This window comes from Ursus maritimus, unplaced genomic scaffold, assembly GCF_017311325.1.
Source record: "Ursus maritimus isolate PB19 unplaced genomic scaffold, ASM1731132v1 scaffold_25, whole genome shotgun sequence".
Classification (NCBI taxonomy): domain Eukaryota; kingdom Metazoa; phylum Chordata; class Mammalia; order Carnivora; family Ursidae; genus Ursus; species Ursus maritimus.
In genome coordinates, this window is record NW_024425008.1 from 34,162,408 (window position 1) to 34,223,355 (window position 60,948).

A 60,948-nucleotide genomic window follows, 5' to 3' on the forward strand; every position below is an offset into this window, starting at 1 on the left:
TCTCTTTCTAAAATAAATAAAAAGTCTTTTTAAAAATGTGAAAGTGTTTCCGTACGTACTGAAACCTTTCAATGTATTGATTCTTTTAATGTATTGTTAACTAGAGGTCCTTTTTATTTTAACTGAAAGAGTGTGGACTTTGGAGTCAACCAAACCTTCAGTTGTAACCTGGCTCTGTGTGCCTTTGTCAGCTCATTATCTATAAGATCCAACTTCCCCATTTGTTGTTTTTAAATTTTATTTATTTAAGTAATCTCTACACCCAGCGTGGGGCTTGAACTCATGACCCTGAGATCAAGAATCACAATGTTCCGACTTAGCCAGCCAGGCACCCCTCTACTTCCCCTCCCCATTTGTAAAATCATTACTACTTTTCAGAGTACATTGAGAATGACATGAAAAAATCAGTGACAGTATCTAGCTTAGGTCTAGAACATAACACGTAATTATGTTACTTGCTTTTATTTTATTTGTTTTCTTCACACGGCTCTGTTTCTAAAAGAGGTTTGAACGCTATCAAAGAAGCAAATACCTGGCCTGTTTACTACCACTTCTGATCATCCCTCCTGAGCCCAGAGCAGACATTGCTAATCAACCATAGCACTGGTTTTTTTTCCCCTAAGAATTATTTTTATTTATTTTAGAGAGAGAGAGGGCACATGGGTGCAGTGGGGGGAGGGGCAGAGGGAGAGGAAGAGGGAGAGAGAGAATCTTAAGCAGACTCTGTGCTAAGCACTGAGCCCAATGTGGGGCTCGACCTCACAGCCCTGAGATCACGACCTGAGCTGAAACCAAGAGTCAGATGCTTAACCAACTACACCACCCACACGCCCCAACCACAGCACTATTTTAAACAAACTCAGATATAACACTGTGTCAACCAAATGGAGATGCACCAAAATATGAAACCCATCTGCCACCAAGGGCTGGCACAGCAACCCTACTGAAAGTCTTTTCATCCATTTATTATTGTAACTGGGTTAAATCCCCTTTTTCTCTAACAACTTTTTACCTTGTTCATTTAATCGAATGCTTCACTAAGGGTATTGCAAAGGAAAACTCCCGTGTGTTCAGCTCCAGTGATCCCAAACGCTGAATCAATGCGGTTTTAATTTGGCATCTGTGAAACCAGACACCAAAGAAGAGAACGGGGTGAAAGCAGAGTCGTTGGCCGGAGGTCAGGGGCAGCACTGCAGGGCCGGCTCATCGCCTCTCATTTTAGAGTCTGACACAAGCATGTGATGAGGGCCTGGTGTCTCATGATGGGCACCAACTATTCCTCCTGGGGCCTCGGGTGTCACTTAGCTATGGATGGACAAAGGATGATCTGTCATTGGCTTTGAAAAAAGCCTTGACCTTGTACCATAGCACAGCACTGAACACTCCTTGTCCAGCTGCCTCTTCCCGGCCCAGCCCTGAAAATAAAGACTTCCTGTTAGTGGCGCTGGGGCCCTCGGCCATGCCCGGAGACGAGTCGGGGCTCAGGAGCGTATGTGCAGCTTTGTCTCCTCAGGATCCTGAGCCTGCTGGGTGGGGACTGGCCTGGTCAGTGGTGCCCAGGCTGCCCTCCTTGTAACCCCAGAAGGGACTGATTTATAACAGGACTGGTTTCTTCTTATTTCGGAAAACATCAGTGAGAGAACAACCCTGCTCTCTGAAGGGACATTAAAAGAGGTCCCCTAGGGGCATCTGGGTTGCACAGCGGTTAAAGCGTCTGTCTTCGGCTCAGGGCGTGATCCCGGCGTTATGGGATCGAGCCCCACATCAGGCTCCTCCACTTTGAGCCTGTTTCTTCCTCTCCCACTCCCCCTGCTTGTGTTCCCTCTCTCGCTGGCTGTCTCTATCTCTGTCAAATAAATAAATAAAATCTTAAAAAAAAAAAAAAGAGGTCCCCCAGCCTGCTCTCGGCTTGGATCTGCAGGGACAACTGTGTTCTCTGCCACCACCCTCCTTGCTCTCTCTTCTTACTATTTCTCCCCATTGATCCTGTTGTGGAAAGCTTCATAACGACATGGGCGGGGGGTGGTGCTTCTTGAATATTCCCACATTACTGGTAGAATGTTCTATACTTGAACCAGTTTGGAACACAGAAATAGAGTGAATGAGGGCCTCCTTGTAACATACTTCTGTGATTTGGGCAGATATTACCAGAATCCTTAGAAACAGGGTTGGAGGAAAGAGTTCCTTCTACTCCATTTATCATAGATATGATGTCTTGCTCTGGCATTTACTTTTTAGAAAATGGTTTTGGTCCAAATGTGTAAGAATGGTTTAAAAAGATAGATAGATGATAGATGATAGATAGATAGATAGATAGATAGATAGATGATAGATAGATAGATAGATAGATAGATAGACAGACAGACACACATACGCACACAGGATTTTTACTCTGAGTTTTCAGTGGCGCTTTTCAAATCTTCCTGCAAGGAGGACATGCAGCTTCAAGCCATGGCCTCTGAGTTCGTGTGGCCCCTAAGACTGCTTCATGTTCATGATCATTTGGGAATGTCATAGCTCTATGCCAACATCACTTAGGCAAAATAGTAATGGTAACGGTAACAAAAATCACTCAAGTACCAATGGAGCATCTGCTTTAAGTTGGCTGCTTTTGCATGCAACCCCTCATTTCATCCTTATCAGGGTGTGAGCTGAACACATTAAACCCTTGTCTAAAAACCTTGAGTGCCACTGAACAGCCCACCCAGAGTAGTGCAGCTGGGTGGCAGAGATGGGATTTTTTTTTTTTAAGATTTTATTTTTAAGTAATCTCTATACCCAACATGCGGCTCAAACTCACAACCCTGAGATCAAGAGTCACATGCCCTACTAACCAAGCCAGCCAGGCGCCCTCAGAGCTGGGATTTGAACCCACGCCTAGAACCTGACTCTAAATCCAGTGCTTGTTCAACGCTTCCTGATATATAAAGAGGTGCATTACTTCCCTACGACCACAGTGATAAAATGTGGACTTGTTTTCTCTACTTGAAAGATGGAGTCCCTACAAGTTACATGAATTTCTTCCCAACACAGAGGGCAGGAGAGGAACTGGGAGAGGCCACCTCATCCATTCCCACGATTGGTCACTGATGGACACCAAGGCAGGCTAGGGCTCCAGCAGAGCCAAGAAGTGTCACTCAAAGCTGTCAGCCCCTGGAGTCAGCAGCTCCTGTCCTCTCAGCGTGCCTCCTCTTCCCCACACCAGCACGCTCCTCGCCGCACATACTGAGTGTCAGTCCCTCGACCTGACAGCTGTCACTCCTAGATCTCCTCTCAGCTTCACCTCAAGAAATGCTCTCACCTCCCCACTTCTTCAAAGTTCACTTCAGTGTCTGGGCTTCCGTGAGCCTTTGGTGATTCCCAGGCCAAAGTCATCAGTCAGGCTCTATGCTTGGCACCTGAAATGTGCCAACTATCACACAATATTAAAATGCACTATTTTGGGGGGGCGCCGGGTGGCTCAGTGGGTTAAGCGTCTGCCTTCGGCTTGGGTCATGATCCCAGTGTCCTGGGATGGAGCCCCGTGTTGGGCTCCCTGCTCAGNAGGAAGTCTTCCCCCTCTCCCTTGACCCCACCCCCTGCTTGTGCTCTCTCGCTGTCTCAAATGAATAAATAAAAAAATCTTTAAAAAATAAAATAAAATGAGCTATTTTGTTTCTGCCTTTTCTCGGTAGACCACGCAGTCTCTAAAGGCAGGGTCAAGCGTTATTAGTCTTTCAAAGGGCCTAGCACAGGTCCTCAATAATGGTTAGCTGAACTAAACGGAACTTATTTAAATTGAATTAAACCAGCTCACTGACACAAAATCCAGGCAGAAATATATTTCATGATTTGTTACAAAGATTACTCGATAATTTCTCTGCAATATCAAAAGGCTAAAGAGCAGATGTTCTCATGAGTATGTCTAGGCTTGCAATCTTGATCGAATATGTATCTTGTGTGCAAGACAGACACAGCTGGGTATACAAGAGTTCTAACTTGTGTTATAAGAATGTAATAGAACGACACAATCTTGAAATTATGGCTAAAATGTCATACGGGTTGCTTAGTGTGGACACCATGTGTTCTTCATGGAGTTGACTTGAATTAGTGCTAGAGATTTAATCATGAGTTTAAGATAGTCTTTTAAATGCCTAGGAATAGACTTAAGAATCACCTCCTGGAGTCTGTTCTAGAATCCTTAGTCATCAGCCAGTAATCGCACTCTTCTCGGGGCTTGGCGTACATCATCTCATACAATCCTCCCCGATGTTATGAGGCAGACACTATTGGCCTCTCCACTTCCATACGGAACACTGAAGCAGCTTGAGGGAAAGTAACCTTCCCAAGGCCTCACAGGGAGTGAGTGGTGGAGCTGGGATCTGAACCCGGGCAGTCTGGCTCCAGAGCCCACGCTCTGTACACTCCAGGTACTACACACCAGGATACTAATCCACTTCGAGCAAACTCATCCTTCTAGATCCAGCTTCATCTGACTTATTACATATCTACCTCTTGACTTCAGTTGTGTCCTCGGTGGGAGAGAGAAGAAGATATTCAACGCTCTCTCTATAATCACACCATGAATATTGGAAGAGAGTTTTTAAGCTGTGTCTGAGTTTTCTTTCTAATATATTTAAATAATTCCATTTCATTTAAATTTCTCCCAGAGATTTCCCTACCCCTGCCATGTTAGTCTTCACTTTTTTTTTAGGGCACACTTGACTTCTTTTAGATAATTCTTCCCAAATTATGAAGGCCCTAACTGAGTAAGGGTGTTCCCTAGCTAAGGCCCAGCCAAGGCCATATGAGGGAAAGTATTCAGGAGTTTTGCTTATCTTTTCCTCATTAACATTCCAGCAACATGTTCTTTTGTTTTCCCAATAGTTTCCCTCTTTGCTGACTAATTTTGTAGTCGCGACACAGTTGTTAACTTTGAAAACTTCGTAACATTTTCTTTTTTTTTACTATAAGGCTGTGAGCCATTTCTCATCCTGTATTTGTGGTGTGGATCATTTTTTTAAAAATTTGTCAAGACCAATCTAAAAGGGTTATATTGAGTTTAGTTCTCGCTGTTGGGATGTTGGCAACTCCACCTAATTTGGTATCATCCACCAAAAGCAAGATACTTACTCTCAACTCTATCATGTGGGCCACTGAAGAAAGTATTTATATAAACCTCTTTTCCCATAAATATACTTTTCTGGTTTCCAGATAGTCTGGGAGTGGCAAACTGAGTTCACATTTAATCTTTCCCAAGAACTGCAGTTGATTATCCAAGCATTATGCCGACTTATGAAGAAATAATCAAAACTCATTTCCAAATCTGAAGAAACACTGATGTTTGGCCACGCTCAGTTCCTGGAGGACAATCAAAGTTGACTTTATTCTAAATACAGGAGGGACGGCAATGTTCTTTGGAAGCAAAATCTTGGTCTAGATATCTGGAACTTACTGAGAGGGCTCGGCCCCTCATCTTGCTTCTAGACTGGCATTTCTTTTAGTTATTGCTAAACAGAGCAAATTTACAATCTGGTAGCAAGCCAGGGCAACTATGAACCAAAGTATTGGAAGTCTTTAAACACAGGTTTTTATATTGTTTACTTTATATCTTGTGTCCTAGAAAGGAGAAGACAGATCTTTTTTTTTTTTTTAAAGGAAGTTTCATGGCTTTTTGTGTGCTTTCATATTTGTAGGGTGAACTGATGCATTGCCTCCGCCAAAGAATCCCAGGCCTGGCTGATAATCAGAACCACCTGGAAAGTCTGGGAAATTCATAGGGTCAACCCCTCCCAAGACTTCCTGAATCTTCACCTTGAAGTTGGTGTTAAGAAATGAGGTTTCTTTTGAAACCTCCCCAAATTGATTACATTATTTATGGTTAAATCCATGCAATGGAACACCGAACAATCACTTGAAAAGGGAGGTAAAACTGCATGTGCTGATATGGAAAGAGCTCACATTAGCCACACAGAATGTGTAGTAAGTTCCCATCGAGACGACCTTGTCATTAACATACACTTACATCCATCCACTTATATGTGTATACTATATGCAGTTAGGTGCTTCACCAGAGGCACCTGTCAATCAGAAAGAAGGCCACCTGTGCCTGGTGTAATCCCCTTGAGATGATCACAGGGGACAGGGTAGGAGAGGAGGGATCAGGGAGTCTGGGGTCCCATGGGGGTAGAGGCCGTGTCTATTTACCGACTGACATGGAAGTATTTCAACATGTTCACACCAGGTAAGGCTTCCTGCATTTACACACGTAAAACAATTCCGGAAGTTTTCCTAAAATCTGAGACTAGCGGCCTATCCATCAACACTGGTTGATTTAAGCAGACAGATAATTTACTGGGAGCATATTGGATAGAATTATCAGGAAAGCTTGGAAAACAAGAATAAAGGGAGAGTAGCCAACGAGCCACAACCACAGGCAAGGCCACGCTGCTGAACCAGTGCAATGTGCCCCCTGGCTGCCACCCCTCCTCACTGGAGGCTGTGGCTGTCACCACTGCCACTTGCAAACTTTGGAATAGCATTTGGGGCATCGTCTTGTGATTATTTAGATTCAAGGGGGTACACAGCTATTGTTGCTAACAAATCTGTATTTTTATATCCTTTGGGTAAATACCTAGCAATGCAATTGCTGGATCATAGGGTAATTCTATTTTTAAGGAAACTCCATGCCGTTTTCCAGAGTGGCTGCACCAGTTTGCATTCCCACCAACACTGCAAGAAGTTTCCCCTCCTTCCGCATCCTCACCAACATTAGTTATTTCCTGTGTTGTTAATTTTAGCCATTCTGACAGGTGTGAGGTGATATCTCATTTAGTTTTGATTTGTATCTCCCTGATGATGAGTGATGTTGAGCATCTTTTCACGTGTCTGTTAGCCATCTGGATGTCTTCTTTGGAAAAATGTCTATTCATGTCTTCCATTTCTTGACCAGATTATTTGTTTTGGGGGGTTGAGTTTGATAAGTTCTTTATAGATTTCGCTTACTAACCCTTTATCAGATATGTCATTTGCAAATATCTTCTCCCATTCTGTAGGTTGCCTTTTAGTTTTGTTGATTGTTTCCTTTGCTGTGCAGAAGGTTTTTATCTTTATGTAGTCCCAATAGTTCATTTTTGCTTTTGTTTCCCTTGCCTCCAGCAACGTGTCTAGTAAGAAATTGCTATGGCCGAGGCCAAAGAGGTTTCTGTCTGTGTTCTCCTCTAGGATTCTGATGGATTCCTGTCTCACATGTAGGTCTCTCACCCGTTTTGAATTTATTTCTGTGTATGGTGTAAGAAAGTGGTCCAGTTTCATTCCTCTATATGTTGCTGTCCAGTTTTCCCAACACCATTTGTTGAAGAGACGGTCTTTTTCAATTGGATATTCTTTCCTCCTTTGTCAAAGATTAGTTGGCCATAGAGTGAGGGTCCATTTCTGGGTTCTCTATTCTGTTCCACTGATCTATGTGTCCGTTTTTGTGCCAGTACCATACTGTCTTGATCACTACGGCTTTGTAATATAACTGGAAATCCAGAATTGTGATGCCTCCAGCTTTGCTTTTCTTTTCCAGGATGGCTTTGGCTGTTCATGGTCTTCTGTGGCTCCATATAAATTCTAGGATTGTTTGTTCTAGTTCTGTTGAAAAATGCTGGTGGTATTTTGATAGGGATTGCATTAAATGTGTAGATTGCTTTGGGTGGTATAGACATTTTCACAATGTTTGTTCTTCCAATCTGTGAACATGGAATGTTTTTCCATTTCTTTGAGTCCTCTTCAATTTTTTTGGTAAGTGTTCTATAGTTTTCAGAGTACAGATCTTTGGTTAGGTTTATTCCTAGGTATCTTATGGTTTTTGATGCAATTGTAAATGGGATTGATTCCTTGATTTCTTTTTCTGCTGCTTCATTATTGGCATGTAGAAATGCAACAGACTTCTGTACACTGATTTTATATCCTGTGACTTTGCTGAATTCATTTTTACTTCTAGCAATTTTTTGGTGGGGTCTTTGGGTTTTCTACATAGAGTATCATGTTGTCTGCAAGTTGTGAAAGTTTGACTTCTTCCTTGCTGATTTGGATGCCTTTTATTTCTTTTTGTTGTCTGATTACTGAGGCTAAGACTTCCAATATTATGTTAAATAGTAATGGTGAGAGTGGACATCTCTGTCTTATTCATGACCATAAAGGAAAAGCTCTCAGTTTTTCCCCATTGAAGATGATATTAGCTGTGGGTCTTTCATATATGGCTTTAATGATGTTGAGGTATGTTCCATCTATCTACTTTGTTGAGGGTTTTTGTTTTTTTTAATCAAGAATGGATGCTGTGTTTTGTCAAATGCTTTTGATCATACGGTTTTTATCCTTTCTTTTATTAATGTGATGTATCACATTGATTGATTTGCAAATATTGAACCACCCCTGCAGCCCAGGAGTAAATCCCATTTGATTGTGGAGAATAATTCTTTTAATGTATTGTTGGATTCGACTTGCTAGTATCTTGTTGAGAATTTTTGCATCCATATTCATCAGGGATATTGACTTGTAATTCTTTTTAGTGGGGTCTTTGGTTTTGGAACCAAAGTAATGCTGGCCTTGTAGAATGAGTTTGGAAGTTTTCCTTCCATTTCTATTTTTTGGAACAGTTTGAGAAGAATAGGTATTAACTCTTTAAATGTCTGGCAGAATTCCGCTGGGAAGCCATCTGGCCCTGGACTTTTGTTGGGAGATTTTAATTACTGATTCAATTTCTTTGCAGGTTACGAGTCTGCTCAAATTTTCTCTTTCTTCCTGTTTCAGTTTTGGTAGTTTGTATGTTTCTAGGAATTTGTCCATTTCTTCCAGATTGCCCAGTTTGTTGGCATATAACTTTTTATAATATTCTCTTAGAACTGTTTGTATTTCCATGGTGTTCGTTATGATATTTCCTCCTTCATTCGTGACTTTATTTATTTGGGTCCTTTATCTCTCTCTCTCTCTCTGTCTCTCTTTTGATAACTCTGGCTAGGGGGCTATCAATTTTATTACTTCTTTCAAAGAACCAGCTCTTAGTTTTGTTGATCTGTTCTACTGGGGTTTTTTTTCTTTGTTTCTATATCATTTATTTCTGCTCTAATCTTTATTATTTCCCTTTTTCTGCTGGCTTTACGCTTTATCTGCTGTTCTTTCTCCAGCCCCTTTAGGCGTAAGGTTAAGTTGTGTATTTGAGAATTTTCTTGCTTCTTGAGGTAGGCCTGTAATGCTATATACTTTCCTCTTAGGACCACCTTTGCTGTATCACAAAGGTTTTGAACAGTTACGTTTTCATTTTAATTTGTTTCCATGTATTTTTTTAATTTCTTCTTTAATTTCCTGGTTAACCCATTCATTCTTTAGTAGGCTGTTCTTTAATTACCATGTATTTGTGGCCTTTCCAAGTTTTTTCTTGCGGTTGACTTCAAGTTTCACAGAGTTGTGATTGTACGTGTCACTTTAGGTCTTTGAAAATGAACAGGTGCACGTGCTTTCCCATCCTCTATTCCTCCGTTGATGTTTGTCAGATGTGGCTTCCACAAAAATGTACGGCTTGGGTTTCATGGTGGATTCATTCTGTCTCTCTCTCTGAATTGAGTGTTCTTTCTAGCAGAGATTTGTATAAGCCATGGTTTCATGAATCATTATCTTAATTTCAAATGTTATGTCCAGATTGAAGTAGGTCTAGGGGTCAACTGTACTTCCATTTCTGTTAGGACTTTTGTTTTGATTGCCTACTCATGTGAAAGAATGCCCAACCACATCTCAGAGCCTTGCCTAAGCAAGCAACTTGAAACCAACATGGTTGCTATAGTCCAGGATCCTGGAAAGAAGAGCAAAAATAAACTACATCTTAAGAATTGCAGTGGTTGTTTTGGGTTTTTTTTTGAAGATTTTATTTATTTATTTGAGAGAGAGAGAGTGAGCAGAGAGAGCACAAGTGGGGGCAGGGGGAGGAGGGAGAGGGAGAAGCAGACACCCCACTGAGCAGAGAGCCTGGTGTGGGGCTCAATCCCAGGATCCTGGGATCATGACCTGAGCCGAAGGCAGACACTTAACCAACTGAGCCACCCAGACACCCCAAGAATCGCAGGGTTTTCATATAAAAGCCAGGAGTTGAGAACATATACCAGAATTCAGGCTCCACTTGACCCACAAACAAACAATGTAACTCTTTCAAGTTTCATCTTTTTTGCAGACCACAAGAGGATTCAGAGACTGGGACGCTGTGAAGAGGAAGGGTAATAGCATGCTAACAACAATCACGAGACAAAGAAGAAAGTAGATGGTCTTTGTTTATTAATGATTATTTACTATTCATTCACAGAAAAGACCTCCTACAACTCACCATTAAAGATATGAGCTCAGAGAAATGAAAACATATGTTCACACAAAAATCTGTACATGAATGTTTGTAGCAGCTTTATTAGTAATAGCCTCCAAACTGGAAATGACCCAGATGTCCTTCAAAGGATGAATGAAAGAAACTGTTTAGAGCGCCTGGGTGGCTCCATCAGTTAATCGTCTGACTCTGATTTCAGCTCAGGTCATGATCTCAGGGTCATGGGATCGAGCCCCACGTTGGGCTCTGTGCTCAGCACAGAGTCGACTTGTCCCTCTCCCTCTGCTCCTACCCCCGCTCTCTCTAAAATAAATAAAATCTTTTAAAAAAATAAAAATTAAACAAACTGTCTTATATCCACATCACAGAAAACTACTCATCAATAAAAAGGAATGAATTATTAATACATGCAGCAACTTGGGTGAATTCCCAGAAAATTGTGTTGAGCTGAAAAAAGCCAAAACCAGAAAGTTATAAAATGTATTTAACATTCTTTTTTTTCTTTGCTAAGTGAAATAAGTCAAGCAGAGAAAGCCAATTATCATATGGTTTCTCTCATCTATGGAACATAAGAACTAGGAAGATCGGTAGAAGAAAAGGAAGAAGAAAGGGGGGGTAGTCAGAGGGGGGAGTGAAGCATGAGAGACTATGGACTCTGAGAAACAAACTGAGGGCTTCAGAGGGGAGGGAGGTGGGGGAATGGGATAGGCTGGTGATGGGTAATAAGGAGGGCACGTATTGCATGGTGCACTGGGTGTTATACACAACTAATGAATCATCGAACTTCACATCAAAAACCAGGGATGTACTGTATGGTGACTAACATAATAAAAAATATTAAAAAAAACAAAAACAAAAACATTCTTTTTTTCTTTTAAGACTGTATTTACTTATTCGTCAGAGAGAGAGTGAGAGAGGCAAGCAGAGGGAGAGGCAGGCTCCCCGCTGAGCAAGGATCCCAAAGCGGGACTCGATCCCAGGACCCCGGGATCATGACCTGAGCTGAAGGCAGACGCTCAACTGACTGAGACACCCAGGTATCCCTGTATATAACATTCTTGGTATGACAAAATTATAGAAATGGAGAACAGATTAGTTACCAGAGGTTAAGAACAGGGTGGGGACAGGAGACAAATGTGTGGCTACAAAGTGCAACATGAGGCATTCTTGGAGCATTGGCATGTCCTGTATCTTGACTGGGTCAACATCAATATCCTGGCTGTGAAACTGTACTATAACTTTGCAAGATGTTACCATCGGGAGAAACCGGGTAAAGAGTTCACAGGACGCCTCTGCATAATTTCTTACAACTACATGTGAATCTGCCACTATTTCAAAGTAAAAAAAAAATTGTTTTAATTAAAAAAGAAACAAAAGGTATAACCAACACAAAGATGTAAAAATAGAAAAATTATAGAAAAATTATAAACCTGAGAAACCAAAACTCAGTTCTCATGATTAAGCATTACATTTCTTTTTGTGATTTCTTGTAGCAAAAGAAAAAGAAGAAACCACGACAGGACAAATATTCTTGTTTTCTCATGAAAGTAATCACAGTAAATTTTTAGGAGAGACAGTCTCTCCTCTGGGAGTCAATTCTTTAATTTATTTATTTGAGAGAGAGAGAGAGCATGAGTCGGGGGACAGGCAGAGGGAAAAGGGAGAAGCAGGCTCCCCACTGAGTGCAGACCCCGATGCAGGGTTCAATCCTGGGACTCCAGGATCATGACCTGAGCCAAAGGCAGATGCTTAGCTGAGCAACCCGGGTACCCCTGGGAGTCGATTTTAAAAGAGCAATGAACTTAGGTTTGTTTTTTTTTTTTTTTAGATTTATTTATTTGTTTTAGAGAGAGCGAGTGCGTGAGCACAAGGTGCGAGGGTCAGAGAGAGAGAGAATCTCAAGCAGACTCCACACTGAGTGTGGAACCCCACACGGGGCACCGTCTCATCACCCTGAGATCACAACCTGAGCTGAAACCAAGAGTTGGACACCTAATAGACTGAACCACCCAGGCATCCCAAACTGATTCTTAAAATAAACCCCAGGGCACAATATAAAATCTACAGAGGAGAGGCTGGCTCAGGGCTCAGGTGCTGTTACTTCGAATGCTCCAGGACCCATGACTTGGTTAAGGGATCCTACGGGGAAAAAATGATACAATTTTCATGGCTGGTCTTATACCTAAATGGAGTAGATGATCACCCAAAAAAGCGTGGCTGCAGGGAAACCAAAAAGACATTCTTCACAGCCCAGCTATGTCTCGCCTATGTGGTGTCTGAAAGCCCATCACTAGCTATGCACTCCTCCGGGCTGAGAATTTTTGCTCCCTGGTTTCTTCTATTGACAATTCAGAGACTGGGCTTTGCTCAAGTGCTGCACACACAGGGGCTTCTGGGCATCTCAGAGACACAGGAGAACTTGGAGAAAGAATGTCATACCCTCTGCTTTCCCTCCTGCGATGACAGATGCCTCTTTCCTGTGCTTCCCATCCCTCAATTCTCAGCTCCTACCAGTATCCCCTGTTCCTCCTGAATCGTCAGTTTTCCTCCCTCTACAAGATCAGCTCTGTCAGCATACAGAATGGTTCTGCTATCTCTTATCTCTAAAGCCCAAACCCCAAACAACCCAACACTCAAACTCCACTTCCTGCCTTGACCCTGTATCTTCCTCTAGCTACTGCGCCATTTCTTTCTTTCCCTTCACGGCAAACCATGCATTGGCCAGAGGCTTGGTCTCCACTTTCTCACCAGCCTTTCTCTACTCGGCTGACATCAAGAGGGCTGCACACAGTTGGAGCCCACACAGTTGATCTCTATGTTCCCAAATCTGACAGTCACCTCTCCATGGTCGTCTTACGGGTTCTCTCTGCAGCATTTCTACCCAGCCGCCCACTCCCTACTTCATGACAGACTTTTTTATCTTGTCTGCCATGACTTCTCCCTCTCATGTTTTTCTTCTTACCTTACTGGCTTGTGGCGCATTCTGAAGTTGAGTTGAGCTGTTGGAGCACGTAAGGTATTTGCGACATTTTGTTTGCTCCTCCTCTGTTCCTCTTACACGTAGAGTGCCCTACAGCTGGTCCCTTTTCTTCTCTAGCTTCACTCTACTTAGGTCATCTTGACCAATCCCGGAGCCATTTACTCCCAAATCTGTATTTTTACTTCAGATCTCTCCCCAGAACTCCAGATCTTTCTATCCAAAGGCCAAGTCATCTCCAAAGGGATGACAGAGCGACATTTCAGACTTAACGGTCCAAAATAGCATTGAACATTTCTCCCTCAACCTGTTCTTCATCTACTCTCCCTTATGGAAATACCAAACATCCAATTCCTCAGGCCAAAAAGTTTAGAGGTTTCCTTGCTCTCTCTTTTCTCATCCCCAACAGCCAATCCATCAGCAAATCCTGCCAACGCTATCTTATCCAGAATCCATCCCTAGTCCAACTCTCTACCTTCCCCGTCCTGGGCCACCTCTGTAACTTCTAATTGACCTCCAGTCTCCATTCTCCATCCCCCTACCCCTCACCCCAACCCATCTTCCACACAGTAGCCAGAACAATCTTCTCAAACATAATTTGGATCATGTCACTCCTTTGCCTAAAATCCTCCATCAGATTGCCATCCAATTAGATAAAATCCAAACTTCCTGCTACAGCCTAGAAAGCACAAACCATCTGGTCCCTGCTATCTCCCTCTCCTTCCACCCTCTGCCAGGAGAAGCTCCAGCCATGTGGAAGGGCCCAGATCATGTCTGCCTTGTGATGGAAGTGTTTTCAGAAGCGAACACAGCAGGTACACAGTAAGTATTTGGTTGTGAATCAATAAGTGAATGATTTCCTCAGATAAACTTACAGACCTCGACTGGTAACAGCAGCTCTGTATCTCAGGGTCCTGGCTTGAAAAGCCAGCATCTCTAACTACCACTCTTCCTGGTTTGCTGTGAGAACTCGTGGGGAAAAAAACACTAGCTCTAAAAACCCACCCAACTGTTCTTTAATGGGTACATGTGCCAGTGTGAGTCCTGCGATGACAGTTGGGGCTCCGCCCCACTTTATTCTTTGTGCGCAATGACACAGGACTCTGAGTCCTCAAGCAAATGCTCCGTTTGTGCCTTTTACATCTGCCTCAGTGTGTGATTATCGTGGCATGATACGGGATGCGTGTGAAGGGAACACGGCGCGTGTGCAGAAGGAGATCATTATTCCCCCGTTAAGCAACAGTGTTGGGGGAGACACCAGCATATTTATCCAGTCAGTGGGCTCAGAGAAGCCACACGAAAGAACACGATCCCTGAAGCAGGAAGTGGCTCTGAGCCCCCAGGGCATCCACGCGAGGCCTGACTGCACGTCTGGCTCAGTCTGAAGTGGATTCCAGTTGTCTGCACTTGATGGCTTTATTGCATCTTGTTCCCGTTTTTTCTTGAGGGTCTGTTTTGTTTGTTTAACATCCCCACCGCATGCTTTAGTCTGCGCCGGCTGCACAGGGAAAGGCCGGGAAGAGGCCGGGACACTCCCCAGTCAACCTGCGGGCACATCTGGTGGTTTAGGAGAGCTCATGCTGACTCATGTTTTCTCACCTCCCTTTCCATCGCCAGCCTTTTTGGCTTCTTCCTTCTGTAAATATTGAAGTTTGTGTCTCTAAAGAGTGGGGTGGTGAGGTGGGGGAGGGCTTACAAAACCACAGTAACATTATTATGCCTGATAAATTTACCGATAATTCCTAATATCAGATATCCCCTGGTAGTAAATTTCCCTGATTACATCATATACATATGATATCTATATTAAAATAATTGGTTGGTTTAAATCAGGATCCAAGCAAGGTCCATGTATTGTGTTCGACAGATATGGCTTTTAAGTCTCTTTTTTAACCTAAAGGTTCCTTTTCCCACCCATCTTCCCCCTTGTTACTTGTTGAAGAAGAAGGTGAGTTTTTCTGAAGAGTTCCCCCCATTTTGAATTTTTCTGATTGAATTCTTGTAGTGTTATTTAACATGTTCCTTTCCCCACTTGCCATAAGTCAAATGTTAGATTAGAGGCCCGATCTGCTTTGGGTTTTTGTTTTTGTTTTTTTGTTTGTTTGTTTTTTGGTTTTCTTGGCAGGAGTTTCATATTCCCACTGGGGGCATTTAATGAGAAGATGTCCCTGATGATGTTAGCTGCCACCGGCAATCAATGCCTAGACCCACTATTCCATTAAGGTTTTAGAAGATGGTAAGTTTCTAATTCTGTCATTCCTTCTACATCGATCACCTGGACTATTTCTATATGGAGAAATTTTCCCTCCTCAACCACCTGGGTTTCCCTGGGGGTGCACTCTGCAAGGGCTCACGCTGCCAGGGAGACAGGGCACACTCAGATGCACCAGCTGTGCTCAGTGGTAAGCGTTCATCCAAGCGTGGGTGCAGGGGGAGGACGGAGTGAGCACCAGAAATGAGACGTGAGCTCCTCCTACCCGGGTCCCCACTGCTTCTGCATGGATGATTATGAGGTGGCTCATTGCTGAGCCCTTAAGTTTCCACTCCACAACTGGGCTTACCTGCAAGCTTCCCCGTTCTGTTCTTGAGCTTTGTCCTGACTCTAGTTCAGCTCTGAGAACAGCAACCTCACCTTATTCTTCTAGCAAGGCACTGAGCACCGAGTAGGCTATCGGTCCACCGACGACTGCTTGTAAATTCAGCATGATAAATTATTTATTTAATCATTACCATAATCACCCTCCAAAGCACTTCTGAAGCATCTATCTGGTCAGAGGGCTGGATGAAATGATATAGTTGCACCCCTCAGTAAGTCTTTAATCAATAATGGACAAGACCATCACAGACTGACGGGAAGGAGCCAGATATCTGAGTCAGCCCTAAACGAATACACGAATATAGAAATACGTTCAAAAAGTAATACGTTACTGCCGAATTGACTTCCAGAACCCACACCAGAGTATATTTCCCCTTCAGTGTAGAAGAATGCCTACTTCTCCACCCACTTGCCAACATTAGACATCATTTCTTGGAATCTTTGCCAAGTCCATAGGTGAAAATGGAATCGTATGTTCTAATTTATACTTTCAGTTAGTAGTGAGAATGAAGACCTCTTCATATTGGCCATTTGTATTTCTCCTTTTGTGGCAGATTACCTACTCACGTCTTTTGCTCATAAACACTGAGATTCCTGCGTGCCGCCAGATGGGGTGGGTGCTAGATATCACCACTATGCAAGAAATCAGGGACACCATATTTTCAATCTATTGTAAAAAAAAAAAAATAGAACATACATGTAAGCAAAAATGTTTAGAGAAAAATCATTCAAAATCCTACCTCTTGGGCAGAATTTTTTTTTTAAGATTTTATTTATTTATTTATTTGAGAGAGAGAGAGCAGGAGCAGGGGCAAAGGAAGGGGGAGAAGCAGACTCCCAGCTGAGCAGGGAGCCCAACGCGACGTTCGATCCCAGGACCCAGGGATCATGACCTGAGCCGAAGGCAGACACTTACTTGAATGAGCCACCCTGGCGCCCCCAGGCAGAATTGTTAATAATTTAGTTATTTCGTTCCAGACCTTCTATAACTATATGTGTGTTTTACACACATGGGCTCATGTTATAATCAGCTTTTCTGTAACTTGTTTTCCTCATAGGAACATTTGCAATTTCTTCAAAGAATGACAAATCAATAAAAAAAAGATAATATAGAGTCTGTTAATAGAAAAATAAGCAAAATATACTAATAGGCTAATCACCAGGTACTTGAGTTCAGACTGTTTTTACTGGCACCACCACCAGGCTGGAGATGAGGTTGGTGGGTCAGGAGTTGCTGAGGCAGATAAAACTCCTGTAACAACTACCTAAAAAGTATTTTAACAAGTTTAACTGGGATCTGGGCAGCGTTTTGAGATTCTGAGCTAAAATATGGGCAAATGAATTTTATCAATTAAGAACAAACAGCCAGAGACCATTTGCCTTTATCCAGCATTTATGACAAGGTGCTGTTACTTGTATTATCTATGATGCCACAATTTATTTCCTTGGGTTGGGTAATGCATTTAATCCAGGAAACAAAACATTCCATACATCATATTATTTCTGTGATAAATCAGGAAAAGAGAAGCACAAATGACCAATGTGCAGAGGTAGTCATCCCTCCTGTTATTTGGAGTATAAATTAGAATGAACGCACAATTCTATTTTTCACTACCATAGCATGTGCAATGATTCAAGGAAATGATAATGCCCAGGTGAGAAAGTGAGGATTCTATACACAGATGGAGCTCGTGTGCTTTGGAGCTAGCCTTCCGGGAAAAGATTTGGCCATAATAAGGTTTTCAGGATGAGTGTGCTCTTTGATACAGCAATACCATTTGCCAGGATTTATCCTAAGAAAACAACCATCGGTTTGAGTGACAATGTGTGTGTAAAATAAGGTAGGGGATTGGGCGAGGACGTTGTGGCAAATTCATACCATAGAATACTACAGGGCAATTAAAATCGTATTTTAGGGGGCGCCTGGGTGGCACAGCGGTTAAGCGCCTGCCTTCAGCTCAGGGTGTGATCCCAGCGATCTGGGATCGAGCCCCACATCAGGCTCCTCCGCTATGAGCCTGCTTCTTCCTCTCCCACTCCCCCTGCTTGAGTTCCCTCTCTCGCTGGCTGTCTCTATCTCTGTCAAATAAATAAATAAAATCTTTAAAAAAAATCGTATTTTAGATGAGTATTAGCTGCTGTAGGAGAATGTTCACCATGCATTACCATAGGAAGGAGGAAGGGTACAGACTACAGCTCGCTGTATGACCCCCTTTTTGTTTGTACATATTTGCACACAATTTTCCCAGTGCCACTCGTTGAAGAGATTGTCTTTTTTTCCATTGGATATTCTTTCTTGCTTTGTCAAAAATCAGTTGAGCATACAGTTGTGGGTCCATTTCTGGGCTCTCTATTCTGTTCCATTGATCTATGTGTCTGTTTTTGTCCCAGTACCACACTGTCTTGATGATTACAGCTTTGTAATAGAGCTTGAAGTCCGGGATTGTGATGCCACCAGCTTTGGTTTTCTTTTTCAACATTCCTCTGGCTATTTGGGGTCTTTTCTGGTTCCATACAAATTTTAGGATTATTTGTTCCAGCTCTGTGAAAAATGTCAATGGTATTTTTATAGGGATTGCACTGAATGTGTAGATTGCTCTGGGTAGCATAGACATTTTAACAATATTTATTCTTCCAATCCATGAGCATGGAATGTTTTTCCATTTCCTTGTGTCTTAATTTCTTTCATAGGTGTTCTGTAGTTTTTAGAGCATGGATCCTTTACCTCTTTGGTTAGGTTTATCCCTAGGTATCTACGGCTTTTGGTGCAATTGTAAATGGGATCGATTTCTTAATTTCCTTTTTTTTTTAAAGATTTATTTATTTATTTGAGAGAGAGAGAGCATGAGCAGGGGGTGGGAGGAGGAGCAGAGGGAGACAGCCGAGTCTCCACCAAGCAGGGAGCCCGATGCGGGGCTCAATCCTAGGACCCTGGGATCATGACCTGAGTCAAAGGCAGATCCTTACCACTGAGCCACCCAGAAGCCCCCAATTCCTTATTTTCTCTTTCTTCTGTCTCATTGTTAGCATATAGAAATGTAACTTATTTCTGGGGCGCCTGGGTGGCTCAGTCGTTAAGCGTCTGCCTTCGGCTCAGGGCGTGATCCCGACGTTCTGGGATCGAGCCCCACGTCAGGCTCTTCCGCTGGGAGCCTGCTTCTTCCTCTCCCACTCCCCCTGCTTGTGTTCCCTCTCTCGCTGGCTGTCTCTATCTCTGTCAAATAAATAAATAAAATCTTTAAAAAAAAAAAAAGAAAGAAATGTAACTTATTTCTGTGCATTGATTTCATATCCTGCCACGTTGCTGAATTTCTGTATGAGTTCTAGCACTTTGGAGATGGAGTTTTTTGGGTTTTCCACATAAAGAGTCATGTCATCTGCGAAGAGTGAGACTTTGACTTCTTCTTTGACAATTTGAATGCCTTTTATTTCTTTTTGTTGTCTGACTGCTGAGGCCAGGACTTCTAGTACTATGTTGAACAACAGTGGTGAGAGTGGATATCCTTGTTGTGTTCCTGACCTTAGAGGAAAAGCTCTCAGTTTTTCCCCATCGAGAATGACATTCGCTGTGGGCTTTTCGTAGATGGCTTTTATGATATTGAGGTATGCTCCCTTTATCCCTACACTGTGGAGAGTTTCAATAAAGAAAGGATGCTGTATTTTGTCAAATGCTTTTTCTGCATCAATTGAGAGGATCATATGGTTGTTGCCCTTTCTTTTATTAATGTGATGTATCACGTTGATTGATTTGTGAATGTTGAACCACTCTCGCAGCCCAGGCTTTTGCACAGTAAAGAGTCAACAAAACTAAAAGGCAACCTATAGAATGGAGAAGATATTTGCAAATGACCTATCAGATAAAGGGCTAGTATCCAAGATCTATAAAGAACATATCAAACTCAACACCCCAAAAACCAAATACTCTAGTCAATAAATGGGTAGAAGACATGAACAGACATTTTTCCAAAGAAGATATACAAATGGCCAACAGACACATGAAAAAATGCTCCACATCACTCGGCATCAGGGAAATACAAATCAAAACCACAATGAGAAACCACCTCACACTGGTCAGAATGGCTAAAATTAACAAGTCAGGAAACAACAAATGTTGGCGAGGATGCAGAGAAAGGGGAACCCTCTTACACTGTTGGTAGGACTGCAAGCTGGTACAGCCAATCTGTAAACAGCATGGAGCTTCCTCAAGAAGTTAAAAATAGAGCTAGCCTATGACCCAGCAATTGCACTACTAGGTATTTACCCCAAAGATACAAATGTAATGATCTGAAGGGGCACCTGCACCCCAATGTTCATAGCAGCAATGTCCACAAGAGCCAAACTATGGAAAGAGCCCAGATGTCCATCGACAGATGAATGGGTAAAAAAGATGTGGTATGTATGTATGTATGTATACACGCACACAATGGGATATTACTTGGCCATCAGAAAGGATAAATACTTACCATTTACATCGATGTGGATGGAACTGGAAGGTATTATGCTCAGCAAAATAAGTCAATCAGAGAAAGATAATTATCATATGGTTTCACTCATATGTGGAATATAAAAAAATAGTGCAGAGGATCATAGGGGAAGGGAGGGAAAACAGAATGGAAAGAAATCAGAGAGGGAGACAAACCATGAGAGACTCAACTATAGGAAACAAACTGAGGGTTGCTGGAGGGGAGGTGGGTGGGGGATGGGGTAATTGGGTGATGGGCATTGGGGAGGGCACGTGATGTGATGAGCACGGTGTTAGACACAACAGATGAATTACTGAATTCTACATCTGAAACTAATGATGTATTATATGTTGGCTAATTCAATTTTTTTAAAAAAGTACTTCTAAGAAGTATGGGTTGATATGGGGCATCCACAAACAGACTTAAAACTTTGATTCTAAATAGCTTTGGTGTTCTGATACTGGCCAGTGAGGGCAGGAGAGGTGACCCCTGCAAAGGTCCTAGGCTTGGGTGGCCACTCTGTGTAGATTTCAGTGTGGCCTGAATTTGCAGGGTGAGGGCTGAGGCCCTCGGCTCCAGGGCATTCTCCTTTGGTTCTGCTTGGGCAGCTGGGTTAGAGGCAGGATAAGTAAAGGAGATGAGAACAAATCATTCTGTACAAGGAGGAGGAGGGAGGCCAAGGTGCAAAGGAAGTGGTCTCGGACACCAAGTCCCTTGGCATGGCTCACCTAGACTGCCTCAAGCATTGCCCCCAGAGGGAGAGCCACCAGCATGTGCCTGAACTCAGAGGCAGAGAACAACTGTAGGGGCCTGCTGTCAGACACAGACGGCTCTGCAGACCATCTGCACATATAACAGTGGCCAGTTCACGCTGGGCGCTCAGTTCCCTGAAATCGCTGACTTTCTGCAACCTGAAACTTGTTTGGAGGCGGGAGAGGTGAATGAAAATGGGCCTGGAGGAGTCAAATTTATTTTTCTTTCTTGGTAAAAAAATTAGCTGGGAGGTCAGAATGCCATATAACAAGTCTGAAATAGGATGACAGGGTGGGGCAGGCTGAATCCTACAACAGTGACGGTTCAGATGCTCTAGGACCCTGGAGTAGACAGTCTTAAAGACTAAACAGAAAAGACTTTTTCAGTCTTCACCAGCTGAAGGTTAAGCAATAAGACCCCTTCTTTCCTGTCTAAAGGAGAATCCCTCACTATTCCTGAGCCAACCCCATGTTCCAGGTCAACTGCATGAGGCCTCCTGGCTCCCCTGGGTTTCCAGGTCTGAACCCTGTGAGAAACCCTAGAAGCATTCCCTGGTATGCTCCATCCCATCTCTGCCTACCCAGACCCCTTCCATCTTCAAGAACCATCTCCATGCCCATCTCTCACTCCCTCAACCTGGTAGGCTTCCTCCCTTAAGCCCCACTGCATTGTTTTCTTTTTTTCCCTCCAAGATTTATGTATTTATTTGAGAAAGAGAGAGAGAGCACAAGCAGGGGGAGGGGCAGAGGGAGAAGCAGACTCCCTGCTGAGCAGGGAGCCCCATGCAGGGTTCTATCCCACGACCCTAGGTCATGACCTGAGTTGAAGGCAGATGCCTCACCAACTGAGCCACCCAGGCACCCCTGCATTGTTTTTCCTGATTTATGACAACTAGTGTCCTTTTTAAACCTGTGTTTGTCTTATCCTTCCCTTATGCCCAGAGAGCAACTTGCACAGAGGACTGCATGTTGTCCAGCTCTATGTCCACATATCAGATTACTACATAAGTATCTGCTGAACATTTTTTTTAATCAACTTTTTATTTTAGGACAATTTTAAATGTAAAGAAAAACTGCAAAGATAATATAGAGAATTCCTGTATACCTTACACCCAATTTCCCCCATTATCAACATCTTACATTAGTACAGTACATTTGCCACAATTAATGAACCAGTATTGATACATTACTATTAACTACAACCCATACTTTATTAAGATTTCCTTATTTCTTCCTAATGTCCTTTTTCTAGTTCAGGATCCTTTCCAGGATACTACATTACATTTAGTCATCATGCCGCAGTTTCTCAGAATTTCCTTTTTTTAAAAAAATTACTTACTATGAAATTTACTCTTTTAAAGTGTGCAATTCAGTGATAGTATAGTCACAACATGTAACCATTAGTACTATCTAATGCACATTTTTATCACCCCCAAAATCAAATTCTGTACCTGTTAGCAGTCACACCCTATTCCTTCTTCCTCTCAGCCTCTGGCAAGCACTAATCTACCTTATCTTTATGGATTTCCCTATTCTGGACATTTCATACAATTGGATCATAGAAGATGTGGCCTCTTGTGTCTGGCTTCTTTCATTTAGCATAATGTTTTTAAGCTTTATTCGCATTGTAGCATAAATTAGTACTTCATTCTTTTTTATGGCTGCATATATTCTATTGTATGGCTATACCACCTTTTTATCCATCCATCAACTGTTGGACATTTGGGTTGTTCCATTTTTTATCTATTATGAACAACGTTTCTATGAACATTTGTGTACAAATGTTTGTGTAAACATATGTTTTCAGTTCTCTGGGGTATGTGTCTAAAAGTGGAATTGCTAGGTCATAGGGTATTCTATACTTAACTTTTTGAGGAACTGACAAACTTTTTTCCAAAGTGGCTACATCATTTTACATTCCCCCAGCAATGTGGTGAAGGTTCTGATTACTCTGCACCCACATCAACACTTGTTCTTGTCTTTTGTTCATAGCCATCCTAGTGGGCATGAGGTGGTATTTCACTGTGGTTTTGATTTGCATTTCTGTAATGACTAACGATGTTGAGCATTTTTTTCATGTGCTTACGGCCAATTTTATCTTCCTTGGAATAATAGCTATTCAGATTCTTTGCCCATTTAAAAATTTGATTATTTGAGAAACACGCTTGATAGAATGAACAGCAGGCTGAAAGAAGCAGAGGAATGAATTAATGACCTAGAAGACAGAGTAATGGAAAGTCAAGCTGAACAAAAGACAGAAAAAAGAATTATGCAAAACAAGAACAGACCTGGGGAAACCAGTGACTCCATTAAATGTAATAACATTCATATTATAGGAGTCCCAGAAGAAGAAGAAAAAGAAAAGAGGACAAATAATTTATTTGAAGAAATAAAAGTTGAAAACTTCCCAAATCTGGGGAAGGAATCAGATATCTGGATCCAGGAAGCACAGAGAACTCTCAAGAAAATCAACAAGAGCAGAACCACACCAAGACATATAGTAATTAAAATGGCAAAATATACTGATAAAGAAAAAATATTAAAAGCAGCAAGACAAAAGAAGACAGTTATATACAAAGGAAACCCCATAAGGCCATGAGCAGATTTTTCAGCAAAACTTTCCAAGCCAGAAAGGAGGTATGATATATTCAAAGCGATGAATGGGAAAAACCAGCAGCCCATAAGGCTATGAGCAGATTTTTCAGCAAAAAATTTCCAAGCCAGAAAGGAGGTATGATATATTCAAAGTGATGAATGGGAAAAACCAGCAGCCAAGAATACTTATCCAGCAAGGCTATCATTCAGAATAGGAGAGATAAATAGCTTCCCAGACACACAAAAACTAAAGGAGTTCAACCAGCCCTGCAAGAAATATTAAAGGGGACTCTGAGTGGAAAGGAAAGACCAAAAATGACAGTACGAAGGTAGGAAACACAAAAGCAGTAAAAATGGATATTTCTGTAAAAAAATCAGTCAAGAAACTCATAAAATAAAAGATGTAAAGTATGATATCAGACACCTAAAACATGGGGAGGAGAGGAATAAAGAATGGGTTCAGGGGCGCCTGGGTGGCACAGCGGTTAAGCGGCTGCCTTCGGCTCAGGGTGTGATCCCAGCGTTCTGGGATCGAGCCCCACATCGGGCTCCTCCGCTAGGAGCCTGCTTCTTCCTCTCCCACTCCCCCTGCTTGTGTTCCCTCTCTCGCTGGCTGTCTCTGTCAAATAAATAAATAAAATCCTAAAAAAAAAAAAATGGGTTCAAACTTAAATGACCATCAACTTAATTCAGACCGTTATATAGCAGAAGGTGTTATATATAAACCTGATGGTAACCACAAATCAAAACCCACTAATAAATATGCAAAGAATAAAGAGAAATCCAAATATATCACTAAAGAAAACCAGTATACCATGAAAGAAAGAAAAGATCAGAGAAAATCTTCAGAAAAAAAAACAAGTAATAAAACGGCAATAAATACACATCTATCAATAATTACTTTGAATTAAATGGACTAAATGCTCCAATCAAAAGACATAAGGTGACAGAATGGATGAAAAAACAAAACAAAACAAGACCCATCTATTTGTTGCCTACAAGAGGCTCATTTTAGCCCTTAAGACACCTACAGATTGAAAGTGAGGGGATGGGGGCGCCTGGGTGGCTCAGTCAGTTGAACGTCTGCCTTCAGCTCAGGTCATGATCCTGGGGTCCTGGGATCGAGTCCTGCCTCAGGCTTCCTGCTCAGCAGGGAGTCTGCTTCTCCCTCTCTCTATGCTACTCTCTCCCTTTCTCTGTCAAATAAATAAATAAATAAAATTGTAAAAAAAAAAAAAGAAAGTGAGGGGATGGAGAAACATTTATCATGCAAGTTTGTCAAAAGAAAGCTGGAATACCAATACCTCTATCAGACAAAAATAGACTTTATTTTTTTTAAGATTTATTTATTTACTTGAGGTGGGGAGAGGCAGAGGGAGAGAGAAAATCCAAGCAGACTCCCTGCTGGCATGGAGCCCAAGGCAGGGCTCAATCTCACAACCCCGAGATCACGATCTGAGCCAAAATCAAGAGTCAGATGCTTAACTGACTGAGCCACCCAAGTGCCCCCAAAATAGACTTTAAAACAAAGACTATAAGAAGAGACAAAGAAGGACACTACATAATAGTAAAGGGGACAATCCAACAAGAAAATATAACAATTGTAAATATTTATGCATCTAACATGGGAGCACCCAAATACATAAAACAGTTAAAAACAGGGGCGCCTGGGTGGCTCAGTCAGTTAAGCATCTGCCTTTGGCTCAGGTCATGATCTCAGGGACCGGGGATCAAGCCCTGCGTTGGACTCCCTGCTCAGCTGGGAGTCTGTTTCTCCCTCTCCCTCTCCCACTACCCCCCTTCAGGCTCTCTATCCTGCACTCTCTCCTGAATAAATAAAAAACTTAAAAAAAATAAAATAAAAACAAAAAGGAACTAATCAATAGTAATACAGTGGTAGTAGACTTAAACACCCTACTTACATCAATGAACAGAGCATCTGAACAGAAAATCAACAAGGAAACAACGGCTTTGAATGACACACTGGACCAGATGGATTTAACAGACATATTCAGAATATTCCATGCTAAAACAGCAGAATACATATTCTTTTCAAGTGCATATGGAACATTCTCCAGAACAGATCACATATTAAGCCACAAAACAAGCCACAACAAATTCAAAAAGATTGCGGTCATACCATGTATCTTTTCTGACTATAACACTATGAAAATAGAAGTCAACCACAAGAAAAAATCTGGAAAGATCACAAATACATAGAGGTTAAATAACGTGCTACTAAACAATGAATGATAAAATAGGAAATTTAAATTAATAACAATAATTAATAAATTAAATTAAAAACAACATGGAAACAAATGAAAACACAACAGTTCAAAACTTTTGGGATGCAGCAAAAGCAGTTCTAAGAGGGATGTTTACAGCCATACAGGCCTACCTCAAAAAGCAAGAAAAAGCTCAAATAAACCACCTAAACTTACACCGAATGGAGCTAGAAAAAGAACAAACAAAACTTAAAACCAGCAGAAGGAAGGAAATAATAAAGATTAGGACAGAAGTAAATGATATAGAAACTTAAAAAAAAAAAAACAATAAAACAGATCAATGAAACCAGGAGCTGTTTCTTTGAAAAAAAAAATCAAAAATTGTTGGGGCGCCTGGGTAGCGCAGTCTTTAAGTGTCTGCCTTCGGCTCAGGGCGTGATCCTGGCGTTATGGGATCAAGCCCTACATCGGGCTCCTCTACTGGGAGCCTGCTTCTTCCTCTCCCACTCCCCTGCTGTGTTCCCTCTCTCGCTGGCTGTCTCTCTGTCACATAAATAAATAAAATCTTTAAAAAAAAATTGATAAACCTCTAGCCAGACTTATGAAGAAAAAAAAGAACTCAAATAAATAAAATCACAAGTAAGAAAGAAATAACAACCAACACCATAGAAATACAAACAATTATAAGAGAATATTATGAAACACTATATGCCAACAAACTGGACAATCTAGAAGAAATGGATAAAACCCTAGAAACATAAAACCTGAAACATAAAAACTGAAACAGGAAGAAATACAATATTTGAACAGACTGATTACCAGTAAAAAACAAAATTGAATCAGTGATCAAAAAACTCAACAAACAAAGTCCAGGACCAGATGGCTTCACAGGCAAATTCTACCAAACATTTAAAGAAGAGTTAATACCTATTGTCAAATTATTCCAAAACAATGGAAGAGGAAGGAAAACTTACAAATTCATTCTATGAGGCCAGCATTACCCTGATACTAAAACCAGATAAAGACACACACACACACACACACACACACACACACACACACGAACTGCAGGCCAATATCCCTGATGAACACAGATGCATAAATCTTCAACAAAATACCAGCAAACCAAACCCAACAATACATTTAAAAAGTCATTCACCATGATCAAGTGATGGTTATTTCTGGGCTGCAAAGGTGGTCCAATATTCGTAAATCAATCAAGGTGACATATCGCATGAATAACAGAGAAAGAATAATAACCACACGATCATTTCAATAGATGCAGAAAAAGAATTTGACAAAGTACAAGATCCACTCATGACAAAAACCCTCAACAAAGTAGGTTTAGAGGGAACATATTTCAACATAATAAAGGCCATATATGAAAACCCACAGCTAACATCAACCTCAATGGGGAAAAACTGAGAACCTTTTCCCCAAGATCAGGAAGAAGACAAGGATGTCCACCCTCATCACTTTCATTCAATACAGCACTGAAAGCCCCAGCCACAGTAGTCAGACAACAAGAGGAAGTAAAATGCATCCAAATCAGCAAGAAGTAAAACTTTCACTATTTGCAGATGACATGATACTATATATAGAAAACCCAGAAGACTCTACCAAAACACTGCTAGAACTGATAGATGAATTCAGTAAACTTACAGGATACAAAATTAATCTACAGAACTCCGTTGCATTTCTATATACCAATAATGGAGCAGCAACAGGAGAAATGTAGAAAGCAATTCCATTTACAATAGCACCAAAAATAATAAGATACCTAGGAATAAACCTAACCAAAGAGGTGAAAGACCTGTACTCCGAAAACTATAAAACATTCATGAAAGAAACTGAAGAAGAGACAAAGAATTGGAAAGACATTCCATGCTCATGGATCAGAGGAAAAAATATTGTGAAAATGTCTATACTACCTAAAGCAATCTACACATTTAATGTAATCCCCATCAAAATACCAACAGCATTTTTCACAGAGCTAGAACAAACAATCCTAAAATTTGTATGGAGCCAGAAGAGACCCCAAAGAGCCAAAGCAATCTTGATGAAGAAAAGCAAAGCTGGAGGCATCACAATTCTGGACTTCCAGTTATATTACAAAGCTGTAGTGGTCAAAACAGTATGGTACTGACACAAAAACAGACACACACATCAATAGAACAGAATAGAAAACCCAGAAATAAACCCGCAGTTATATGGTCAATTAATCTTCGACAAAGGAGTAAGAAAATATCCAATGGGAAAAAGACAGTCTCTTTAACAAATGGTGTTGGGAAAACTGGACAGCTACCTCCAAGATAGGAAGGAAGGAAGGAAGGAAGGAAGGAAGGAGAGAGAGAGGGAAGAAGAGAGAAAGAAAGAGAAAGGAAGGAAGGAAGGAAGGAACAAAAGAAGGAAAGGGGGGAGGAAGGGAGGGAGGAAGGAAGACCATTTTCTTACATCATACACAAATTCAAAATAGATTAAAGATCTAAATATGAGACCTGAAACCATAAATATCTTAGAAGAGAACATAGGAGTAATTTCTCTGACATAGGCCACAGCAATTATTTTCTTGAGGCAAGGGAAACAAAAGGAAAAATAAACCATTGGGACTACATCAAAATAAAAATCTTTGGAGCACCTGGGTGGCTCAGTTAGTTAAGCATCTGACTTCAGCTCAGGTCATGATTCCAGGGTCCTGGGATGGAGCCCCAAATCAGGCTTCCTGCTCAGTGAGGAGTCTGCTTCTCCCTCTGCCCCTCCCCCAACTCTATCTCAAATAAATAAATAAAATCTTTAAAAAATAAAATAAAAATAAAAATCTCTGCACAGCAAAGGAAATAACAAAACTAAAAGGCAACTTATGGAACGGAAGAAGATATTTGCAAATGACATATCCAATAGAGCATTAGGATCTAAAATATATAAAGAACTTATACAACTTAATACCCCAAAAAACAAATAATCCAATTTAAAAACAGGCAGAAGACACAAACAGACATTTCTCCAAAGAAGACATCCAGATGGCCAACAGACACATGAAAGGATGCTCATCATCACTCATCATTAGGGAAAAGCAAATCAAAACTACAATGAAATATCACCTCACACATGTCAAAATGGCTAAAATCAACACAAGAAACGACAGATGTTGGCTAGAAAAAGGAACCCTCTTACACTGTTGGTGGGAATGCAAACTGGTGCAGCCCCAGTGGGTGGCGCAACAAGTTAAAACGAGAACTACCCTATGATCCAGCAATCACACTACTGGGTATAAAGAATACAAAAACACTAATTCAAAGGGACACAGGCACCCCCATGTTTATAGCAGCATTATTTACAATAGCCAAGATATGGAATCAGCCCAAGTGTCCATTGATTGATGAATGGATATAGAAGGTGTGGTGTATATACATAATGGAATATTACTCAGCCATAAAAAGAACAAAATCTTACCATTTGCAATGACATGGATGGATCTAGAGAGTATAATGCTAAGTGAACTGTCAGAGAAAGACAAATACCATATGATTTCACTCACATGTGGAATTTAAGAAACAAATGAGTGAAGGGGAAAAAAAGAGAAAGAGAGAGAAACAAACCAAGAAACAGGGTAGTTCTATTTTATAGAGAACTGATGGTTACCAGAGGGCAGGGAGATGGGGGGATGGGTGAAATGGGTGACGGATATTAAGGAGTGCAAGGCTCATGATGAACACTGAGTGATTAAAATAAAAACTTTATAAAAATTAGAGTACTTATTTTTTATTGTGGAGTTGTAAGAATTCATTATACATTCTGAATACCAGATCTGTATTACATATATGAATTGCAAATATTTTCTCCCATTCTGTGAATTGTTTTCACTTATAAGTATGAGATATAAATATGCCATACAACTCACCATTATAGTGTAAAATTTGTTTTCAGTATATTCAGAGTTGAACAACTATCACCCTCATTTTTTTAAATTAACATATAATGTATTATTCCTTTCAGGGGTACAGTTCTCTGATTCATCAGTCTTACACAATACATGGTGCTCACCACAGCACACACCCTCCCCAATGTCCATCACCCAGCCTCCCCATCCCTCCCACCCCTCTCCACTCCAGCAACCCTCGGTTTGTTTCCAGAGATTAAGAGTCTCTTATGGTTTTTCTCCCTCTCTGGTTTCATCTTGTTTCATTTTTTCCTCTCTTTCCCTATGATCCTCTGTTTTGTTTCTTAAATTCCACATATAAGTGAGATATGATAATTGTCTTTCTCTGATTGACTTATTTCGCTTAGCATAATACCCTCTAGTTCCATCCAAGTCATTGCAAATGGCAAGGTTTCATTTTTGATGGCTGCATAATATTCCATTGTATATATACCACATCTTCTATATCCATTCATCTGTCGATGGACATCTGGGCTCTTTCCATAGTTTGGCTATTGTGGACATTGCTGCTATAAACATTGGAGTGCACATGCTCATTTTCTTGGTAGTGTCCTTTGGAGTACAAAAGTTATTAATTTTGATGAAATCCAATTTATCAATTTTTTTCTTTGGTTGCTTATGTGTTTCGGTCATTCATATTTAAGAAACCAATGCCTAACCCAAGATCATCAAGATTTACTCCAACATTTTCTTCTAAGACTTTTCTAACTTTAGCTCTTACATTTAGGTCTATGATCCCTTTTGAGTTCAATTTTGAAACCTGAATTTGTTAGTTTTCCAACTTTGTTCTTTTGCAAGATTGTTTTACTTATCTGGATCTCTTACATTTTCATATGAATTTTAAGAAACTTAAAAGTAAGAAACATAAAGAAATTTCTAAATCATCTTCTAAGGTGGCTGCCTCATTTTTATTCCCCCAGCAGTGAATAAGAGTTCCTTTGCTCTGCAACCTCACCAGCTAATAGGTGTGTAGTGGTATCTCATAACTTTTTAAATTTGCCTTCCCTAATGATTGTGGACATCTCTTCATATGCTTATTTGTTGTGTGTATATTTTCTTTGGTAAGGTGTCTTTTTTTTTTTTTAAGATTTTATTTATTTATTTGACAGAGAGAAACACAGCCAGCGAGAGAGGGAACACAGCAGGGGGAGTGGGAGAGGAAGAAGCAGGCTCCCAGCACAGCAGGGAGCCCAATGCGGGGCTCGATCCCAGGACTCTGGGATCATGCCCTGGGCCGAAGGCAGACGCTTAACGACTGAGCCACACAGGCACCACAGTAAGGTGTCTCCTTATATAAGGTTTTTGCCCATTTTTTCATTGGATGCTTTTCTTATTGTTAATTTTTAAGAGTTCTTTGTATATTTTGCATTCAAGTCCTCTATTAGTTATGAGTTTTGCCCATATTTTCTCCCAGTTGGTAGCTCGCCTTTTCATCACTTAATTGCCAAATATTTAAAAACAAAACAAAACAAAACCAAAAAAACCTTTAGTAATCTTTAACAATTCACCTGCTTAAAAAACATCAAAGGCTACTCATTCAAGTCTGTTGCTTTGTAAACTGTAAACTTTTACTCATACAGTAAAAACGAACTTAGGAACAAATACACAGGATGTTTCTTCACTAGTCCACTAGAACACTGGCCAAATGTCCTAATATATTACTCTGAACAGTCAGAGAAGCCAAGGAAGTAAATAAGACAGCAAACTAGTAAATACAGGAAAGCGAGCTTTTCAAGAGCTTTTTGAGATTCTTTAATTGCCTACTGTTGAACTTTTAACAAAATAATTTGAACAATTTAAAAAGTTTAATAATAATAAATATTAGTCCTATATAAAGTGATTAAGTCAAAGTAGTTTACTTCAAATACAGGGACTTAATTACAGAAATGGAATGTACCCGCTTATTTAGGGAATGTTGTTTGAGAGGACAGTGTTCTCATGACTAAGTTCGGTGTATCCTGGATCTTCACGTTATTTCTTTCTATCAGGGAAGAATGTCTCCCAGCCGGTTTTGTGTTTTCCTCTGGTTCAAGAGGGAGAAGGGTATGGGGGTTGAACAGACATCGAGGCTCCCCCAAGATGCCAACTCTGTGAAAAGAAATTATTGGTATAGCTGAAGCAGTGAGGCCAAAGAATAAGGTGTATGGTTGTGACTGTGCTTGCGTGTGTGTGTGTGTGTGTGTACACCAAAGCTACACATACACACACACACACACACACACACACACACACACACACACACATATATTTTTTAAAGTTTTCCCTGTTTCCATGAACCCCCTTTGTGGTCTTAAGTATGGGTCCAAGAACTCAGCCCACAGTAACCTTCCCACATTTCCGAGAGATGGTTCTTCTAATGGAGAAACCTCAGCCTTACAAAGTCAGCTACTCCCTCTTCCAAATTAGAGCTATTTGAAGTCTAGCATAACTTTCTAGCAATATTTTCTAGTCTAGCTGGGTGTACCAAGAGCTGCCTGGGAAAGGAAGGTGGAGAGGAGAGGGGTGGATAAGAAGGTGGCTCTCATTTTTGTTCAACTTTCTGGACGAGGCGCGGTCTCTGAGCCCCTACGCCTCCTGGCCCAACCTAGGACATGACCGGAGGCTCTTTTCTCTCTCCTTGGGCCACTTACGTTGGCATGGGCACAGAGTCCAGACTTTCCAGGTGCTCTTGCATCTGTGCTGGGAGTTTGATGCCTCTTTGATGATTCTTTTTCTCAAAGACATTCTGAGCTTTTTCTCTGAGAGATGGCAGCAGAGTAGACATAACTGGAGAGCGCATGTTAATGGCTTTTTTAATCGCTGGGCGTTTTGCCATCATTTGCCTGGGGTGGGGAGAGGGGACATTTAGATTACATCATCCTGCTTTCTAGAAATGTCCCTGAGCTTTGGAAAGTCAAAAGGTCATACCTGAATTGCACAAAAGTCATGCGTTTCTTTTCCCCCCCTGATTCTTCATCCTCGCGCTTTCTCCGAGGAATGTTGAACATATCGGTACGAAAGAGCCTCCCTATTTCTTCCTCAATCTCTGTGAAGTGTTGACGTCGGAAGACAATCCAAGCTACATACGTACAGAAAGTATAAAAGGACTACGACAGAAAACAGACAAGAATCACGACCCATGGCTGTGACAGTAAAAACTCCCACCTGTCTATATAACACTCCTAATCAGATGCAAACCCAGATGACCCCATTTCTCCACATTCCTGAAAAGCTGTAGAAAATCACACATGTACTCACCTTTGCAGGAGGAAAACGAGACCAAAAATTAAAGATATGGCATACAGTTTATTAGCATCCTTTTAAGAAGATATTCACTAAAAACAAGTGCCTGAGAAATAGCTATTGGTTATTGGTATACTTCATGTTTCATATGAAAGAGAAAAGCCCCAAAATGTAAATGACTCACCTCAAAGAATTTCCAGTCTTTTTGTGTATCTGATATTTTCTCCCTGCAATATAACAAATCAAAACTATAGGTTGAGAGGGAAGTTCAATCTCTCAGTGATCTAGGCAAGCCCCTATCTTCAAAAGACCTCCTGGCAGGATCAATACCTACGGCCCCAAGGCTATTTAGCTACATTAATGCTAGCCAAAGGCATTATGATGAGTCCCACTATCTTTTTCTTCAACTTCTTTAGGTTATCCAGATCAAAACCCCTAGAGTATTTGGTCAAAAGTTAATCAATATAAATTGAGGATACACAAGCCAGCAGGAAATGTATTCTTATGAATGTTTTTGGTGATGTGAGTGTTGGGGAGGAAGGAGAGCGGAAAGGTGGTAAAGAGGTAACATGGGGTGTCAGTAGGTAGGGAAATAGAGAACTAAGGAGAAAGTCTAAAACGGAGAAAAAGACAAAGAATAAGCATCTTGAAAATCTTAAACAAAAAGATTTAAAAAATCTTTACACAAAACTTGCAGTTGACTGGGGACAGCAGTACGCTCTTCCTTCTGGATGTGGTATATACACTGAGCCTTGTCTGTTAGAGGCAGGCATCTGCTCAAGAGTCCTTGCAACACAAATTCAGTGGTAAGGATACTGTACCGCATGGGCACACTTACTGAACTTGGCCCCCCTCCCCCAATACAGGCTATTCTAGCTCTGATTCCTGGCCTTAGGACAGCAGGCATGGCCTGTGGAGGACTTGAGAATTGATGGAGAGGGCTGTGCACCTGCAATCACTTGATCGCTCAAGGGGCCAAGGCGAGACCCAGGCACTCCAAGGCTGATCCTGGATTTGCTTCCAGTTTTGCTTGGGACTTCCTCTGAGTAACAGACTCCCAGGACTGGCCCTTGTTATCAGGCTTTCAAGAACCATCCTGAACGCCAGTGGTCTGGGGAAGATGACCCAAACCCCTCAGGACCTCCAGCCTTCTCAAAGGGACTTCATGATCTGTGTGGGCCCAAATTAGCCCTCCATTTGGGGGAAACACTGAAGCACTGGTTCAGCTTCTACCGGGGCAGATCCCTCCCTTCCTGCAGCCTCTTCATTCACACACGGGTTTCCTCACGTGCAAGTCTTCAACAAGGAAGTAAGGCAATCATTACAGTGCACGTTTACCAAGTACGGACCAGGTGCCAAGTACCTACGCTAAGCCCTTCACACGATCATACTGAGTCCTCATAAGATTTCTAGGAGGTAGTCAGCATTATCATTCCCACTTTACAGTTGAGGAGACTGAGGTGCAACGACATATGTAATTCGGGACAGAGTCTATACTAAAACTCGGGCCTGTCAGAGCTCCACATTTGTCCCTGTAACCAGAATGCTAGGGAAACAAGCTTTTCCTTTAGATTCGTTTGCAGATTGAAAACATCAAACTCTAGGGGCGCCTGGGTGACACAGCGGTTGAGCGTCTGCCTTCGGCTCAGGGCGTGATCCTGGCGTTATGGGATCAAGCCCCACATCAGGCTCTTCCGCTATGAGCCTGCTTCTTCCTCTCCCACTCCCCCTGCTTGTGTTCCCTCTCTCGCTGGCTGTCTCTATCTCTGTCAAATAAATAAATAAAATCTTAAAAAAAAAAAAAAAAAACATCAAACTCCAGAGCCCAGCAGTTTTCCGGACAAGTCTCCGCATCCTTCTGTGCCACCTGCCATCTGCACCTGACAGGAGCGCTTATGCGGCATTTCCACCCTTCCACGGCCACTGCGGCAGACGCCAGACATCATGCACACCTGCCAAGCTGCTGCCAAAACCAACCAAACTCGGTTTTTGGAATACTAAGTCAGCCTGCCTTCTGGCAGAAGATTTAGAGTGGCACTTGGGTTTGCACAACTCAAACCAGCACCATCTTAGCGAGGTTTTGAAAGGACAGAGCGATTGTGCAGGAAACACGCACTTTCTCCTCTTCTCTCTCTCTTTTTTTTTAAAGATTTTATTTATTTATTTGGGAGAGAGAGAGAGAGAATGAACAGTGGGGACAGAGGGAGAGAGAGAGAAAAACAGACTCCCTCCTGAGCAGGAAGCTGGATGTGGGGCTGGCTCCCTGGACGCAGAGACCACGACCTGCACCAAAGGCAGACACAACCAACTGAGCCAACCCAGGAGCGCCTTCTCTTTTCTTTTTCTTATCTTTTTTTTTTTTTTTTTTTTTTTTTTTGAGTGAGAGAGAGTGTGTGTGTGTGTGTGCACACACGGAAGCACGCACAGGGAGGGCTGGGGAGAGGCAGAGGGAGAATCTTAAGCAGGCTCCACGCCCAGCACGGAGACCCATGCAGGGCTCTGTCTCATGACCCTGAGATCACAACCTGGGCCGAAATCAACAGCTGGACACTAAACTGACTGAGCCAGGTGCCCCCCTCCCTTTTTTTCTTAAATTTTATTTTATTTGAGTAATCTCTACACTTAACATGGGGCTTCAACTCATGACCCTGAGACCAAGAGTCTCATGTTCTTCTGACTGAGCCAGCCAGGTGCCCCTCTTCTTCTCTTTTTAAATGTTAGAAGAGAAGATACCATGAACCTCTTCCCTGTCCCCTCAAGTTACCATAAAACTGGGACTTCTTTCTCCCTTAAAGCCCAAAGCAAACTGATGGAGCCTACCCCACAGAAATCAAGTATGGAAGGTAATGGGTTTCTTCTTACCATTCTGATTTAGCTCTGCATACGAACCTGAAATGAGTCCCGGAAACGGAGGCAGATAATAAGCACATTTGGGAACCTCCTAGTTTAAATCTGCAAATTCCTCTCTTGGTGAATTTTGGGCCATTTATCTTCTTTTTAATTTTACTTTATAATTTTTACAGTAAGTACATAATAATTATAAACTGACTATAAATTTAAAATTTTACTGAGCATAAGAAACATATTTAAACACTCCAAATCCTCCACATATTGAAATAAACTTCATAATAGCAAAATCCAAGATAAATATAATGCAAGCCACAAATGTAATTTTAAAATTTCTGGTGGCCACAGTAAAAAGAAACAGGTGGAATTAATTTTTAAAATATACTTATTGTGTCCAAACCCTGAAATATTATCATTTTAATACGTAATCAACATTTCAGAATGATTAAGGAGCTATTTTGTTTAAACTTGTTTGTATAGTGTATATTTTACATTTATAGCACATTTAAATATGGACCAGCTACATTCCAAGTGCTCAACAGCCACATGTGGCAAGTGGCTACCATGCTAGTCAGCAAAAATGCTGTACATTTCACCTGTGAAGGCAAACGGCACAGAAAAGGGGGGAAAGCCAGCCTGGTGATAGATCCAGAGATTTTCAGTGGCCTGTTATGGTGCTTTCTTATTCCTTCTTGCTACATTAGACTCAGCTCTAAACCAAAATGAGGAAAGTATATCATATTTTCAGTCCTTCCTGGGGGGAAAAAAATAAGCCAGGCCCATAGCGTCCTGAGGTCCTAGAGAAAAAAAAGTTTGTTCCCACTTAACCCCTGCTGCTTTGGATGAAATCAGGTTTAAACGAAGGCCAAGGCCTACTCTGCACAAAGGAACAGAACGTCAAAGGAATGTGTTTGGGAGAGGGGAAAGAGGCTTTATTGACTGTGACTCTGAGGGTGGGGGTGGGGAGTGGGACTTAAGGATGATTTATAAACCTGAGCTTCAAAGAGACCCCTCTCTCTGTATGCTCATCCCTATGCCAGCCTCTCTGGTCACCCATCAGGCAACAGCTTGCACTGAGAGCAAAGGAGGGGGGTTGAAATCTGAGGGAGAAATCCTAGGACAGAGGTGGGGGTGGAGCCGGAACTGGCCATAACCAAAGAATAGATCTAATTCTATAGCTTGTGCCATGAAGAGGTTTTCTTATCTATCCTGGAAAACACAGAGATTTTTTACTGAACACGTTCGTCAAAATCGTGCCAAAGCTTTTGCGTATCAGGATTTTACAGATGTATTTAGAATACAAAGGCATGTCCTCCTACTTTTCAAGAAACATGAAAGCACTAAATTAACAGCCCCCAAATTGCTGGTTCTTCTGAAATCTCTAATTTAACTCCAGAGACAAACAGCGTAAGGTGTCCTAGTACAATATTAAGTGTGCATATATCAGAGAGAAAAGTCAGAAAATACACAAGAATGTTCTCATGGGAATATTAGCTTATTCACATTGGAAGTGAAAGAATGATATATTAAAATCAGGTAATCACTCCTAACTGGTGAAAAAACTGTCCTCACCTTCTAGATAAAAATAGCCAAAAGAACAATATAAACTCCATTCTAGGACATAATCAACGCCCATGGCCAATTAACAACTTTTATTGGCAAAAAACATGCTGTAATCTGTTTTCCTTGATATCCTTTGTTCGGCTCTATGACCGGTATGGAATTTGTTATGCGAGTGGCGTGTGGTGAGCTCTAAACTGATTCTTTCCCAACCAACAGGCAGGAGAAAAGCAGGTGATGTTGGACACAACGACAAAAAGACCAGCACCTCCCGGAGATGAGCCAGTACTAAATTGAGGTAATCCATATCTTTCAAAACATAACGAGTCCTTTAAAAGTTTGTATAAAAATTACATTGTAATAAAAATGTACTATTAAAAGTATAATAACATAAGCATAGGTTCTATATCCAGAGAACTAAAAGATACAGTAAAATCTGTAATTATGATATAATTATTCATAGTTTGGGTTTTTTTAATCTCAAAATTATTCTGCACTGCACATCCTTATTGTTTTATTTTTAATGTTTTTAAAGATTTATTTATTTATTTGAAAGAGAGAACGTGCATGAGCGGGAGGGAGGCACAGAAGGAGAGGGAGAGAATCTCAAGCAGACTTGCTGCTGGGCTGAGCCAGAGGCACTAAATCCCAAAGACCCTGAGATCATGACCTGAGCCAAAATCAAGAATCTGATGCTTAACCAGCAGAGCCACCCAGGTGCCCCTGCGCATATACTTTTAAAGATTAAACAGTAAGGGTGCCTGGCTGGCTCAGTAGAGCATACAACTCTTGATCTCACAGTTGTTAGTTTGAGCCCCACACTGGGTCTACAGATTACTTAAAAATAAAAATCTCTAAAAATTAAACATTAAATACTGCCAGTACAATTATTTTTTTAGAGTAGGTGTTTTTCTGTTTTGTGTTTTTTGGTTTTTTTGGAGTAGGGCTTTTTTTTTTTTTTTAAGATTTTATTTATTTATTTGAGAGCGAGAGCACAAGCACTGGAGGGGTAGAGGGAGAGGGAGAAGCAGGCTCCCCGCTGAGTAGGGAGCCCAACACAGAACTCAATCCCAGGACTCTGGGATCATGACCTGAGCTGAAGGCAGACGTTTAACCAACTGAGCCACCCAGGTGCCTTAGAGTAGGTTTTTTTAACCTTGTGGACTGAATGTTTGTGCCCCCCACCCCCGCCGCCGCCCCCATCCCAAATTCGTATGTTGAAGCCTTAAAAACCAGTATGATGGTAACATTTGGAGGTGGGGCTTTGGGGAAGTAATTAGGTTCAGATGAAGTCATGAGGGTGGAGCCCCCATGATGGGCTTAGTGTCCTTTTAAGACTAGAGAGAGGGGCGCCTGGGTAGCACAGCAGTTAAGCATCTGCCTTTGGCTCAGGGCGTGATCCCAGCGTTCTGGGTTCGAGCCCCACATCAGGCTCCTCCACTAAGAGCCTGCTTCTTCCTCTCCCACTCCCCCTGCTTGTGTTCCCTCTCGCGCTGGCTGTCTCTCTCTGTCAAATAAATAAATAAAATCTTAAAAAAAAAAAAAAAGACTAGAGAGAGACTAGGGCTTTCTCTTTCCATCATGGAGGGACCCAGTGAGAAGGCAGCTGTCTGCAAGCCAGGAGGAGGGCCCTCACCAGAACTCAACAATACTAGCCACTTGATCTCAGACTTCCAGGCTTCAGAACTATGAAAAATAAATTTCTGCTGTTTAAGCCATTCAGTCTGTAGTGATTTGTTATGGCAGCCCAAGCTGACTAACACAAGCCACAAATTCTAGTTTTCTCAATTTGAAGTGACACTTAGAAGACAGAAGAAATTAGAGTAATGTTAAATTGAGAAAAAGTAATTTTTTAAAAGGGGGGGCAAGGGCAGAGGGAGATGGAGAGACAGAATCCCAAGTAGGCTCCATGCCCAGCACAGACCCCGACTTGGGGCTCAATCTCATGACCCTGAGATCATGACCTGAGCTGAAATCAAGGTTAGGACACTTAATTGACTGAGCCACGTAGGAACCCCTGAGAAAAAGTAATTTTAAAGTGACTGAATAAGAAACTGTGAAGCTGATGATGAACTTGTATGACTACTGAATAGCATCAGAAACAAGGTAGAAGTGTTCAAATAAAGATTTTTAACATTTTCATAATGTGTAAAAACAAGCATCAAAGGACAGCAACAAACTAGAAAAACAAATGGCCAAGTCTTGCTATATGAAACATAAATTATACAAATACCCACTTTCCAGTTGATAAATGCTTAAAACTAGATAAGGCAGTAATTAATTTTAATAAGAATATAATAAACAGGCAATAAATTATTTTGCACAGAAAAAGAGCACAGACCCCACAGTCATGAAAGATATTCAAAGTCAAATAAAATAGCTTTAAGCTTTTTTTTTTTTTTTTTTACAACTTTAAGCTATCGAAAGTATTAAACTAATAGAGCTAGGTATGCTTATTGCTTATGGTGACACAAAATGTTTTAGCCTTTTTGGAGAACAATCTGGCAATACGTAACAAGAGCTAGAAAACTACTGACGCCTTCTAGGTAAATACATTCTGGGTAATAAGCCATAAGTAAATAGCTCAAATAGACAAAGTAATTTATATAAAGATATCCACCACAGAAAAACTGAAATCACAGAAGCGTGCACAGAAGGAATGGTGAGACAAAGTGGTATATTACACGGCAGAATAACTATAGTTGCTATTCAAAGTGGGAGGTGAAATTCTGTAAGCAGAATAACAGAATAAGGTACACAGAAAACGTAGAACATAAACAGAGCATATGGAAATATCTGTATTTGGAAAACGTGGGGAATGCAGAGAGAAACCACGAATTCTGTTCTTTTCCTATGAAGTTAAAAATAAGAGTTCTGGTCTCAGCTGTCGTGTGGCTCTTCAACCTGTTATAAAACCACTCAGAGAGGAGATTGGGGGGGGGGTGTTAAGGATCGGAGGCTTCCCTCGATGCTTCTAAACTCTCCTCTGATACAACACATTTTTTTTTTTTTAAGACTTTAATCTCTACACCCAAGGTGGGGCTCGAAATCACAACCCCGAGATCAAGAGGTGCGGCTCCACCGACTGAACCAGCCCGGTGCCCCACGAGACACTTCGGTTTTAATTACAGTAATATATAGACTGTCATCGTAAGGCAAAGATTATCTCCCCACAAACAACATCATCTTATGACCCCCACCTTACTAGCTTGTACCCACGGCTGTTGTTGCTACACAATGAGCAGCGAAAGGGCAGGGGACGCCCCCGATGCCCCCTTCGACCTGGCCCATCACCAGGCCTCCTGCCCCAGGCAGCCATGGGGCCCTGGTCGGCAGCAGGAAGCCTTCCAGGTTGAGAGCGAGATCCCACTGAGCCAGTACATCCTGACAGGAAAGTCTTTTAAACTTAGGCGGTGTCGATTCTGGGATTCTTCCCACACTCGGTTTTCTCAAACAAGACATCACGTGTGTTTGGGGCAGAGTCTCACCTGAGCCCAGTTATCGTGTACAACCAAAAAGGAAACTTTCGCAAGGGCACAAAAGTCAAATTTAAGGGTGTTCCGGATATGAGTGCATAAACCCGTGAGCTCTCATGAAGTTGTTAAGTGCGCACTTACTTTCCGCAGCACATGTGATGCTTATCAGGCATGGCCAAGCCCAGGACGAGGATGCAGTACTTCTGTGCCAAGTACTTCTGCGCCGCCTCTAACTTACTTACAACCAATTCCAGCTCTTTTTTCTCTACAAGGCCCCTGAAAAGAAAATGGTCCTTTGGGTTCATTTGGGCAAATGTCAATATTAATTAGCGGACAGTCAGAAGTGTAAACTATTTTGAAAGAAATAGAAGTGAGTCAACACATCTCACTCATCCTTTCGTTTATTCGACTTGAGTTATGGCAGAGGGAGGGCCTCCAAGCCCTTTGATATTTATCATTGTAATCAGCATCTCAAGTTTACGGTGAATTTTCACTTTTTTATAGATTCTTCATAGTATGTATCCTTAATTTTACATATAGGCGGTCCTAATTTATCTAGAGCAGCTCAACTAACAAATTACCTACATTGGTTTCTGAGGCAGCTAGCAGCCCACTTCCCTGCCGTTTTGTTGAAAGAGCTATGCAGACGCTCTCCCTTCCGCGTCCCCTGGGTTCCCGATGTTACTGCTAAGTTTGAAGGCTCAATGTTCGACCTCCTCAATGCTTCCCTACTCTCAGTAGGAAAGCATGTGTGGACCACTCCTCTGGGAACTTTGGCACCAATTACAATAACCTTGCTTCCCTGTGAAAACACTACCCCAGTTCCCGTAGAACTGCAAATGAACTTTCCAGAAGAAAACCTGTCCGCAGGTTACAGCATGTTTGGAGCCTAATCTTAGAGTTTTTGCAGTACAACATCGTAGGAAACAATATTGCTAACAATACATTCCAATGATTGCTACTGAAAAATTGAGTATCATTGGCTTTTTATCTGCCTTTTAATTTTCAGAAAGATTTAAACCCCATGAAATGCACTCTAAACAACAGGGACAAATCACTGCCCCTTCTGATGTTTACCACTAGACTGACCACAGGAGGATACACTGTGGAGGAAGGGGTTTAAGGATAACAGAGATATTTCAAAGCACAAAATGTTATCACATGCGGTAAGAAGGCTTGTGAGTCACTGGAATGAAATGAGTTTCCGGAATAGATAAAGTGAGTTCCAACTTTAAATGCCCAAAATTCGTATAATCCAAACACCTGCACCCACCTGCACACCAATGCCCATCACTGTGCCACCTCCCTGTTTCCTTCAGCAGCCCCAGCCTTCTCTTACCCTTCACCCGTACTTTGCCACATCTGCCAGTAGCTAATATGCCTCTTTTGCTTTTGAAAACAAAACAACAATGAAAAAAATGCTTTGAAACTTTTAGGCCACTGGTTTGTAAGTTTAAATGTATCTAAGAATCACCTGGGATACTCGCTCAGTGCAGATTCCTAATGCCATCCCCTCTCCAGGATCCTGATTCAGTAGGTCTGAGTAGAGCCTGGCATTTAAAACAAGTATACTCCTTTGGGAAAAACTTGATAATAATTTCAAGTGCCATACAATTGACCATGAACTTGGGTACAATAACCTCTCCTGGAAATTTGTCCTTCTTAAAAAAAAGTATCCAAAATTAAGGGGAAAATCTAATGCATGAAGATATTCAATAATATTCCACTTATTCAATTGAATATTCAATTTATTCAATTCAATTTATTCAATTCAATAATATTCAATTAACTATTTGTCTATCAGGAAAACTGGCAACTCCCAAAAATATATAAAATGGAGGGGAAAAAGGAGTAGTAATACAGCCAAGTACTGTTTAAGGACTTGACATTTATTAACTTAACATATGAGTCCCTACAGGATTTATTCCAGCACCAAGTCCATACCCTTGACCAATATACATACTATACTGCCTCTTAATTGGTAAGTCAGTCAATAACACACATTAGCTTGATAGACAGTCATGCCACCATTAAAAATTATCATTATGAAGATATAATAACTTGAAAAGTACTTACGATGTTTTTAAAACTGCGTTAATTTTGCCTTTGTACAGAAGCTACAAATCTGAATTACAAATGGATAAACTCTGTATAACAGAGAGCTCAGCTGACTGGGAGGGGCTGGTGGACACACTGCACAGAGGCCGAAGCACAGGCTGGAGAGTTCAAGAGATCTGGGCTCCCATCTCAGCTCCACCACTAACCAGGCAAGTCTCCAGCCAGCTCCTCAACCTTTCTGAGCCTTAGCTTCTTCATCTGTAAAATGGGGAGAAGGCTCTTTCTTCTGGAATTGGGGTTTTTAATCATCTAAAACCACCAACGTGTACCTATGTACCCCTTTTAGCTCTTCTCTCACGGGTTGTAGGCTTTCCTCCCAAGGGGCAACCTCTGGGTTAAGATAATATGCATTATCTCATCTAATCTGGACAATAACTCTGTAAAGTAGATACTACTATTATCCCTGTTCTACCTCACTAGTCTGACTGAAATCAATTATTTTCTTAAAGTTATTTAAGTCCAGATATCTCAATACAATCTGTATTTATTTCTATTATACATAAACTGACTACTGGAAGCCTGAAAGTGAAAAGTTAGTCTAATTATTTTGGAATCACACCATAGAACCAATCATTTTAAGGCTTGGATTTTTCTCTGTCATTCCATAACTGATTCCTTCTAAGAAAGTCTACCTTATACCATGGTGCTCTAGTAAGTTTTAGTGTATTTCAAAAACAACTAAGAAACCTTTTTCTCTGTTACCTATTCCTATAAATTTAGAAATGAAATGTATGTCTCTGCTAGACTAGCAGTAACCCTCAGAATTAGAAAACACCACATAAAATATAAGCTCTGGAGCTGCCGAAGTCTAGTAAGTTCTTTTGGGGGATGATAAGACTCCTCGAACCTTCTGAGCCTCCAGCTGGCTGAGCCCTTTTGCCTGCCACCACAGAAGCACTTCATGATCTCTGGCTGCTCTGCTGTGAATGCAGCCCTGAAATAACATGGAGGTGGTATATTATGATGGCTTCACTGGAGCAGCAGTGTTTGAATTATTTATCTGGTTCTTTACAAAACTGCTGTCCAGATACATTTATCTATCCATAAAATGTTTTTCAAACTGCTTGGTTGTACACAAGGATTTTGCATCTTAAAAACATTCCACAGCAACAAACTGATGACTCTAACAGCATTTCTAACAGCTCAATCATTGGGTTGGTTCCACACATACTGGGGAGGGCAGCCTGGGCACTTGGAAAGTTCCATGGCTTGCAAAAGGTCACCAAGCCTGAGAGGCATTGTCCTGCTCCGGACTCCGAGTTCCCAGATTCTTGCCCTGTACAGCTCTGAGCCACCTCTGCCTAAAGCAGTTAAATGTATTTCTTAGGCTTCCTATGTAGCCTAAGAAATCTTGTTTGCTTCTGTGATTTGGAATATCATTTTGGTCTAGATATCTATTAATTTTTTTAATTCTTAGCTTTTTTCACTCGATGCTTACAAAAGCCCTAGCAAGACTCTCATAAGCATAAAAAGCATAGAACCAATATCTCTATCTGCACTGTCCAATATGGTAGCCATGAAGCCACATGTGGCTATTGAGCACTAACTGTGGTTAGTCTGAATTGAGGTATATTGTAAGTATAATACGGATACCAGATTTCAAAGACTACTACAAAAAAAAGTAAAGTGTGTCATCAATAACCTTCTAATATTGACTACATGTTACAATGACATTTTTGAGTCATTGCATTAAATAAAATACATTGTTAAAATTAATTTCACCTTTATCTTCTACGTTTTTAAAAATATAGCTACTGAAAAATGTTAAGTTACATATGTGGCTCTCATTACATTTCTACTGGGCAGTGCTGGTCTATATTCTCTGGAATATTTTGTTGCTAGAAAAACCATGTGAATTATTCAGTGAGCTTTAAAATCTGATGAACTACTCCCATGTAAAATGTTTTTGTATACTTCAAATTTTTAAAAATTTCCATCATCTCTTTACCCTAGTTTTAACATTGGCAATAATAAAACTTTAAAGTGCACTACAAAATCCTACTTACACCATATAACTTTCGGGTTTCTTTTCCAGTGAGTTTTTTTCCAAGTAATGAGATAAATAGTACAACAAGGCCATGAGGAAATTGTCAAGATTTTTATTCCTATGGGGAGAATAAACAAAAAAAAGAAAGAAAGAAAGAAAAGAAAGAAAAAGAAAGAAAGAAAGAAAGAAAGAAAGAAAGAAAGAAAGAAAGAAAGAAATGAATGCTAACATATTTTTTCTTCAAATTTTTATTTAAATTCTAGTTAGTTAACATGTAGTATAAACATAGTTCAAACATAAAACTTTTCCTAAGAATACATGGGCACACGACATAAGAATAAGTAGAAATACATGCTATCATGCCTGTCACACAACTAATTTACCATTTAAAATTCTATCCTCTATACTATTGAAGATGTAAGAAATCGGATTTTTGTGACCAAACCTTTTACGGGGTCACACACTAAATACAGTTTTGCTTATCAATTAGTTTTAATTTTTAAGAAGTTTTCATTATATAAATAATATTTTCCACTGTTTAAAAAATGTACACAAATATGTCAAGTAAAAAGTCCTCTCACTCCTTTGCTACCGTCCTACTCCCAAGTAGCAACCACTGCTAAGAGTGGAATGAATTGTTCCTAAACTTTTCAAAGCATAGACAATTACATTTAAGGTCCTCCCCAACCAACGCACATACATACGCATGAATATATGCCTTAAATTTTTCTTTGGTAACAAAGAAGATAACGCTCTATAAACGCAAGTCTTTGCGACTTGCTTTTGTCACTTAACTGGTTAGCATGGACCTCTTTCCATGATACTATGTATTGACTTTCCTCATTCTTTGAAAAGCCGGATAAAGTATTCTATATCTCATAATCATAATTTATTTAACTAGTGCTCTATTGATGGATAGGTAGAACTTTTAAAAATATCATTGACATTGCTGCAGTGATTATCCTTACGGCCACGTCTCTGAGTGAGTTTGTAGGAGTGAACTTGCTAGGGCATGGTGTGTAGCATATTAAAGTTTCACAGTTTTGCTCTAGGAGGTTGCACTGATTCACAATCCATCTCATTTGTTTTAAAACCAGAAGCCTTTGTCTTCTTTCTAAATATTCTCACGAGATTTTTGCTGCTTCCTTTCTAGCAATGCAAATTCTCACTGGCATTCTTTCTTCAACTATATATACCTCGACAAGCGGATGAAGATGAGCATTGCAGATTTTTTTCCCGACGTTAGTAACTGCCTGTGCCAGGCTGGGTTCTCCCAGAAACAGACTGTGATGCGAGAGTTAGTAGTTTACTTAGGAAGTGCTCACAGGAAACATCAGTAGAGGGGTAGGAAAGCGAGACAGGAAAGGGAAGGAAGCCCACACAGCGGGTGTTAACAAGTTTACTATCCCTGTGGACAAACGCAGTTCAGTCCTGTGGGGGGCTCTGGGAGCCAGTGCAGAAAACTTCTGAGTTACCTTAACAGAAGGAAGTTGGGATATTTTTGTACAGCTCTCCGTCTAGCATAACTCTGACTGCAGGCTGCTTGTGGGACACTGGCTCGCCAGTGCCCCCAGTCTGCCCTGTAGTCAGGCTGTGCGTGCTCCTGCTGTGGAATATAGCTTCGGGAGTTTGCCACAAGCAGCCTTCGCTGAATGCTGAGGGAATGTGGGAGGGCTGCCAACCGTTGGGTACCCAGTTCTCATTGAGCACTGACAAGTGCGGCGCCGTGAGAAGCACCTTCCACCCAGCCAGACAGAGACACAATTACTTCCGATTTTGTACCTGAGGAAACAGGCTTAGAAAGGTCAAGAAGCTCACCCAGAGTCATATACCTAGTACTTGCTGAGGCTCCAAACATGGAGAAAACTGATCTTCAGTAAAAGAGAATACCCTCTAACCATTATATAAATATAATGTCTTTATGGGACTTTGACAACGTGCTCTCCATACTCCTTGCCCTGGGCCTTTCTTTTGGGCTCCTGTGACTTCTGGCTTCCTGTCTTTGGTCTCAGTCTTGGAGACTGAGTCCCAAGGGGATGGCTTGCATAAAGTCAGTCCCATGTCCCTTCTCCAAAAACCAGATTTGTCGTCATTTATCAGTTGGACTTCCTTCCAATTGAGGATAAGAGATCTAAAACGTCTCATGAGCATCACGTACCTCACAAACGTTGTGAAAGAACAGACCCGCTGCATCTCAGTATCTTGTAGCAGAAACAAAGCAACAACTGAAAGGAGACAAGATGGACAATTGAGAGAGGGCCAAAGGGCTGTCTCAGAGATTCACTCCAGACAGGACACGTGAAGATGACCAAAGACTTACTCACACTTAACATCATGCAGTGTCACATTGCCCTGCTGGCCTCGTTTCTCTAAGGCTTTAGGTGACTTATCGTCTCTTGAAGCAAACTTTTTATCTGTCAACCTGTTTTGGAATAGAACAGTCTCTAGTTGTGGTTTGAAAGGTTTCAGTTGTATTTCATTGATCCTGAGGTACGTGAGGCTTTTACTATAAACTAAGGAGAGCCTGAGTGTCAAAACCCAAAGTGGGTTTTGTTTAATGGAGGAGAATTCTGGAATGCATTTTATTAAACATTATATTGACCAGGCTAGGAGTAGGAGAAATGCACACTGCCTGATATAAAATATAAATACCAATTCCACCCAAAATAGATCATTTAAATCACCTATTAATCATCTATTTAGACAATCTATTTATGGTGTAGCTACCATTTTCACATTTTAAGAAAAGTATAAAACACTGAAAACTTGCTATGAGCCAAATTATCACAGGGATACATCTACAGGACTACTGTATTGCCTCCCATGATGGAGAAACAGTGCATGTTCCTCCCTTAAGGGGCACCTGCATCATCAACCTCAGATAACAGGAATGATATTTTCCTAGAATTTGTGACAACCTGAGCCATTCTGCTGAGAGACGCTCTCAGCAGCGCTGCCACAGTTGGAGGCGAAGGTACCTGTCTGAAGCGGGACCGTCAGTTTCAGCAAAGTGTATCGCTTTGCCTTTCTTTCCTTTGTCCTTGAGCTCTACCGCAGGTGTAAAACTGTAACAGAAAGGAGAAAATGAGGAGCCTGACCCTACCCCGGCAGAAGACCGATCCTATCAGGACAGTGGCGCATGCAAGCTTAGGACTCGCAGGTGTTACAAGTGGCGCCCGAGGAGCATCTAAGGCACTGCGGTACTCGAGTCACATATTTACATGTGCAACAACCATCTAGAAAGAGATGAACGTTTCGGACGCTACGTACGTTCAGCCTCTACATAGCAGCAGCCTCCAGAACACGACTGCACACAACACAGTTCCGTCCGAAAATGCTGTAGCAGCTTCACAAGACACAGAAAGCTCATGAGAAGTCTGGAGACAGGTTTCCATTTACTGAGCACTTGTTACGCACCAAGTGCTTTTAGGCACAATCTTATTCAATCACAGCGACTCTATGAGGAAAATATTACTCGTATGGCCGTTTTTACACTTGAGAAAACCGAAGCTTAGAGAGAGCAAAGTAACGTGACCAAGACCACGGAGCACGTGTCGGAGCCAGGACCGGGTCCGGAATCCCGCACCACAGAGCCAGGCCCGTACCCACCAGGCAGCCCTGCCTCCTGAGTGGCCACCTCAGTTGTCACTGCTCAGGACTCTCTACGGGCCGTGACTGTCTCATGGAAGGTTTCAGGACCCTTTATTGAACTCAGGGTTTCTTAAATTCTAAGGTCATGCGACCATTTCCTAAGCAGCAGTAGGGCTAAGAAGGGACCACGACTGAGCCACACACACACAGACACTGGGGCCGTACTCTGTGTACACACTGCCCTGACAGGAAAAGAAAACGGTGTCCATTCGAGTCCATGCACAGCCTCTCGGGAATATCAGCAAATGCTTAATAGAAAAACCGAGAAAAACATTTTGAAGCCCAGCAGAATGTGGTTCCTGCCTTTACAGAGAGTATGCTTTCTGGGAGAATTGGGGTGTCTACCAAATACGTGGGTCTGGAAGCCCACTGTGGATTATGTTTTCATTCTTCTGTCTGAAACAATGCCACAGTGATAACGCGACCCAGAAGCTTAATCTCTGCCCACAGTTTCATGTGTCTCTGCAAAGCTTAAGTGCAGGCGTAGTAATAGAAGCACCACCACCCCTGGCCTTACTCATTCTCTAAAGATGGGTATCAGGGGCGCCTGGGTGGCTCAGTTGTTAAGCCTCTGCCTTCGGCTCAGAGTGTAATCCCAGGGTCCTGGGATCGAGCCCCACATCGGGCTCCCTGCTCCGCTGGGAATCTGCTTCTTCCTCTCCCACTCCCCCTGCTTGTGTTCTCTCTCTCGCTGGCTGTCTCTCTCTGCCAAATAAATAAATAAAATCTTTAAAAAAAATAAAAAATAAAGATGGGTATCAATCGCGTATACTCTCTTCACCTCCTTGCCAACACAACAGTTTTGTGTATTTTAACGGGTTTGGGTTTTTTTTTTTTGGACACACAGTTTTGAAACAACTTTCTTTGAAAATTTTTTGGGATTGAGGTTACCCACAAAGTAATCATTTTAGAGAAATACTTCCCCATGGGAATAAAGTTAATCAGTTTGGTTCTTTCTTCCTCCAGGAGTTTTTGCCAACCTCCTAGCAGTATTCAGGTTGTAGAATAAGTTAGCCCCTAGAAGCATGTACCTCATGTCACCGCAAGGGAATAATCCTTTGCATTTTTCTACTTTTTTTTTTTTAAGGTCATTGGCACCACGTTAGTCAGTGGATGATTTCTAAGCTTTTCATTCTTTCTGAATGAATAAGCTCCTCTTATCACTGGTTTCCAAGGATTGTGTATTTAGTGGGGAGGGTATGCTGAAATGCTGCGGGGGTGGGTGGGGAAAAAAAAGAAATGGAAGAATACCAAATGTTGATGGTGGCTACCGCCAAAGAGAGCCTGGGGATCAGATGGCGCAGAGAGGTGAAATGGTGATGAAGAGGTCTATCTTCCAATCTGTATACTTCCGTTTTATTTGAGGTTTTTTTTAATAACAAGAATATATTGATTTATTTCCTGCAACACTAAGAAAAAGTTGATAGAGACACATAGAAAGAAAACACTATATGGTTGATATGTTATATTGACAGACCATTTGGATTGCCTTTAACAAAATAATCAAATATCCCAAATATCCAGACTTTTTTTTAAGTAGGCTCCATGCCCAGCATGGAGCCCAACGCAGGGCTCAAACTCACGACCCTGAGACCAAGACCCGAGCTGAGATTCAGAGTCAGATGCTTAAACGACTGAGCCACCCAGGCGTCCCCCCCACTCCGACATTTCCTAATGTCTCTCTGAAGCCATTTCTCCTTGCTAGATGCTTTGTGCAGATTCCTTCATATAACCATCCATCTAAACAAGAACACAGAGCTGTTTTCACGTTTCTCCTTGGCTCATCCCACTGTTCTGGCCACTTATAAGCCACTGGCTGTTAACTTTCCTACGCCAGGCTAAGGAAGTCACAGGTCACCAGCTCGCCCAGGCTTTCTCTTCTCTAGAAGACAAGAGAAGATAGATACACCCAATCTCAGTTACTGTCAAATGAAATTGCTATCTCCTACTCTTTTCTCAGTCCTATCCCTATAACTCAAAGTCTCTTGCCCAATTTGCCTGGGACGATGTGAGATGAGCGAGCCTTAAAATAAGACACAAGTGCCTGTCCTTAGCCAGTAGCCTGACATTTACTGCTAAGCTTCTGGTCCTTATTCTCTGACCTTCGGACATGCCTTCTCTACTTCACACTTGGCTGAGTGGCTGCTCCCCTGAGTCACGCCATTCCCCAGCTCGCCTGGTGAGAAGGATTTCTCCCTGCAAGTGCCCTGCCGTAGCTCTACAGGCAGACCACGCTCACAGTGCATCTGAAATCACCAGACAGTGCCACTAGTAATAACTGAAAACCGTCCTTCAAATCCCTCCAATTGGCTCCCAAGCCGTACTCGGAGCAAGTTCTGTGCCCTCCTGTGGCCTCACCATTGCCCCCTCCATCTGGCAATCCATTTAGAATCTGGGCCTTTCTCAGACCACATGTTGTTATATTCCCAGTATTACAACATAATTATGTCATTTCCTTTTGCCCTGAAATAAAAGAGGAAAAGAACCGTATTTTCCCCTAGAACCCATCTCTAAAATGCAGAGGGCTGGAACACTCTTGGCTCCCACACAAGTTGGAGCTCCTCAGTGGTTACTAGAGTCTTCTCTCAGGCCATGAGGAAAGACAAGAGGAGTTCAGGACTTCTGGAGGGATAGTTTCCTCAACTGTATGTCCTCAGGGGAGTCAAGGACCTTGGCAAAGACTCAGGCAGGCTGCTGGTTCTCTCCCAGCTGTGAGGAGGGGCTCTTGAAACAAGAAAGGGTAGGACAGCTGACACTGTGTCAGAGGGAAGCCTGCCTCACGGGCCTGTGAAGAAAGGTATTCTCTCTTTAACAAATAAGAAATGGGCATGCATGCTGATGAATTATGCAACACTCATTGACTCCTCACAAAGCATTATTATTCCATTTTATAGACGAGGGAACTGATCATCAGCGAGGGTAAGTAACTTGACAAATATAACCACCTAGTCAGTGACAGACCTAGGATTTGAACCCAGGTCTTCCTCCAAACCACCCTTCAAAGTCTCTTCCTTAGCTGCCTATTGAGAAATAATGAGCATCCTTTCCCTGCCCATTAGTGTGTGTCCACTTCCTGTGTGAGGTTATAGGTACCTTGTATTCTGATACAGTTATCCCTCTCAGGGTATGATCTGCAAGTGTAAGGCAGGATCCACCTGTGACACAGGGAGCTAGGTCTTCTCTGAAAGGTAAGATTTCCAATGTCACTCATTCAGGAAAGATGCCAAGACCTGCAAGGTTGGGAAGGGATCATCTTCTCTGAACTCGAGAACACCCAGAAGTCTGCGAACTCCCATTTGCTAATGGGTGTAAAAGGTGGCCTACCCCGAAAGAAGACTAAAACCCCAGAAGGGATTCCCAGGGTCTGAAATTGATGGGTTAAGAACCGAATACCCCCGAGATCAAGCTGTTACTTTGCAAAAGCAAATTATTTGGATTCATAACACTTCAAATTTTCTTCCTCCACTGCTGGCTGTTCTTTCTTTAGTCTCCTCCTAAAACTCCTTTTCCTGGACATGTTCCCTAAATGAGAGCCTTTCTCAGGGTTCCATCTGGTTCCTCTTCTCACTTCCTATGAGTAATTTCATCTACTCCACTAACATCGATAACTGACAACTTTATAGTGAAGGTTCAGCTCTTTCTGCAGACTTATAAAATATGTCTGCCCACTGGACACCTTCGCTTGGGCATCCTGGGCATCCTACAGGCACCTCAAACTCAGTATGTCCAACACTGAACTCATTCCCCTTTAGCCTGTAGCCCCCACTACTCCCCCATCTCAGCAAATGGGCACCAGCACCCACCAGGTGGCCAAGCCGCAACATGATGTCATCCTTGATTTCTCCATCACCTGTGGCCCTTGCAGCCCACTAACCACTTAATCCTTAAATACATCTCGAATTTATCTATTTCCCTCTCTTCCCATTGACACCTTCTTATTTTAGCCATCATCTGTCAACAGAATGTCTGCAACTGCTTCTTAACTGATCTCCTGCCTCCGGCTTGTTTCCCTCCAAACTAGTTTCCATTATGTAGCCAGAGTCATTTTTCTAAGATGTAGTTCCAATCCCAGTTTACTTCTCTGTTTAAAACCTTTCAGTAGTGGGGTGCCTGCGTGGCTCACTCAGTTAAGCATCTGACTCTTGATTTGGGCTCAGGTCATGATCTCAGGGTCCTGGGATCAAGACCTGCGTCAGGCTCCATGCTCAGTGGGGAGTTTGCTTAAGATTCTTCCTCTCCTTCTGCCCCTCCCCCAGCTCACACTCACTCACTCTCAAGTAAATCTTTGAAAAAATTTTTTTTAATTTTTAAAAAATTAATTTTAATTTTTAAAAATTTTTTAAAAATTTTTAAAGGTTTTATTTATTTGACAGAGAGGTGGCAAGAGAGGGAACACAAGCAAGGGGAATGGGAGAGGGAGAAGCAGGCCTCCTGCTGAGCAGGGAGCCCATGCGGGGCTCAATCCTAGGAACCCACCATGACCCGAGCCAAAGCCAGACACTCAACGACTGAGCCACCCAGGAGCCCCCTAAAAAATTTTTTAATTAAAAACAACAACAACAAAAGAAAACCCTTTCAGTGGCTCCCCTGTGCCTTCTGAATGAAGTTCAGATTCCTCAGCATAGCATGCAAGACCTTTCATGATCTTACCCTGGTTTAAATCTTCTACTCACACCTGCCTAGAAGCCTATATCCAGCCTCCTGAACTACCTGCAGTCTCAAATATGCCCTGGGCCCTCTCAGGACTGGGCCTTTGCACATGCTAGGTCTTCTGCTAGAATGCACTCTCTTCCTCCCCAATCAAATCTCCCATTGCCTTGCCAACCCCTACTCCTCTTCAGGTCTTGGCTTGGATATCACCTCCCCTGGGAAGCCTTCCCTGTCCCCCCCTCCCTTGGGTTTCAGAAAATGGCCCCATTTGGGGACTGGGTCAAGGTACTTGGCTGAATGCAGTTTTCCTCAGCCCTGGCCCTAGCCCAGTGGTGGCAGTGGTGATGGTTACTAATGAATGGGCCTTAAGGAGAGCAGCAATCTCAGATGGAAGAGTTAGGGTCATAGCACTGCTACCAACAGATTCTCCTCCCAACAGGAGCCTGGAAGAGTCTGGTTTATTTTCAGTAAGAAGGGCAGCATAGATACCCACCCTGCCCCCACCGCTTCGAACTGCCATAGTCCTCCTGTCTATGTCACCTCCCTTCCACCATACTCAGTGGGAAGGTGCTCCTATCTTTTCTGTGCTCTTGACCCCATTCCCCACTCCTTCTCTTCTGTTCCATCTCTTTTTTTTCCCAAAACAAATTTGAGATTTTCCTACCTTGAAAACAAAACCAACAAAAATCTCCTTCCCTTAGGACTGGATCCCCAAAAGGCTACTATCTCTTTTTTTCCTTCTTCACAGATAAAGTCACCGACAACAGTACTCTATTTTTGTTAGGTTCTTGAATTTATCTCAGATGTTCTCTTCAAACTACTGTTATCTGATTTCCACCTTACTGGCCTCCTGAAACTGTTTTTCACCTAGAACCCCCGGACCTCAGCAATCCTAACTTGTTAAATCCAAAGGCCTGTTTTTAGTATTTGCCTTACTTCGAACTCTCTTTAGCTTCTGACATTGCTGACACTCCCCACTCCATCCTCTTGCTTTCAAAGGCCTATGCGTCTCAGGCTTTTTTCTCTGACCCTTCTAATTCTTCTTCTTCTTTGGCTAGCTCCTCTTTCTTTGCCTGTCCACTACCTACAAAAACTTTAAGACATATAGACTTGATTAAGAGACATATCAAACCAATTACAATGTATGGAAGTTACTTGGATCCTGATTGGAATAAACTTATAAAACACTGGACAATAGCAGATACCTGAATATAAATTGAATATATGATGACGTAAAGAAATTACCATTTATATTTGTGAGGGCGTAAATAGTAAGGTTTTTTTTTTCTAAGAGAGTGCTTTTTTTTTGACATACATACTGAGATATTTATAGATGAAATGATATGATGTCTGGGATTTGCTTAAAAATAATCAGGGGTGGAGTAGATAGGCTGTGGATGAAGTTGATCTTAATTTGGTGACTGTGGATGCTATGTCATGGGAATGCCGGAGTTCACTATATCATTCTCTTACTTTTGTATATGCTTGAAATCTTCCAGTATAAAAAGTTTTAGATGTTTACAATTAGTTTAAAAACTTTAATAATGCTATATGAGAAAAACTAGCAAAAAATCAGACCTGCAAGGATTTTAGATACTGGAATTATCAGTCACAGGATATAAAACAAATGTAACCAGTATGTTGAAGACAAACAAATAAAAATCAGGTGGTAATCCCTAACACTGGTGCACTGGTACTCTTTGGGGGTAGAACAATGGTGGAATCTTCACTTTCAACTTTGTACATTATGTACTTGTTTTCAATACATATGTACAACTTTGCAATAAGAAAAAAGACGGAAATGCAGAATGTAGTAAGTTAAATGCCCATGTTTGTGTACATACAGATAGAAGAAGATTTAGAAGGCTATATAATAAGATTTTAATATATTAACAGTTATTTTGCTGGGTGAGACTGCAAAGTTCTTTTTTGTTTTTGCTTACTGGCATTATCTGTTTAAATAATATGACTTTAAAGTTTTTTTTCATAATTTTTAAAAGTACATATTCCTTAGGGTTCTGGCCTCCATCAGGCCTCTCTCGTGAGGGCCAAACTCCTTACCTACTGACCTGGGAGTCTCACAGGCAGGTACCTCAAATTGTGCACATCTAGAAAAGTCAACTTGTTACCTCTTACCCCCTCCACAAACTTACTGGCTCTCCCTCACTCCTTATGTCAAGAGGCAATATCATCCTGCACATAGTAACTGNGACATTCCTGCTTCCTCCTCCCCTCGTCTCACAGCCAGGGTCACCAACTCCTCCCTCCTTCAGCGGGGCCAGGTTTACCTCCCAGAACCTCTACAATGGGTCTTTGACTCTCTGTTCTCCTGCCAGTCTTTATCAAGGTCCTAGTCCCTTGGATTGCTACCTAATTGTCTGTCTCCCTAGTTTGTTTTTTTTAGATTTTTTAAAAAATTTATTTATTTGAGAGAGAGAGAGAGCACGGACAGAGGGAGAGGAAGAGGGAGAAGCGGACTCCCTGCTGAGCAGGGCGCCCAATCCTCCCAGGACCCTGAGATCATGACCTGAGCCGAAGGCAGCCACTTAACCGACTGAGCCACCCAGTCGCCACTTTCTCCCTAGTTCTAATCTTGCCTCTCCACGCTACTGTGGGAGGGGCTTTCTAGAGCATAGATGCAATCCTATCATGTATGCTCAGTCAAGGTGTATGGAGTGTACTAAACAGAACCAGGTATGATGCAATGACTAAACAGGCCTTCCCTCTGCCTCCGCTGCTCCCACCCCTCCTACTGTCTCCTCTCAACCTCCCCTGCCTCTGCCCCAGGATTTGGGGTGACATAAGTCTCTGAAACACAGTTTCTGAAAAAAAAAAAAAAAAAAAAAGAGTATGTTCCGGCTCATGAGTCCTCTCACATTTTAATTTGTGATGGGATATGCTTTAGACTCTAAAAGGGAATCAGTACCTGCATTTCCATCAAATCCAAACACGAACTCTGGCCTACAACATACAAAGGTCTGTTTTCCTCTTTTCTTAGTCCTGTCCTTAGCAGCTGGACTCCCAAGGTAATCCCGCTACTCTGAGATTTGCCATGCTGAGTTGCTTAAACACAGAGAGCTCCACCACAAAAGGGCTGTCACCCACCTACTCTTCATGGCACTCTTTTCCCTCTCTCCCCTAACTGCTCCCATTTTGTGTACTCCACAGTCTGGAGTTTGTGTGTTGTTTTGTGTTGGTTTGGGTTTTTTGCTTTTTTAAAATGTGGTATAATTTAATATGTAGTAAAGTACATAAATCTCAAGTGGACAGCTTGATGAACTTTTTACTATGTACATACCCATGTAACCGCCACCCAGATCAATATATAGTCCATTACCAGCACCTCAGAAGGTTCTCTTACACCTTCCCCCACCCCCTGCCAGTTGATAATGTCCCAAAGGTAACCGCTATTCTGACCTCTATCATCACAGTTCTTTTTTGCCTGTTATTTTAAACTTTTATATAAACGGAATTATAGATTACATTTTTGTGTCTGGCCTTTCAACATTATGTCATATAATCTACATTTTAAATCATACCATCACACACACATTCTCCAAAATTACTGGAAATCAATCAAGCCATTTTTAAAGAATAGTTTGGTAATAAACCAAAAGAAACTAGTTTATGAATATGAATATTTTATAAGTAAGAAAGTCAGCATGAAATTGATAATCTGTGAATTTATTAGTAGGCTCATACAGAAAACAGTGACACTTGGGGTGAGTTACCATTAAATTAGCACTGAAAATTAGTTTGAAAAATACTGCAAATTAATTTCATTTACAAAGGTCAGTAAGTAAAAAATATGGTCCAACTTTCATCATAAGAAGAGAGGATTGAGAGGCACCTAGGTAGCTCAGTTGGTGAGCATCTGACTCTTAATCTCGGTTCAGGTCATGATCTGAGGGTTGTGAAATCCAGCCCTGCAAGGGCTCTGTGCTGGACATGGAGCCTGCTTGAGATTCTCTCTCTCCCTCTCCCCCGTACCATGCATACCCGCTTTCTCTCTCTCACAAAAAAAAAAAAAAAAGAGAGAGAGAGAGAGACTGAGGATTGAGATGGCCTTCAAATATACATGAAAATTGAGAAATAAAAATGTTGACCCTTAAAATTTATATCTACATTTTCTGGTATTTTAACATGTATTTAACTTGTACTTTGACTCCTGTGATTATCTTGGCTGTCTAATCCCAAAGCTCTATCTTTCTCACTGTCATCTCACACTCACTGAGTGTGCTATTTCAGGAGCTACAGAACAGAATTTTCTATGACACAACTGCAAACAAAAAACTGAAATCAATCACCACTTTGGAAATGACAAACTACTCAGAAATACTGAAACAAAAATTCTATGAAATACAAACTTTTGATTTGGACTCTAAAATAATTCTTAGCTTTTAAACTGTTTGATATTAAATACCACTATATTTATAATGTAACTATAAAGTACATCTGCTTAGCCTGTCCTGATCTCCAGCCCCATCTATCCAACAGCCTAAGAGACCATTTGTGAACATGTCACAGTAACCTCAAACATAGCACCCTACTTTTGTCTGTTATTCTGTATACAGGTGAAGGGCAATCCCAGCCACCCAATCACCCGAGCCAGGCACTGGGAATCAGCTTGAGCACCTTCTTCTCCCTCTCCTGTCACATCTTACCAATTCTATCCAACATCCTGTCAGTTCCACCTCTGAAGAATTTCTTAGTCCTGCACCCTTCTCTCTCTATTCCTCCTAATACAAGACTTCGTGCTGACTCATGGTTTTGTACCTGTGCAACTATCTGTAATCGTCCCACACCTAGCTTTGTAACTGGTCCCCTGCCTCTGGCCTTCCTCTACTCGAATCTAGCTGGTTTACTGAAATATTCAAGAAACATCTGGTGAGGGTACACTCTGTGAAGTTCTGCAGAGAGCTCCTAGGGACACAAAGATGAGTACGACAGTTTTGCCACTGAGGGGCTTACGGTCTAAAGGAGGCAGACAGTGTATATGGTGGGAAGGGCTTTTGCAACAGACAAACCCTGGTTCAAAATGTCAGTTTTGCTACTTACTGGCTGTATGACTCTGGGTCAATTGCTTAATCGCCCTGAGCCTTGTTTCTTCATCTATAAAGTGGAGATATTAATGCTCACTTTCCATGGCTGTTTAAGAATCAGAAAACATTCAAATGTCTGGCACATAATAGGTACACAGCAGATAGTGGCTAGTATTGTTTGTTTCGTTATGCACTTTTTTTTTTTTAAAGATTTTATTTATTTATTTGAGAGAGAAAGACAGAGAGAGATAGCAACAGAGAGCACAAGCGGGGAGTAGAAGAAGCAGGCTGAGGAGCAGGGAGCCCGATGCAGGGCTCGATCCCAGGACTTTGGGATCATGACCTGAGCCAACGGCAGATGCTCAACTGACTGAGCCACTCAGGCGCCCCAAGTTATGCACTTGTTAATAGAATCAGTATTTTCTCAATGGAGATTAAAACCAGTTTTTTCTAATTTAATGATTTTACCTTGGAGAATTGATTGTCTACTGTGCAGCAAGTATAATACAGTCTCATTAATGTAAAACTGTATTTCTGTAACTAAAAGAGGCAATTTTATAAAGTAGTTAAGAATACGGATTCTGGGGGCGCTTGGGTGGCTCAGCCTGCTAAGCATCTGCCTTCTGCTCAGGTCATGACCCCAGGGTCCTGGGATGGAGCCCCATGTACAACTCCCTGCTCAGCACAGAGTCTGCTTCTCCCTCTCCCTCTGCCCCTCCCCACTGCTCGTGCTCTCTCAAATAAATAGTCTTAAAAAAAAAAAAAAGATTATGGACTCTGAGCCAAACAGACCTAGATTTCAATCATCTTAGTCACCTGTGAGCTGTGTGATTTGGCTAAGTCACTTAATTTTCTTTAAATTGCTTAACCCTTTGAGTTCAGTTTCTTCATCTGTAAAAGCGGATGAACACACAGCTTTTTCAAAGGGTTAGCAAACTGATTAGCACAGGGTCTGGTACATAGGAAGCGGCTGATAAATGGTATCAGAAAGTAGTATCAGGAAGGCTGCTCACCAAAATGGTTTTCTCTAGATGGTGGGATTTCAGCAGATATTTATTTTCCTTGTTATACTCTTGTGTATTGCTTGATTTTTTTTAACCCCAAGCACATGTAATTTTTATAAAAGCTATAATAAAGTTTTAATAAAATTTACCTTCTGAATTCAAGAGTTCTGGTTTCATCTTTCCAGTACCACATTCCTAATCGCAATCCCAACTGCTGTAAAATGAAATGATTGCAGCAAATATTAAAAATTCAATTTACAATACACATGTCACAATGAACTTTTAACAATTCCCACCTGTTGCTCTTCATTCAGTAAAGATGTAAAATCTTCAAGAGTTGTGCTGTGGGGGGTTTTTTGGTTTGTTTTAATTGAAGCCAGGATTTTATCCTTTTTGTGTTCAGGTGTAGTTTCAGTAGAAAAGAAGGAAAAGAGGGAGGAAGAGGGGGAGGAAGAAAAGGAAGGGAAAGAAGCAATTTTCACTTAGCCTGCCCTACTATCTCAAGGCTTAGCAGAGCAATTTACTGATGAATTGGGGCTCAGACCACAATAAACCGATGCCTGGGGAGTCTCCGCGGAGGAGATGAGACGAGACATTCGAAAGCGGGGAGCGTCCTCTAACACGGACCCCGCCCTTCAGGGGACGTAGGCAAAGAACACGCTGACCTCTTCAGTAGTGGTAGCTACCAACCCACCAGCCTTTCCTTTCCCGGGATGGCACCCGGGGCGGGACGGCTTCCCGCGCAGGACGGATATTTATTTTGCAGCCAACCAATAGGAGGTGCTGAGGTGGCACTTTCCTAAACATCTAAATAGCTGTAGGGAGCCAGAATTCAATTCTACCCTTTGGCCGGGTACATCTCTCTCGTCTTAGTTTGTAGGCAAAGAAGGCCGCGTCTCTAGGAGTGCCGCTCGACCGGGGCCGACTGCAGGGCCGCGGCAGGGGGAGCCGCCCCGGGAGCCGCGGGCCGGGGAGGGGGCGGCGGGGCACGCCTGCCCCGGGCCTCGGGGGTGGGGGCCACCAAGGCGGCACTTACCTCCCGCAGGGAAGCGGCCGGCCAGTCCCGCCGCCTTCTCAGGGAATAAAACTCCGGCACCTGATTCATGCTCTCAGCCAGCCAAACATGGTCGCCCAGGCAACTGCCGGCCAGCGCCGGCGACCCGGCCGGAGGGCTGCCGCGGGGGGCGGGGACCTTGACGCCTCCGCTGGGTTCCCGTGCGCGCCGGGCTGCGGCCGCTTTCCGACCACCTCTGCTTTGGTGGCTTGTAGGCTTCCGCGGAGTAAAGCTGCCCAGGGGTTATTTCTGTACAAGTCAATTCTTCATGGCCTTCCAACCGTGAAGTAAACCACTTAACTGGTTTTTGTTCTTAATTGGAATAACAAGATTCAATTCCATAGGGAAGTTCCCTTTGTCCCACAATTTAATAGCACTAAATTAATTTCAAATCCAGGTTGGGATTAGGTCGTTGGGGTCGGTGGAGGTTTAGGGGAGGATGCGTGGAAATAAGGTTTT

At 41.9% G+C, this 60,948-nt stretch overlaps 1 protein-coding gene across 2 annotated transcripts; it reads right to left on the minus strand.

Annotated features, from left to right (window-relative positions):
- Positions 1-31,085: 31,085 nt before the first annotated feature.
- Positions 31,086-60,586, minus strand: PPP1R36 (protein phosphatase 1 regulatory subunit 36). Of its 2 annotated transcripts, XM_040641796.1 has the most exons (11): positions 60,472-60,586; positions 59,585-59,649; positions 48,067-48,153; positions 47,413-47,510; positions 47,247-47,313; positions 45,108-45,206; positions 41,125-41,259; positions 33,285-33,327; positions 32,786-32,964; positions 32,509-32,700; positions 31,086-31,966 (listed from the first exon to the last, which is right to left on the minus strand). In XM_040641796.1, exons 1-11 carry the CDS (start codon positions 60,538-60,540, stop codon positions 31,780-31,782), a joined length of 1,221 nt encoding a protein of 406 aa, XP_040497730.1. In that variant the 5' UTR covers positions 60,541-60,586; the 3' UTR covers positions 31,086-31,779. The 2 variants fall into 2 exon arrangements, with proteins under 2 accessions (XP_040497730.1, XP_040497731.1); XM_040641797.1 differs by lacking the exon at positions 45,108-45,206.
- Positions 60,587-60,948: the final 362 nt, after the last annotated feature.

What these genes read in the sequence shown, in the direction of transcription:
- PPP1R36 (XM_040641796.1), bottom strand. Translation starts at nt 60,540, where the DNA reads ATGAATCAGGTGCCGGAGTTTTATTCCCTGAGAAGGCGGCGGGACTGG. An exon ending in GACACTGCATGATGTTAAGT is followed by an intron (nt 47,314 to 47,412) that starts GTGAGTAAGTCT and finishes GTCTCCTTTCAG; the next exon opens with TTGTTGCTTTGTTTCTGCTA. An exon ending in AAACCCGAAAGTTATATGGT is followed by an intron (nt 41,260 to 45,107) that starts GTAAGTAGGATT and finishes TTTTCTTTTCAG; the next exon opens with GGGCCTTGTAGAGAAAAAAG.